Source organism: Xenopus laevis, chromosome 1S, assembly GCF_017654675.1.
Source record: "Xenopus laevis strain J_2021 chromosome 1S, Xenopus_laevis_v10.1, whole genome shotgun sequence".
NCBI classification, from domain to species: domain Eukaryota; kingdom Metazoa; phylum Chordata; class Amphibia; order Anura; family Pipidae; genus Xenopus; species Xenopus laevis.
In genome coordinates this window covers 20,259,352-20,318,444 of record NC_054372.1, presented here as the reverse complement: position 1 = coordinate 20,318,444, position 59,093 = coordinate 20,259,352, and the positions used below count along the sequence as shown (strand labels likewise).

Genomic DNA, 59,093 nt, shown 5'->3' with positions numbered 1-59,093 from the left:
TCTTTGAAGGCTGCTAGCAAGCTGACGGAAGAAAAAATAGAGAACTCATGAAAAACAATGAAAAGCACATTCAGTCCATTATTTTTATTTTTTGTGTGTGCAGGCAATGTTCAATTTGGCCCGGAAACATACTATTACACTCAAAATAACCCAAATAGTTTATATTGAGGTTGGGGGAGGAGATCATTTACATATTTATTGCTGTTGTATGGCCTTTATTATTCAATCATTGGTACAATACAATATATATATATATATATATGTATTTCAATACAGGTATGGGACCTATTACCCAAAATGCTCGTGACCTAGGGTGTTCTGGATTACAGATCTTTCCGTAATTTGTCAGAAAAGCCTGTATCGTTGGTTGTAATGGAACTTTCTGTTCATGTTTTGATGTTTAACTACTTAACTGCAGCTCAGAGCACACCAAACACGTGCAGTGACTGGCACTCAACAGATGGCCTAACAAGATTCTAGATGACGAGCTCCTGTGGAAAAATTTAACAAGCTGGAGCATTACTGTTACAGGGCTCCTTAACCTCCGGTCTGGTGCAATAAGTTCAATATATGAGCTTTAGTTGTCCTTTAAAGTAGAACTATTAACTAAAGAAGTAGCTAGAAGTGTTTTACATGATGTTTTGGGCTTCTGTACCAGCCCAAGGCTACTACAGCCCTTTAGCAGTAAATTTCTGTGTCTCCAAAGATGCCCCAGTAGCTCCCCATCTTCTTTTCTGCGGATTCACTGCACATTCTCTGTGCTGCTGTTACTTACTGAGCTTACAATATACAGTACACATAGAATAGAAATGTCACAATATAAGGCTGATTAGTAATTAATACAGATAATTACTACATGGCAGCACAAAAAACCAGTGCAATTAGCATCAGAATTTAATAATCAGCAAACCTGTAGCATCAGCTTATATTACAGGGGAAGCTCATTTTCTGCTGGATAATTAGTGACGAGCCCTAAGCTTAGCTTCTCAACAGCCAATCAGAGCCCACTGAGCATGTGAGTGTCACAGACACTTTCCAAGATGGTGACCCCCTGTGACAAGTTTGAAGTCCTGGATCATTGCTGCTATTGACAAGTTGAAACTTTAGGCTGCTGCAATAAATTCAGTATATGAAATTTTTAGCCATATTCATTTTCTAGGGTTTCGTTCTCCTTTAGGGAAATACTAAGCACTAAATAAAACAAATCATGGTGACAAGTATGAGATAAGCAAAATAAGTCTCCACTGGTCTTTTCCTACAGATTCACTATCCATACTGCAGTGTTCCGTTTTTCATCGGTCCTGTTGTTAAAATATTTTAACATAAGAGACTGACTGATCGAGGGGCTAGGGAGAGAGGTAAAACGACCAAGAGGGTAGCGCACCAGCACTTGTACTGTAACCTGTAGCAACCACAGTTACTGGTTCTGCCCACTCTTTTTTACCCCTTCAGTAACAATGAATTTCTAGGAAGGGTAAAGCAGAATCTGAGCGCAACATTGGAAACTGCACCCGGTGGGGCTTCACATTAATTCCAAAACAATGCACTCAGTTCTCCTGCAAAGACTGGATTCCATTTATCATTGTGTCATTATATCCACCATGAACATGGCACGGGAATATTCCTCTCTCACCATGTTTGGTATAATGTGACGGGTCTGTAAATAAACAACAGATGTAGAAAACGTAGCCACAGATCAGAGCCAGCGACGGAAAATAAATAATAACATTCCATGTCACAGTGAACATTGTGGTGTGTGATACAATCATGTTTGTCCTTTATTTTTCCCCTGGAGCACTTGAGGTCAAATGAAATACTCTATATAAGTGGAAGCACAAATTTGGGGTTTAGTTGGGCTGGGTTCTTCTTCCAGTCTTGTCATGTACATAGAAGGACACAATTTTTCAGGAAGGGACCCAAAGCTTTGCCCCATACCACATAATCACCTTGCAAATCCTGCAGAAACATATTTATCAATACAAATGGAATAAAAGACTTTTTTTATTCAATGTTTCTATGTTTTGATTCTAATTCACTGGTGGGTAACAATTTATTAGGGACCCGCAGTGAGTATAACTGTGTACCGTGTACCCCAGGACGATGTGCCTCTTTGCTAAAAAAACGCACTGGCCCGGGAAATCTTCTAAGAGAATCCATAGTTCAGAAATTTCTACATTTCAGCCATAGTGATGGGTGAATTTATTCGCCAGGCATGGATTTGCGGCAAATTTCCGGATTTCGCAGACAATGAATGTTTTTGCAAAACTGCTGCAAAAATTCGGCGTGAGAAAATTCTCTGCGACAAAGAAATTGTCGCTTGACAAAATTGTCACGCGTCAAAATTATTCGGACGCTTATTGACTTTAATGCATTTGGACAGAAGAGTCGCGCGTGTAAAAATTGTAGGGATGCACCGGATCCAGGATTCGGCCTTTTTCAGCAGGATTCGGCCAAATCCTTCTGTCAGGCCAAACCGAATCCGAATCCTAATTGCATATGCCAATTAGGGGCGGGGAGGGAAATCGCATAACTTTTTGTCACAAAACAAGAAAGTCAAAAATGTTTTCCTCTTCCCACCCCTAATTTGCATATGCAAATTAGGATTCGGTTCGGTATTCAGCCGAATCTTTCAAGAATGATTCGGGAGTTCAGCCGAATCCAAAATAGTGGATTCGGTGCAACCCTAAAAAATTGTCCCACACGTAAAAACACAAGCGCTTGTGTCAGAATTGTCGCAAGTCAAATTAATTTTGGCGCCCGTTGACTTCAACGCATTTCATGAATTTTTCGCCGTTTCACAAATTTTTTAAATTTTTTTGGCAAAGCACAATGGGACAGATCTGCCCATCACTATCAGCCATTATGCTTGCTTTCACCCCCCCAAGTTAAAAAAAAAACATCAGTGGCCAGGGCCCCCCCTACAAGCAAAAAAAAACAAACTAAAAAAAAAAAAAAAAAGACCATTGGTGTTAAGTGGAACTTACCTTTCTTCTTCCCCGGCTCCTACTGCAGCACAACTCGGCTGATGACTGCCCTGATAACAACACTGACCCATAAGCAAACGGATTACAAAAAAACTGCCATTCAGCTATATAGTCTGGTCACTAGTTGTTAAAACAGGAGCCTGTAGTTTTATTGGGGCCGTTCACCTTTCAATTAACTTTTAGTATGGTGTAGAAAGGGCTATTCTGAGAGAGTTTGCAATTGGTCTACACTTTTTATTATTTGTAATTGTTTAATTATTTACCTTTCTGTTCAGCAGCGGCTATCTGGTTGCTGGGGTCCAATTTACCCTAGCAACCAGGCAGTGGTTTGAAAGAGAGACAATAATATGAATAGCAGAGGTCTAAATAGAACAATAAGTAAGAAAAAGTAACAATAACAATACAAACGTAGCTGCTGTGTCTGTTTGCTGCTGTGGTCAGCAGGGTCGGACTGGGAGGCGTGGGGCCCAGCGGGGCTACTGCCCCAGGGCCCCTCTCCGGCCGCCGCTACGGAGTGCTGCAGGGGGCGCATGTGCGCGGTGCCGCGTTTTGTGCGCACACGCGCGGCGCTACCTTTATGCGCATGCGCAAATATTTTATTCTACCGCGACCCAGAACAAAGTGGGGTCGTGCCACCCTACTAAGTAGCGGATCTGGGCCAGCGAGGCCCACAAGAGCCCAGGGCCCACCGGAGTTTTTCCCGGTGTCCCGCCGGCCCAGTCCGACACTGGTGGTCAGTGACCCCCATTTTCAAACCATAAGGGAAACAGAAGGGGGAGAAAAATCATTAAAAAAAAATTATACAAAAAATAAAATATTAAGACCAATTTAAAAGGTGCTAGGAATAGGCCATTCTATAACATGCTAAAAGTTAAAAGGGTTGTTCGCGTTAAATTAAATTTAGTATGATGAGTGATATTCTGGGACAATTTGCAATTGCTTTTCATTGTTTATTTGTGGCTTTTGAGTTATTTAGCTTATTATTCAGCAGCTCTCCAGTTTGCAATTTTAGTATTCTGGTTGCTAGGGTCCAAATTACCCTAGCAACCACAATATTGCATTATTGCAAAATAGAATTCCTCAGTTTTTGAAGATATGGGTGCCTTGGGACCTTCGCCTACTTTAACTCCAGAAAGTGGGATTGTAGTTAGCACTAGTGGAGACGTGGGGGACATCAGTATCAGTCTTAGTACTTACACCTTATATTTTACTCTTTTATCCATCAATACATGTCATTACAAAGGGTCTAACCTTAGTTTAACTGATTTTTGTTTTTCTTTTTTTTTTTTGTCTTTTATTATTATTTTCTGTGTTTTGAAGCTATTATCTCTATTTGTGTCTATGCATTTACTGATATCTGTGATTGCAGAATACTCTATGTTAAGGCATTATGTGAGATATGTCGGTAAGATGTTTGAATGTGGAGCACTACTGCTGTTTTTGATGTAACCTTTGCACTTCATCTTGCTTGTAAATGCAACCTTTATTTTATTTTCTGAAAATAAAAATCTAAGTTACAAATTACCCTAGCAACCATACACTGATTTGAATAAAAGGTTGGAATATGAATAGGAAAGTGTCTGAATAAAAAGATAAGTAATAAAAAGTAGCAATAAAAAGTAGCAATAACAATACATTTAAAGCCTTACAGAACATTTGTTTTTTTAGATGGGGTCAGTGACCCACATTTGAAAGCTGGAAAGAGTCAGAAGAAAAAGCAAAATAATTGAAAAACAATAAATAATGACGAGCAATTGAAAAGTTGCTTAGAATTAGCCATTCTATAACATACTTAGGGGCCGATTCATCAATAGTCGAATATCGAGGGTTAATTAACCCTCGATATTCGACTGGGAACTAAAATCGTTCGACTTCGAATATCGAAGTCGAACGATTTTGCGCAAATCCTGCGAACGATCGATCGAAGGATTTTTCGTTCGATCGAACGATTAAATCCTTCGAATCGAACGATTCGAAGGATTTGAATCCAACGATCGAAGGAAAATCCTTCGAACAAAAAATCACAGGCAAGCCTATGGGGACCTTCCCCATAGGCTAACATTGACTTCGGTAGGTTTTATCTACCGAAGTAGGTGGTCGAAGTATTTTTTAAAGAGACAGTACTTCGATTATCGAATGGTCGAATAGTCGAACGATTTTTACTTCGAATCGTTCGAATCGTTCGAATTCGAACGAATTTAACCAATTCGATGGTCGAAGTACCCAAAAAATACTTCGAAATTCGAAGTTTTTTACATTCGAATTCTTCACTCGAATTTTGTAAATCTGCCCCTAAAAGTTAACTCAAAAGTGAATCATTCCTTTAAAGGAACAGTAACACCAAAAAATTTAAGTTTGTTAAAGTAATGAAAATATAATGTACTGTTACCCTGCACTGGTAAAACTGATGTGTTTGCTTCAGAAACACTCCTATAGTTCATATAAACAAGCTGCTGGGGAGCAATGGCGGAAATTGAAAAACGGCTATATGGCAGAGGTTAACTGATGGATAAAAGATAACAGACAGACAGACATTAGACAGACAGAGCTTATCTGCTATCTGCAGTGTAACTTGAGCCTTATCTCATTTGAATGGCTGCCCCCATTGCTATACAGCAGCTTGTTTATATAAACTATAGTAGTGTTTCTTAAGCAAACACATCAGTTTTACCAGTGCAGGGCAACACTGCATTATATTTTCATTACATTAAAACACATTTACTTTTTGACATTACTTTTCCTTTAAAGGAATGATTCACCTTTGAGTTAACTTTTAGTATGTTATAGAATGGCTTATTCTAAGCAACTTTTCAATTGGTCTTCATTTTTTCTTTCTTATAGTTTTGAGTTATTAACCTTCTTCTTCGGACTCCTTACAGCTTTCAAACAGGGGTCACTGACCCCATATAAAAAATAATGCTCTTTAAGGCTACAAATTTGGTGTTACTGCTACTTTTTATTCCACATCTTTCTATTCAGGCATCTCCTATTCATATTCCAGTCTCTTATTCAAATCAGTGCAAGGTTGCTAGGGGAATTTGGCCTCGAGCAACCAGTTTGCAGAAATTGCAAACTGGAGAGCTGCTGAAAGAAATGTTAAATAACTCAAAAACTACAAATAATAAAAAATGAAAACCAATTGCAAGTAGTCTCAGAATATAACTCCCTACATCATACTAAAAGTTAATTTAAAGGAACAGTTCAGTGTGAAAATAACTGGGTAAATAGATAGGCTGTGCAAAGTGTTTCTAATATAGTTAGTTAGCCAAAAATGTAATGTATAAAGGATGGAGTGACTGGATGTCTAACAGAACAGAACACTACTTCCTGCTTTTCAGCTCTCTAACTTTGAGTTAAGGTGGCCATACACGGGCAGATTAAAGCTGCCGATATTGATCCTTTAGACTGATTTGGCAGTTTATCTGCCCATGTGTGGGGGCTCCCGATGGGTCCTCTCGATCGATATCAGGCTAAAAATCGGCCAGATATTGATCGGTCAAGTTTGATTTTTTTGTACGATCCAGGACCGCATCGGCTAGTTGATGCAGTCCTGTGACCCGTTGGAGTCCATTTGTAGTATTGTAATCCGACTGTTCGGCTCCAGGGCCGAACGTTCAGATTCATCCGATATCGCCCAGCCCTTAGTGGGCATATCGGTACCTTGCCAAACGAGCGGATCTTATAGTGTATGACCACCTTTAGTCAGCGACTTGAAGGGGGGCCACATGGGATATAACTGTTCAGTGAGTTTGCAATTGATCCTCAGCATTCAGCTCAGAGTCAAAAGCAACAGATATGACCCATGTGGCCCCCCCTTCAAGTCTCTGATTGGTTACTGCCTGGTAACCGGGGTAACCAGTCAGTGTAAACCAAGAGAGCTGAAAAACAGGAAGTAGTGTTCTGGCTATTATGTTAGACATCCAGTCACTCCAGCCTTTATACATTACATTTTTGGCTAACTAACTATATTAGAAACATTTTTTATTTTGCACAGCCTATTTATTTACCCAGTTTTTATTTTTACACTGTATTGTACCTTTAAAGGTGAACAACACCTTCAAATATATAATAATAATGTCTGTCTCTCTTATTAGTATGTAATTAATAGCTAAAATATTAACAATAGCCGTTCAGCAGCCTGGATATATCTCATACGTTGCAAACGTGAATAAAGGAGCTGACAGTGAGAAAGAGGGAAGACCTGGGCTCCCCCTCAGTTACTAATGATCCGGCTCTATCTCACACTCAGGAGAAGGACCTAGGACTGTGCCATCCTCCCATAATGGGGGGGGCGGGGCCTGAGTGGTCCCCGCCTACAGAGCCGAGCTCCCCTTGTGATCCCTTTGTGTGTGTGTCCGGCAGCTCACCCCCTCCCCGGGAGCATGTCTGTGCATGGAGACGCTAGGGAAGGAGAGGATGCCGGGACAGCAGGCAAGTTGTGTGAGGCCCGGCCATTGCTACTAAGATCTGTCCCTCGGGCAGGCCCCACACAGGAAATCTAGACCCTCACACGGAGAGACAGCGGTAATTGAGAGGCGACACGGGCACTGGGGGGAACAGCGGACTCATAGGACTGAGAGATCGGCCTGAAACGCTGAGCTCGGAGATGGCGACTTTGGAATCGCTGTTGTTGCTGCTGCTGCTGCTGGCGGGGATTGTGTTGTCTGCTGAGTGGGAAACAGGAGGAGGCAGCGGCCTGGTCGTTTCTCTGCCCCCGGGCTGTAAGCAGGAAGCCAGGCCCCGGGCAGCGAGCAGGAGTGCGGCCAGTGAAACGGGCAAAGTTGTGTGTATCGGACTCGGGGCTGACGGGAGTCTTCCCCTGGGGCCCTTCCCCAACAAGACCAGCACCCTGTAAGTACAGAGACCAGCTGGGGCTTCTATACAGGCTGGGCCGTGTTGTGCTTTACTCCTTACAGCTGCCTCTCTGGGGATTCTGGGTAATGTAGTACAGAGAGGCAAGCACAACTCTATCATATCACTTAATAGATCAATGTAGGTCCCTTAGCAATTATTGCTTTCACTTAATATGTTAGTGATTCCCAACCTGTGGGCCCCTCCATCTCTGCTTCGACTACAATTCCCAGCGCCTCAACCCAGATTGGGACCCCTGCTTTCCTACATTTGTCCCGTGTCTCTAAGCCATCATTTCATTGGCCGCTTTCAGTGTCCAGCAGCTGCAATGTGAGTGTCAGCTCTTGTAATGTTATTTAATAGAAAGCTCCCTGGCTGACCTACAGGCGGCTGTTTGTTTGTTTTAGTTCATTTAGCCTTTTCTTTAGCAGCTTTACAGTTTGGAATTTTAGCAGCTCTCTGGTTGCTATAGTCCCCCTTTATCCTAGCAACCTGGAAGTGGCTTGTTTGAGAGACAGGAATATGAATAGTAGGGGGATCTGAATAGTAGAAGGATCTGGATAGTTAGCAGCACTCTCATCTTGTAAAGATAAAACCGTCTTTATTATTTCATATGGCAACTCCAGCAACATTTTGCGGGCACCCCCCCCCCCCAGAAGAAATGACATATAACGTGTGCTGGATGATTGTTGTTTGTGGAATCTGAATAGTTAGCCAAGTAATAATGAGCAACAATAAGATTTGTAACTTCACAATGAACAATGTTGCAGCCTCACAGGAAGGCAAATCTTTGAGAAACTATACAATATACAGTGAATACAGTACCCCCTGTTGGAAAATATAAGGATTTTATAAGTCACAGAGGAGTTCCATGAGCATATAAAGGCACGAGGCCAAATTACCGAGGTTACTTCTAATATCCTCATATTTATTCATTATAATACACAAGTTTTAGCGAGCCATGTGACAAAAATGACATCACTAAGCACCGTTTATAATGGATGACATCACCAAGAGCCGTTTATATAGTGAATAAAATACCCCCTTTTGTAAAATATATAGTGAATAAAGTACCCCCTCTTGTAAAATATATAGTGAATAAAGTATCCCCTCTTGTAAAATATAAGGATATTATAAGCTACCGAGGAGTTTCATGACCATATAAAAACACAAGGCCGAGTGTTTTTATACAGGTCATGGAACTCCGAGGTAACTTCTAATATCCTCATATTTTGCAACTGGGGGTACTTTATTTATTATAATACACAAATTTAAGTGAGTCGTGACAGAAATGACATCAGAACTCACCGTTTATAACTGATGACATCAGAACTCACCGTTTATAAGGATATAATTTACAGGATATTCATGGCTTTTGTGTATTATAAGGATATTATAAGTTACCGAGGCGTTTCATGACCATATAAAAACACAAGGCCGAAGGTTGAGTGTTTTTATACAGGTTGTGGAACTCCGAGGTAACTTCTAATATCCTCATATTTTGCAACTGGGGGTACTTTATTTATTATAATACACAAGTTTCAGTGAGTCGTGACAGAAATGACATCAGAACTCACGGTTAATAACTGATGACATCAGAACTCACCGTTTATAAGGATATAATTTACAAGATATTCATGGCTTTTCGGCCTTGTGTTTTTATATGGTCATGGAACTCCTCGGTAACTTATAATATCCTTATATTTTACAAGAGGGGGTACTTTATTCACTATATTTACAGCATATTCGTGGCTTTTGTGTATTATAAAAAATTATGACATATTGAAAAGCTGCTAAGCATAAGACAGTGGATAACTTATGAAAATTTAAATGTCTACTACCCCTTTATTTCTGTAGACTCTCCAGCATAGCTGCCATGACACCCTGCCGATTTCACTTTGCTGTGTAAGGGTAGCACCCAAGGGATGGTGGGTGGTGTCCCTGTCACTTCTGCTGCTGTTAAAACATACGAGTGTAAGCGCACCTAAAGAATTTGGGGCACTTTCAGGGAAAATCACCTATGCGAGGGGGGCTATGTAGGGTAGTAATTAGGGGCTTTTATTATTGAGGGGTGTAGTTCTGCTTGAACTATTTTGGATTCAGCCAAGCCCCCCAATCCTTCGCCAAAAGATTTGGCCGAATACTGAACCGGATCCTAATTTACATATGCAAATTAGGGGTGGGAAGGGGAAAACTTTTTAATTTCCTTGTTTTGTGACAAAAAGTTATGGATTCCCCTCCCCCTAATTTGCATATGCAAATTAGGATTTGGTTCAGATGGGCAGAAGGATTCGACTGGATTCGGTGCATCCCTAGTTTTAAGTGAGACTTTCTGAGAAGGAATAATTGACACAATGAGGACTTGTAGTTGGCATGTGTAGGTACATCTCTTACTTGTGAGAGCTTAATGGCACAATGATTAATTATTGATGAAACGTCACCTTGTTTTAGTCAGCTCTGAGGCACAGGTACCAAGTTCATGTTTTCTCTAGGGAAGTGCAGGCGGAATGTTACCCTCTTGAACAAGGTGCCTGAAGCAAAAAGGTGTTTTGTGCCAATGAGCCGTACAAAGTACCATGTACTAGAATGGGAATAAAATATAAAAATAAATACAGGCGTTACAACTGATTGTCTGCTCCTCAGACTTTGGTAATGGGGGGGGTGGGGTAATGAAAATAAAAATGCATGTGGTTTTATGAATATATGAGAAGCCCTTGCCACCAGGGATACTTACAGGCTGTGCAGTATGAGAGCATGTTGTCTACAAATAAGAGACGTCGCTCTCCTTAAAGGAGAACTAAACCCTGAAAATGAATGACTAAAAATGGCATATTTGATATAATGAACTTATTGCACCAGCCTAAAGTTTTAGCTTTTCAATAGCAACAATGATCCAGGACTTCAAACTTGTCACAGGGGGTCACCATCTTGGAAAGTGTCTGTGACACTCACATGCTCAGTGGGCTCTGAGCAGCTGTTGAGAAGCTAAACTTAGGGCTCGTCACTAATTATCCAGCAGAAAATGAGGTTGGTCTGTAATATAAGATGATGCTACAGGTTTGCTGATTATTAAATTCTGATGCTAATTACACTGGTATCTGTGCTGCCATGTAGTAATGATCTGTATTAATTACTAATCAGCCTTATATTGTGACATTTCTATTCTATGTGTACTGTATATTGTGAGTGGGTCCCTAAGCTCAGTAAGTGACAGCAGCACAGAGCAATGTGCAGTGAATCAGCAGAAAAGAAGATGGGGAGCTACTGGGGCATCTTTGGAGACACAGATCTTTACTGCTAAAGGGCTGTGGTTGTCTTGGGTTGGTACAGAAGCTCAAAACACAATGTACAACATTTCTAACTACTTCTTTAGTTAGTCTACCTTCCTTAAAGGAGAAGGAAAGCTACTGAGGCATTTTATTGCCAATAGATTAGCTGCAATAGTGCAAGCTAGAATGCTATATTTATTCTGTAGAATATTTTACCATACCTGAGTAAAAAGCTCTAGAAACTCTCTGTTTGTTTAGGATAGGAGCTGCAGTATTAATGTGGTGTGACATCACTTCCTGCCTGAGTCTCTCCCTGCTCTGGGCTCAGATTACAGTAGAGAAGGGAGGGGAGGGGGGGAGAGAAGCAAACTGAGCATGCCCTTGCCCAGGGCAATGAGGTTTAAGCTGAAGGCAGGAAGTCTGATACAGAAGCCCATGTGTACACAATAGAAGGAAAGAAATGCAGTGTTTCTTTTGACAGGGGACTCAGAGCAACATTACTTTGGGGATTTACTGGTATATTTAAATGGACCTTTCTGATAAGGCTTACTTAGTTTTAACCTTTCCTTCTCCTTTAACTTTAGCACTCAATGTTTTGTTTATTCTTAGCTTGGCATTGTCACAGCTCATGGATAAGTATTGTTCTTTCTTGCACATTTCTATTCACAAATACACACCGATTGTATCGGTTACTGGGCACAAAACGTTTGAGGGCATAATAAAATGACAACAAAATGCATGACAAATGGTGTTAATAAGGCATTTATCCATTGACTAAGCTATAAATCGGAGCAGGAGGAACAACTCAGGTTTTTTTCATTTTCTCAAGGATGAACTTTGGCTGCTTGGCTGAATTTCTCACTGTAGAAATGTGTAGGGATTGTATAAAATTTCATTTTGCAGTTTATTGTACATAAGTATCTTTTATTAATACAGTATGTACGCATTTTCGGCTGCAGACTCTAAACTGTTACAATTTGCTCCATTTAGTTGATAAAACTAGTTGATACATTTCTCAGAAGTTTCTGTTCAGTATTAGTAACTACTGTATCAATTCTAACAGGATTTCATGAATTCTGTTCAGCAGGGACAAAGATAACAAATGTATCAGCTAAATGTAGAACAGTTAAATAGTCGGCGACCCCTCCCCCCGAGCTGCTTTAGAAGGTGAAAAATGAAACTTTACACTTCAATATTAGAGAAACGGTCACAAATAGAAAATATAAAGAAATTGGGAAAATAGTTATTACCGGTGAACTAACTGAAAAAAGTGTTTGAAATTTTAAAATGGGTTGTTCACCTTTAAGATAACTTTTAATATGATGTAGAGAGGGATATTCTGAGACAATTTGCATTTCATTTTTTATTATTTAAGGTTTTGAGTTATTTAGCTTTTTATTCAGCAGCTCTTCAATTTACTAGGGTCAAAATTACCCTAGCAACCATACATTGATTTGAATAAGAGACTGGAATATGAATAGGAGAGGTCTGAATTAAAGGATCAATAATAAAAAGTAACAATAACAATACATTTTTTAGCCTTACAGAGCATTTGTTTTTTAGACAGGGTCAGCGACGTCCATTTGAAAGCTGCAAAGAGTCAGAAGAAAAAGGCAAAAAACGATAAAAAAATAATGAAAACCGATTAAAAGGTTGCTTAGAATTGGCCGTTCTAGGACATTCTAAAAGTTACCTAAAAGGCGAACCACCCCTTTTAAGATATTTCTATTTTTTATTGTTCTGCGTTATATTGAGATGTTTAAAAATCGTTTTATAGTACTATTGTTATTACACAGAGCATTGACATGCAGGACTGGGGAAAACAAAGGAGGAGGAGTTGTACTCTGGCAAAATCGGATGGTTTGTGTTACATTCTTTCCTGCTGCAAGTTTATAGTAATGGCTGAAATTAATTCATTACTCATTTTCTACTAGTTAATCTAATTTTTAGTCCCCAACGATGACTGGAATATACGCATACATATATGGCTTTCCAGGGCAGGTCTGACCATTTAAGGGGGTAGTTCACCTTTAACTTTAATATTCTGAGGCATTTTGCAATTGGTCTTTGTTTTTTATTTTTTGTGTTTTTATTTAATTATTTTTTCAGTACATCTCCAGTTTGGAATTTTAGAAGCTATGTGGTTGTTAGAATCCAATTTATCCTAGCAACCAGACAGTGGTTTGAATGAGCAATTGGAATATGAATAACAGAGGACAATAGGTGTTTTAGGTGCTGGGGTCAGTGATCCCCATTTGAGAGCTGGAAAGAGGCAGAATAGAAGGCAAGTAATTTAGAAATTATAAAAAAGACCAATGGAAAAGAGTGATAAAAAGAGCAATTTTATAAGCATCTAAAGTGAACTACTCAACAAACAATACTGGGAGATGTCCTAGGGGGTCAGTCTTACCTCTTGCATTATGGGCAGACTGGTGAGATAACCCTTTCAATTATGTTAATGACCCATTATGATTGGTTTTGTGCAAAATGTGTTGGTTCTTCAGTTCCGACTATCTGGCAATTCCTCAGTCTAAGGGTAAGGCCAGACGAGGAGATTCGGGGAGATTTTGTCGCCTGGCGACTTATCGCCACGTCTTTTGCGCGACTATCTCCCCGAACTGGGGAAAAACCGCTGAGGCAGTTCGGGGAGATAGTCGCGCAAAAGACGTGGCGATAAGTCGCCAGGCGACAAAATCTCCCCGAATCTCCTCATCTGGCCTTACCCTAAAGCTTAATTTATTATTATTATTATTATTATTATTATTATCTCAAAAATTTAAATTTAATATAAGCTTCAGCACACTGAAATAAGAAACTTTCGAAACTAAATCAATTAAAAATTCGGAACCGTTTCTAAAATAATAAAGTTTATCTTCACTGTTCCTCTCTCAGCATCTGTTTCTCTTCATTCTGTCTTCATACAGTAGTTGGGTGTCAGATAGTCATTAACGGTTAGATCCAATATATCTTATAGGGGGGCTCCTTTTGCCTAGAAGATGTATTAGAGCTCACTCTATTAAAATCACCAGACATCATATATCTCTACATGCACTATTTGTGCAAAAGAAAGTTATTTTGTTAGATTTGGTTTGTACTTGAATCAGTTATTTGGATGAGCGCTAATACATCTGATAGGAAAGGGATCCCCCCTATAAGATATATTGGATCTAACTGTCAATGAATATCTGACATCCAACTGCTGCATGAAGACAGAATGAAGAGAAACAGATGCTGAGAGAGGGATAGTGAAGATTCACTTGATTATTTCAGAAAAGATGCAGAGTATTCAATTGATTGTATTAAGAAACATTCTTATTTCAGTATGAGAATGCTTATATTACATTTTCATTTTCTCAATAGTTCCCCTTTAAAGGAGAAGGAAAGGTTAAAACTAAGTAAGCCTTATCAGAAAGGTCCATCTAAATATACCAGTAAACCCCCAAAGTAATGCTGCTCTGAGTCCCCTGTCAAAAGAAAAACTGCATTTCTTTCCTTCTATTGTGTACACATGGGCTTCTGTATCAGACTTCCTGCCTTCAGCTTAAACCTCATTGCCCTGGGCAAGAGCATGCTCAGTTTGCTCCTCTCCCCCTGCCCCCTCCCTTCTCTACTGTAATCTGAGCCCAGAGCAGGGAGAGACTCAGGCAGGAAGTGATGTCACACCATGTTAATACTGCAGCTCCTATCCTAAACAAACAGAGAGTTTCTAGAGCTGTTTACTCAGGTATGGTAAAACATTCTACAGAATAAATATAGCATTCTAGCTTGCACTATTGCAGCTAATCTATTGGCAATAAAATGCCTCCGTAGCTTTCCTTCTCCTTTAATAGTGGGAAGATAGTCCTTCTGACTAAGAGACACACATTTATCAAATGGCACTTTGTTGTTAATTTGTTACCCCCTAACAGGTGCAGCATTTAGAGCAGGAAGTGAGATTTCTAACAAATGCATTCCAGTCATTTATTGGTAAAAAACCAGCACCTCTGTAGTGTCTGTACATTATCATTGTCACCTACTTGCCATGCTTTAATAATGGAGCAGCTGCTCTGATTTAACTTGGTTGGGAGTTCCGTTTTGGAGGTTAGTTAATGAGACAATAAAGTAATCGATACCTACTATGCTAGGAGATTGTTTGTCCTGGTGCAGCTATTATAGGTCTCCCCAACCAGTTTCTGTTATTTTATGAAATTGAGATTCGCAAGAATATAATAATAACCAATAGTGACTTGGTAGTGGCCCGGGCCATATTATTGAAAAAACGCCAGTGAATAAATGTCCCTTTTTTTTTAGCAGTGGCTGTGCACCCCCTTTCATAGACCACACAGTAAGTTTAAAGACACAGTGCAGCTGTGAGTGATATGGTATTACATGGGGAGGAATGCCTTGTGTTTTGTCGCTACATATTACAAAACCTAGTCAATTAGAATTGATCTAAACTAAATGCAGTGGGAATAGCAAACTTAAAATAGAAAATGTGAGCCTTAAATTTTTTTATATTGGTCATATATATATATACATTGTAGGCAGAATGTCCTTGCCCTAGTTTAGGAGTAAACTTGCAGGCAACATGACTGCCCTGGTTTAGAGCCCTGCAGCGGGTCGGGTACCCGTGGTTTATCAGCAAAAAATGTGGGCACCCTGCGGAATGAGGGCAGGAATTTCAGGTGCGGGTATACCCGCGGGTCATGTTGCGGGTCTCATCTAAATTTCTTTTCTTATGTAATATTTTACTCCTTTTAAAGTTTTACAAAACTTGTTTCTGTCCCGCCCACTTGTGATGACGTAATTTCTGGTTTGCAGCACCGTCACTTCCTGTTTGATGGTGGTCGGTGGGTTGCAGGTCGGGTAGCGGATTAAAGTGGGTAAATGCGGGTTGCGTGTCGGGTCTTAGAAATTGGTTCCGCGCAGGACTCTATCCCGGTTCACAATCTGTGCTGGGGGCAAAATAACACTACACTGTTTTGTGGGCATGAGAGCAGCCAGTTTGCAGTCCATTTCTTAGGGGATGTCTCCCTGGAATCATAACTTCAAGATCAATTTATATTTTAATTCCTGTAGCTTGTTGTACTTCTGCCAGAAATGAGTTCATTGTAAAGATACTCCATCTAGTGCTGAAATCTCTAGGGATGCACCGAATCCACTATTTGGGAATGGTCCGAATCCCCGAATCCTTGGTGAATGATTCGTCCGAATACCGAATCTGAATCCTAAATTGCATATGCAAATTAGGTTCAGGAAAGGAAATTTCCAAATTAGGATTCGGTTCGGCCAGGCAGAAGGATTCGGCCGAATCTGAATCCTGCTGAAAAAGGCCGAATCCCGAACCGAATCCTGGATTTGGTGCATCCCTAGAAATCTCCACTAAATTCAATGTGACTAGATACAGGGGGATGTATACAGTGACCGCTGGAAGCTTATGCGTATTATTCACTAGATAAGCTGGTGCACCCTACAAGCACCAGGATTTCAGTTTATTCTCACATGAGCTCCTGAGTTTATTGATGATTGATTATACTAGAGATGTGCTTCTATTCATTTGTGTAAATATCAAATACTGCAATGTAACCTTTGCTCTGTGTAATAACTTAGAGGGGAACAGAATGATTTGCTGGGCCAGATTAAATGGGTAAAACTAAGGGGCCCATTTACTAACAATAGAATTTAGTTTTTTCCACGAATCTCCAAAAACGTGCAGTTTTCCTATATTCCTAAAAAAAAAACACCTAGAGGTTTATGAAGTGTAAAAACCATGAAAACCTCTACGGCAAAACTTAACCAAGTAAAAGTTGTTAAAGGGGTTGTTCACTTTCAAACAACTAGTTGTTTTCAGATAGATCACCAGAAATAACCACTTTTCCAAATTACTTTTTATTTTTATCCGTCACCGTTTTTCTAATATTGAGGTGTAAAGTGTAATTTTTCACTTTCTAAAGCAGTTCTGGGAGGGGGGGGGGCGTCCCTGTAAACTGTTCTGAATTGATACATTTAGTTGATCCATTTCTTATCTTTGTCCCTGCTGAGCAGAATCTCTGGGTTTCATTACAGGCAGCTGTTAGAATTGATACAATAGTTGCTAATATTCCAGAGATGCTGCTGAGAAGTAGGTCAACTAAATGTTGCAAAATTGTAACAGTTCAGAGTCTGCACCTGAATTACTGAGCTGCCAGACTCAAACACCAGAGACACCAACATTCAACTTTAAACTTAGATTCTTCAAAAACAGTATAAAATAAATAATGGAAAGTAATTGAAAAAAGTCTTTATTTCTGGGGAACAATCTGAAAATAACTGAAAAAATTGTTTGGAAGGTGAATAACCCCTTTAAGGTGCTACAGAATTCAGTTGGAGCTGCGCTGATCCTATTTGACAGCTTTAAATCAAATCTGACTTTTAGAGGCTTTCAAGTTGTTTCTCTACTATAAATTGTCCAAAAAACAAAAAATGTAGCCTTTTGATGTATTAAATTTTTTTTTTTTTTTTGAATGTTCAGCACTTTATAATTAGAACAGTCATGGTTTTAGAGTTTGTGAGTTTACAGTCATGGTTTCAAAAACCACTAAAATCCAATCTTTTTATAAATAATCTTCCACGTTTGAGAAGCATTCATAGTCAGGCCCATGTTCTGTCCTGAGAAACAATTATTCATTCTTAACAGTTAATAAATCTCTTTTTTTCCTTTTAGTTGAGTTTTTAATTACATTGGTAACTTAGAATTCAGTGTATTATTTTTTTTTTTTTGAGCGAATTCAGCGCCGTTTTTGAATCACTGGAACTAATTAATGATAACGGATATAATGTATACAGGTATGGGATTTGTTATCCAGAAACCCATTATCCAGCTCTGAATTATGGAAAAGCCTCTCCCATAGACTCCAAATTTAAAAAAAAATCCATTTTCTCTGTAATAATAAAACAGTAGCTTGTACTTGATCACAACCAAGATGTAATTAATCCTTATTGGAGGCAAAACCAGCCTATTAGGGTTATTTAATGTTTATATGATTTTCTAGTAGAATTAAAGTATGAAGATCCAAATCACAGAAAGATCTGTTATCCAGAAAACCCCAGGTCCTAAGCATTCTGGATAACAGGTCTCATACTTGTACAATAAATTGTAATCCGCGCCATATTGGAGCAGACGCATACACTGAGAAACGCATACACTGGAACGCACAAAGTGCAATGGTGATATCACAGTGCTACGCAATATGTTGGCGCTATATAAATACATGTTAATAATAATAATAATATCACTCAAAGTACACATTGCTTCCGCTATCACTTTTATGGCTGTAGCACCGATACCCCTATATATAATATAAGGCCATATGTTTGCCCAGGAGCAGTAACCCAGGGCAACCAATAAGATCCTTGCATTTAAACAGATGACTATTGAATTCTATCTGCTGATTGCTTGCTGTGGGTCGGCAAACTTAGTGCCTTTTATTACATTACCCCGTAAGTATTTTAAACTTTGCAACATGCGTCAGTGAGCAAAGCTCTGCTACCTACTTTAAGGCATAAGCTGGCATTCCATTCAGATACTAATTATAGGCACTGGGCAACCCGAAGAGCATTCAACCACTGAGTGCCATTACAAATGCTGATCTAATGCACAGTAAATAAGTTAAGGTGGCCATACACGGAGAGATCCGCTCGTTTGGCGATGTCGCCAAACGAGCGGTTCTCTCTCCGATATGCCCACCTTGAATGGGAATGAGGGTCGGATCGCAGGACCGCATCAACGAACAGATGCGACGGGATTTTTTGTCCCATCCGATCGAGATCTGGCCGACTTTCGGGGAAGCCCGTCGGGGGCCCCATACACAGGCCAATAAGCTGCCGACTTGGTCTGTCGGCAGCTTTTATCGGCCCTTGTATGGCCACCTTTATTTTGTGTTTGTTTTTAGGATTATTGCCCTTAGAGTAAGGGCACATGGCCAGATTCGAGTAGATTAGTCGCCCCGGCGACAAATCGCCTCTTGTTCCCCTACCTTTCCGCCCACTAGAATGAAAAATTGCCAGACGGATGGCACTCGCAGCTCTTCGTTTTCCAAAGTTGCCCAAGTTGCCTCACAAGGAAACTTCGGGCGATTTCGGAAAGCGATGCGCCGCGAGTGCCATCGCGCTGGCGATTTTTCATTACAGCTGGCGGGAAGGCAGTTCCGGAAGATTGTCGCCTCGAAGAAGAGGTGATTTGTCGCCAGGGCGACTAATCTCCCCGAATCTGCACGTGTGCCCTTACCCATAGGCTGTTATTGCCTCAAATCACACACAGTGATTGGAACTATCTATTATAAAACCAACACTACCTTTTCTTACACTGCACATGTGCAACAGCAGGAGTTTAAAGAGCAGTACGGGACACCTTGTGAATGCAATAGCAGCTGTCTGGGGTGCCACATGTCTGCAAATGTCACCCAATTATTAGTCATTAACCCAGCTATAGTCATTAGTTTAGTGCAGTGTTTTCTTTTCCCCTCGCAAGAAACAACAATATCCCTGGACAGGCAAACAGGATACAGTATATAGACACTGCAGGGGTAAATCACACAATGTAGCACTCTTGAATCATTTTGTTAATGTTTATATTCATAGTAATGAAAGTGGAAAATCGGCCTCTCAACCCAATAACCTTCTCAAGATGTATTTATCATCATTAACTTATTTATACTTTATTAAGTACAACTTTGTACTTTCCCAATGTGTCCTTTAATTTGAGCATCTCTTCCCAGGCGTTTTGTTCATGATGGTGTTTTGTTTTTTTGCAGAATTCTCAACAACAATAAGATTAGCGAATTAACCAACGGTTCCTTTGAGGGTCTAAGTTTCCTCGAAAGACTGTAAGTAGCCCTATTGTATGTGTCATTTTTAATCATCCTCCTTCGTTTATATAGCTCCAGCAAGTCACACAGCACTTTACATTTGTTTATATGAAACAGGAGTCTTACAATAATGTAACAAACAATCTAACTTACAATCTATTTCTTGTTTTTAAGCACATCTCGGGGAAAAGGGAGGCACACACAAGTACAATCCCATTGTCAAAAAATTGGCGCATTGTGTAAAATGTAAATAAAAAGAGAATGATTTACAAATCACTTAAACCCTGTATTTCATTGCAAATAGTACAAAGACAACATGAGAAAATTATTTAATGAAAATATATGCTGTGAGGAATTTCGGGTATAGGTCAGGCAAAACCGTTTCACAGATGAGTGAAAATGACTGCATGGGCTCAGGAATACTTCCCTAAAAACTTTGTTTGTGAGCACTTTGCACCGCATCCACAAATGCAAGTCAGATCTCTGCCATGCATACAAGAAACCATATATAAACATGATCCAGAAGCACCACCACCTTCTGTGTGTCCAAAATCATTTAAAGGGATACTGTCATGGGAAAAAAATTTTTTTTCAAAATGAATCAGTTAATAGTGCTGCTCCAGCAGAATTCTGCACTGAAATCCATTTCTCAAAAGAGCAAACAGATTTTTTTATATTCAATTTTGAAATCTGACATGGGGCTAGACATATTGTCAATTTCCCAGCTGCCCCAAGTCATGTGACTTGTGCTCTGATAAACTTCAGTCACTCTTTACTGCTGTACTGCAAGTTGGAGTGATATCACCCCCTCCCCTTTCCCCCCCCAGCAGCCAAACAAAACAACAATGGGAAGGTAACCAGATAGCAGCTCCCTGACACAAGATAACAGCTGCCTGGTAGATCTAAGAACAGCACTCAATAGTAAAAACCCATGTCTCACTGAGACACATTCAGTTACATTGAGAAGGAAAAACAGAAGCCTGCCAGAAAGCATTTCTCTCCTAAAGTGCAGGCACAAGTCACATGACCTGGGGCAGCTGGGAAATTGACAAAATGTCTAGCCCCATGTCAGATTTCAAAATTGGATATAAAAAAACCTGTTTGCTCTTTTGAGAAATGGATTTCAGTGCAGAATTCTGCTGGAGTAGCACTATTAACTGATTCATTTTGGAAATTTTTTTTTTCCCATGACAGTATCCCTTTAAGGTCTGATGACTTGTCCTGTAGTCTGACAAATCAAATGTTTTAAACTCATTTTGGATATAATAAATGCCACATCTTCTTTGCTATAGAGAACAAAGTCCCTCCAGCTGGTTATAAGTGCACATTTCAATTGCCAAAATCCGTTATGGTATGGAGGGGGATTAGTGCACATGGCATAGGTAACTTTCACATCTAGGAAAGCACCATTAATGCTGAACAGCATATAAAGGTCTTAGAGCACCGTATGCTGACAGTGCAGCCCAAACCTGTCACCCACTGAAAATATTTGGCGCATTATGAAAGGAAAAATACGATAAAGTAGACTCTGAACTGTTGAGCAGCTGAAATCCTGTATCAGGCAAGAATAGGGCAACATTTCACTTTCAAAACTAACGGTTACAGTTGATGCAACAGTGTGGAAAACCAGGGTTTCCGGATAACCCATCCCAAAACCAGGTTATAGTCGTTAATTTGTGATGAAAGCTATTTTATAAAGTTTTTAATCTGAAGCCTTTCAATGTATTTATTTTCTTTATTTCCAGAGATCTCAGAAATAACTTGATTAGTTCTATTGAACCTGGAGCATTCCTCGGCCTTGTGTCTCTGAAACGACTGTAAGTAGGAACCTGTTTTTAATCATTGCAAAAACATATTTTAGTGTTAGCAAATTATTGACTCTCTGCCCAATTTATTACAGTTGTGTCTTTGGCAGTTGTGCCCTTGTAAATTGTCTTGCAAGGATGTTATCGGGTCATAAATGGTGTTCTATAAAAGTTGTGCAATATGACTTGCTGAATTCTTAAGCTGCAAACCCTTCATAACATGTGACTTTTTAAAGCAGAAGGAAATTGTTTATCACAATGGGGTGCCAATATGAAAGACACTTGCCAGTGGCCTTAAAGGAGAAGGAAAGGCCTATTTACTTGGGGGTGCCAAAAGTTAGGCACCCCCAATTGATTATATATACTTCTCACAGGAGAAAACTGCACCGGTCTGGGGGTTCTTCCAGTGAGCACTACGGATCAATCGGCTACCTTCTTCTTTCATCAAATTTCCGGGGGCAGATGCATGTGTAGTAGAACGAAATTGCTGACTTCTTCGTTAGAGCTAGGCTTTTTTGTGCTAATGTGCATGCAAGAAGAAAGAAGCCGGAAGCCAATGGTGCTCGCTGGAAGAACTTGGGGCCTGCCCCAAGTAAATACAGCCTTTGCTTCTCCTTTAAGTTAAAAGCTTACCTCTTGCACCAAGTAGATGATGCTCTTCTTTAAAGGGGAACTATCACAAAATTTTAATTTTATATAAGCTTCTTAGCACTGAAATAAGAAACTTTACAATCAATTAAATATTCTGCATGGTTTCTTAAATAATCAAGTTTATCTTCACTATTTCTCTCGGCTTCTGTTTCTCTTCATTCTGTACTGTTTCTGGAATAATCAACTTTATCTTCATTATTCCTCTCTCAGCATCTGTCCTGTCTTCATGCAGCAGTTGGGTGTCGGATATTAATTGAACGTTGGATCCAATATATCTTATTGGGGGCTTCCTTTACTAGCAGATGAATTAGACCGCACTCAGATAACTGATTCAAGTACAAACAAAATCTAACAAAATAACTGCCTTTTGCACAAATTCTTCATGTAGAGAGACATGGTGTCTGGGGATTTTAATATAGTGAGCTCTAATACATCTGCTAGGAAAAGAAACCCCCATATAAGATATGTTGGATCTAACTGTCAATGAATATCTGACACCCAACTCCTGAATGAAGACAGGACAGATGCTGAGAGAGGAATAGTGAAGATAAAGTTGATTATTCCAGAAATAGTACAGAATTTTAATAGATTGTATTTAGAAAGTATGCTGAAGCTTATATTACATTTTTATTTTTGCGATAATTACTCTTTAAAAAGCAAGTAAGCAATGGCTGCTGCCTCAGTCTTCCAAGTATCCCCTGCATAAGTTTAGAGTTGGCGTATGTGCAGTTCAAAACTTTTCCTATGACTTCTGAGCTGCTCATGCAACCAAGTCTGAGCTCTTGCAAGGTTAGTAAGGAGATTCAGAGTCATTAGGGGGTGCCTAACAAATTGCCACTCCCACTGTTTGAACATTTCCTTCTGCTTTAAACAGATATGCACTTCATTTTTGTTGACAATTCTATTGGCTTTCCTGTAGTTTTTCTTCCTCCTTAGTGTATTTGTTTCTTGTGAGCTTTAAAGGAGAAGGAAAAGCAATTTATATTAGGGCTGCCAAAAGTTAGGCCCCAAGTGATTATATTTACTTACCTCACATCCGCGGGTTTTCCAGCAAGCACCATGGATCAATCGGCTTCCTTTTACTTCAGTTTTCAAATTCCCCAGGACAAGCGCACGCGCAGTAGAATGAAGTAGCCAGCTTTTTCATTAAAGTTCAGCTTTTCGCTCTACTGCAGATGCACAGCCGCCAGAAGTCAGTGGTAGTCACTGGAATAACCTTGGGCTGGTTCCGTTTTCTCCTGATAGGAGCACCGGTGTCAGTTAGTAAATATAATCACTTGGGGGTGCCTAACTTTTGGCACCCCGAAGTGTAATTTGCCTTTCGTTCTCCAAAAAACTTTGGAATATTGGGACTCTAATTTGTCTCTCTGTTAACCCGTTTTATTCTGGCCTGTGAACTACAGACACAAACAGGGCAGGGGCTGTATTAGTTGCTGGTTGGAGTAATGCAGCACAGCAAAATTATACGAAACATCCAACTTATAGCAGAGTAGAGGCTGCGTATAGTTAAAGAGGCATCTATACAAAAAAAATATTTTTATGGTTGTAATGTACAGATGTTTAATCTTATAAAATTAATTACATAGTTCAGTGCACAGAAAATTGCTCCATACACCAACAGTATTTTTCCTTCTGGGCAACTCTATAACAAGTGCCAGCTTATTTCATGCCATGCTATAGCAGAGAGTGTATTGTTCTACACAACCATAATTGGTCATTTTAATGATCCTTTTACTATCGCTTGCCTCTGTTAACAGCCTGCAGCAGATAAATGTTTTTTAACTGTCTTTACTCTGTTTCTACCTGAAGCAGCTAAACAAATTGTTGCCTTTTAGACTTTATTAATGTTACGTTTCTATTTTGTTTCAGAGATTTAGCAAACAACAGGATTGGATGCCTCAATGCAGACATATTTAAAGGCCTCACAAATTTAGCAAAGCTGTAAGTAACAACATATCTTCTGATCAGGGCTTTGTCTTCTCTATGGCACCATCAACTAGACAGATGAAGTAGTCCTCTCCCATCCAACCAATTCTCACAATGCCTTGCATGTTCATTGATTAACAGACCTGTAAAGGAAAGGAAAGTCATTTTATACTTGGGGGTGCCAAAAGTTAAGCACCCCCCAAGTGATTGTATTTATTTACTTGACACTCTGGGCCGGTTCTGCTAACAGCAGAAAACTGCACAGGCCTGGGGTTCTTCCAGCGAGCACCACGGAATGATCCTCTTCCTGCTCAGAATGTCAGGTAAGTAGATAAGCTCATTTGGAGGTGCCTTACTTTTGGCACCACAATTATAAAATTACTTTCCTTCTCCTGTAAATAAGGCAGATAACAGAAGTGAAAAATGTAGTATTGGCTGGACGAGAGATGCTAGTTAAACATTGTTTTAGTTGTACATGTAGCCAGAAAAATAGCAATTACATTTAACCATTAACTTGTAATTAATGTATGATTGGAACATTACTTAGAATCAAATTCCCTTTCATTAAGCGAAACATTTGGTGATTACACGCCTTTACTGAAAGACTCAGGAGTTCAGAAGTATTTGGTATGGGATCCCTTATCCAGAAACCTAATATTCTTAAAGTTCCGAATTATAGTATATCCAAATAACTGAAAACGCTAAGCGAAGAGAAGTTACGCTGGCGATGGTTAATTTGCATACGGCGCCAAATTCAAATTTCAATGGAGGAATATGTAGCAGCACTACAAATGCCTGGGAAACCTTCAAAACATCAAATAACATTTTTATTTTGCCCTACACATGTGCCCACTGTATAGTTAAGTTGCCATGAGTTAGGAAATGTAGGGGGGAAGGAGGGGAGCCCCAAAAATTTTTTCAATCTTTTTCAGCCTATCACCCATAATATAGAAAAAACGCCAGCGTTTTTTTTGGACTTAGAAAATTTTTAACTTTTTTTGAAGAAATCCCTATCTACTCTATTGCGCTTCGCCTGGTCTGAGGTGGCGAAGGAAGTCTAGCGTAAAAGGTAGCTCTCTCCCTCCCTCCCTCTCCTCTCGCTACTCTAACCTAAGCCTAACAGATAGGTGACCCACCTTGTTAATATCCCTTTACTTGTTTATCTTGGAAGTTCTATCACAAATATATGACTGACGCTACTTAGCTGTCAATTCATTGAGACAGGTTCATTTTACTTACAGAATTAAAGCTAATTTATTGTAAGCTTCATTTTAGGGAATTTAATTTTACAAAATACGGTTTTCGGATTTGTTGCAAATTTAAATTGAATTTTTTTTTTGTTCCAGAAACCTTTCAGGCAATATGTTTTCCTCATTAGCACAGGGAACATTTCTGAGTCTGGCTTCATTAAAATCACTGTAAGTATATATTTTCTCAGACATCTGTGTTTTTAGGACAATTTGGTTCAATTATATTTAAAGTTTGCTGTAGGTAAACTGAGGAGTTAGAGTATAGGAGAGTATTTAGATCAGGACTGTCCAACTGGAGGTTTTGGCCATCGTTATATCTCTTTTTATATGAAGTTATTATTTTTATATATTTTGTCCCTTAGATAAACGGGACTTCATATAATCTGTCAATTGCATGGAAATAGGTGCAAAGCTCTGATCTAGATTTTTTGGTTTAGATGGCCCACTATCATTCAATTGTATATGGATCATTATGACAACTTCTTAAAGGAACATTAGTACAACTGGCGTCTTTGCTTCTGAAACACTACTATAGTTTATATAAACAAGCTGCTATGTAGCCAAGGGCGCAGCCATTCAAGCTGTAAAAAGGAGAAAAAGCACAGTAAACATAACATAAGCTCTGTAGTAAACAATGGGATTCTTCAGAACGTATCTGTTATCTACTGTGTATCCTGTGCTTGAATGGCTGCCCCCATTGCTACACAGAAGCATGTTATATAAACTATAGTTGTGTTTCTGAAGCAAACACAACCGTTTTACCAGTGTAGAGCAACAGTACATTATATTGTCATTTCTTTAAAACACTTGCATTTTTTGATGTTACCATTCCTTTAAACACTAAAAATTGCCTCCTCTCTCCATTTTTTTTCATTGAATCTAGCGAATTGCTAACTAATCTTTATGCATTTGCAGAGAGTTTCAAACAGATTTCCTTCTCTGTGATTGTAACCTTCTGTGGATGCTGCTCTGGATTAAGGAGAAAAATATAACCATCCGCGAGACGAGATGTGCCTATCCCAAGTCTCTCCAAGGGCAGTCAGTAACATCTCTGAAACAAGAGCAGCTGACATGCGGTAAGAAATATGTGACTGTATTGTCATGACCGTGAAACTGTAAGAATCGTGCTTTGAGGTTTTACAAATATCTTTATAGGGGATTCCATTTGCTCACCATTTATAGGATACTCCTTTTTTTTACATAGTCTCAACCTGGGACCGTTTCCTTTTTCCCTCTAAGGCTGTCAGAGCCATTAAGCCCCTTAATCCATTCTATTTTGGAAGTAGAAAGAGGGACAAAAAGATTTGACGTACAGAGCGCAGTGATTTTTTTTGTTCACGCCCATTTTGTGACCACTCCCCCTAATTACCATGTTCATTTTACAAAATTTGGCAGGTTATGAAAGTTTGAGCACATTTCTGTGGTTTTTATGTGTTATTACAGTAATGAAGGTGAATTGCCTTTTATGCTGAACTTAGATTCCTAGGTCGGGTACCCACGGGTTACCCGCAAAAAAAGCCGGCAACCTGTGGAGTGAGGGAAGGATTAGGTGCTGGTATACCCGCGGGTCTGTGAGTCAGGTTGCAGGTCTCCTTTAAATTTCTTATCTTATGTAATATATATAGTCTATATTTTACTCCTTTTAAAGTTTTACAAAACTTGTTTCTGTCCCCGCCCACTTTTGATGAGGTCACTTTAAGGCAGTTGTGGGTCAGGGATCGAGTAGTGGATGAAAGTGGGTAAATATGCGGGTTGTGGTTCGGATCAGGTCTGTGTCGAAATTGGTTCCGCTCAGGACTATACTGCAAGTCACAGTTTCCCCAAGAGACCTGCTTATCTTAAATTGTTACAATTGCTTCTTTGCTTATCTTAAATTGTTTCGAAAGTATCAATTTGCACCTGCCACATATTCTGGGTTCTCTGCCAAAAGCCACTTAAGTTAGAATCTCATATCTTTTTTTTCTGGCCGTTAAGTGCAAGAGATCAAAGAGAAAGTTGGGATATTTCATTACAAATCCGGGACTGTGGGTTGATATGTCAAAATTGGAACTGTCCTGCGAAAAACGGGACAGTTGGGATGTATGCTAATCCCTTTATTCCATGCTGTAGTGGAATGGATTCTGGGCCCCGAACCCAGCACTGCAACAAGTATTAAGGCAAGGGAGGGATTAGATGACTACCAGCCTAATTCGGCATAGGGAAATGGTGCGTGCAAGTTACAGGCAGACTATCATGGCTTCCTTTCAATAGAAGGAGATCATGTGTGTCTGTGTACAAAAACAAAACATTTTTTTAAATTCAGACTGTGCTTAAGCAATGTATTTAAACAGTTTTCTGTGATAAATTTCAAATCCCTTATTGGCCTTCTAAATATCATCATACTAGAACTCCCCCAATGCCCCCTATAAAGCTCGTTGTTTGACAGTGACCTAGGGGTGAATGACTGCAGCTGTCTTATTGTCCTAACGTTTATTCTCAAGAGCATTATTCATTATAGGGCAAATTATTTTTTTTTCTTGTCATTTTTGGAGGTGTGTTTGTTTAGAATTATCCACAACAGTTTTGTTTAAATGCCCTGCTAGAAGAATACGGCAGTTTGCGATTAAAGCAGAATCCGATTGTTTATGACTTGGTTACTGTTGTGCAGTCAGTGGACAGTCCTCCTGCTGCGAAGTGGAAAGGTTTGAGTTTTCCTTACAGGTATGCAAGCCCAAACTGGTTAGTGTGTTGTATTTTCAGTCGTGCGTGTGAGTAAACTTAACGGAAACTCCCCCCTTTATGCTGAAGGCATGCAAAATGTTTCACCACATAACCTGTTTTCTTCCTGGGCAGAGTTCTTTTCAGGATCCTTTGTTCGTAGAGAACAAACATATACAGCACGCACAGGTCTTGGCATCAAAACAAAATAGTTTTTATTGGAAATCCTATGTTTTGGGTCACATAAAGTGACCTTCCGACCAGAAACCTGCAAGTGACCCACTCCTTAAATTAATCAAGTGCAGAAAAATGGCGCCAAAATGAGGAAAAAAACCCCAAAAAACCTATGGTATAAAACACTGCAATTATATAGTGCACTTCTAGCTCATATATCATGATAAATTGTGTAAATGAACTTGCACAGCCTTGCATAGACTAGAGGTACTTTTCATCACCAGAAATTTGCATACCCAACATAGGGGTAAATTTACTAAGCGGCGAAAATTCGCCAGCATTGCGCCAGATGAAAATTAGCTCAGTAAATGCTAATTTACTAAAATGCCAATTCTGCCTAGTGCAACTTCGTTAGAGGTCTTCTCTCAGGCTAATTTGCATACGGCGGGAAATTTAAAGTTGAGTAGACGTATATGTTGCAGCAAATACATTACATTACACATGTCCAGGGAACCTTAATAAAGAAAATAGAGTTGTTATAATGCCCTACACATGAGCCCACTGTATAGTTTATGTTCCATATGTTAGAAAATGTATGGGGGAACCAGTACTTTTTACAGCCTATCACTCTGAAAAAAGGAAAAGACGCCAGCGTTTTTTGGGACTTTTTCCATTTCCAGTGACAGAAGATTGAGGAAGATTTATGCACTCCATTCGCCTGATCTGAGGCGGCGAAGGCAAGTCTGGATAAAGAGCGAACATTCAGTAAAATCCTCATCTTAGTGAATTTGCGGAGTAACGTCCATTCGCCAGATTGAAAATTCACCTGGCGATAGAGTGCGAATCACCACTAGCGTCTGTCTCTTTAACCAGCAGAGTTATGCCTGCGCCCGTTAGTAAATCAGCAAATGGTATAATCTCCATTATACCATGGAGATTGCAGTGCATCATACTTTAGAGTTTGTAATATCTATGTTTTTTGTAATGGTTTCTATAGACACCTTTCTCATGTACCCACAATTTTCTGCATTTAGGTTTTGGGTCCCTTGCACTTCTGGTTTCATGTCCCTGAGGTGCGTCCGGTTTATGTGTCCGAAACATGGTATTTTCAATAAAAACACTTTTTCTCCTTCCCATCATGCTTATGTGCTGTCGTAGTTTTGTACATGAGTGGCTTGAGAGGTGACTGGATTAAAATGCTTCAAAAGGCGATGCACACAAACACTGGAAGTTGCAGCAACTTGCTTGATACAAATTTACAAACTTCATAGGTGATGCACAGAAACACTGAAAATTGCACCAATTTACCTGATACATATTATACAACCTTCATAGGCGATACACACAAACACTGAAAGTTACAGCAACTTGCCTGATACATATTATACAACCTTCATATGCGATGCACAGAAACACTGAAAATTGCAGCAACTTGCCTGATACACATTATACAACCTTCATATGCGATGCACAGAAACACTGAAAATTGCAGCAACTTGCTTGATACATATTATACAACCTTCATAGGTGATGCACAGATACACTGAAAGTCGCAGCAACTTGCTTGATACATATTATACAACCTTCATAGATGATGCACAGAAACACTGAAAGTTGCAGCAACTTGCTTGATACATATTATACAAGCTTTATAGACGATGCACACAAACACTGAAAGTTGCAGCAACTTACTTGATAGAATTTTATAACGTTTTGAATGATGTTTAAAAATCACATGCATTTTTTACCCCATTTTGTCTTTTCTTAATCAACACTGTAAAGTAAAAAAACAAAAACACCATCTTTTGCTCCAATGAATCACACACAATACAATACAGGGCTGTTAGGGAAGGAATGCCCAAAAGCTGGAGCTACCAGCTGCTACGGATTACAGCTCCCGGCATGGAAACAGCTGCTGCTGGCTGGAGCCGAGTGACCGTAGAGTTAATTGCTGCGCATAACTAACACTTCTTACATTCATAATCCCCAATGCCAACAGCAGTGAGAATGAGATGCCTCACATGACTCACGTTTGTGAAATCTCCTCCTGTCCTCTGTGTAATTGTTGTTACCCTTACACACACCCTTCCCATGTTCCCCGAGGGCACAAAAATTTGCACTAAATGCTTTCCATTTGGTATGTAGCCATTTAACTGAGCACTTGTGAACACCAACATCCACATACACACTGGGAGGGTTATTTACTAAAATCCAAATTTTTCTGATTATTTAAATTAAAAAAAAAGTCCAACCAAACTAGAATCCACGATTGGACCTTATTTATTATTAAAAAAAGCACAATTTAATTGGATGGGGAAAACTCGATAAAATTGAGTAATAACCTGAATCGTACGGGGGTTTTTTTCTGGCTTTTTCCACGAAAAGCCCAATTTTTTTCTGACATCTGCCCGAAATAGTTGTATTTTCAAGCTAATTCCATCGCAGACCACAGACACTTGCAAATAGGGTAGGGACCTCTCCCATTGACTTATATACAATCTCGGGAGGTCTGAGATGCCGAATTTTCAGTTTCTGACTTGTGAACACCAGCATCCACATACACACTGGGAGGGTTATTTACGAAAATCCAAATTTTTCTGATTATTTAAATAAAAAAAGTCCAACCAGAATCCGCAATTGGACCTTATGTATTATTAAAAGCACAATTTAATTGGATTGGGGGAAAACTCGATAAAATTGAGTGAAAACCCGGATCGTATGATTTTTTTTTCAGACTCTTTCCCCGAAAAGCCTGAATTTTTCAGATCTTTGCCTGAAATAGTTGGATTTTCAGGCTAATTCCAGCGTATAGCCCATGATTAAGTCCCCTTGTGGGTACGATAGGACTTCTCCCATTGAATTATATACAACCTCAGGAGATTTGAGTTGCCGGATTTTTTAGATTCTGACTTTTTGCAGACTCGGACTGTAATAAATCCTAAAAAATTTGAGCTTTAAAAAAAAAAATGAGTTTTTGCCCCGACCGGACTTTAGAAAATAACCTCCTCATAGTTTCCGTGTATATCTATTATATAGTTCAGCAGCTCTCAATGTGAATGGAGCAGCTATTTATTCACAGCAGCAATAATATATTTTCAAATATCAGGGCATCGACTCTGGCATTTAAAAGCAGTACTTTTCTTGCAGCCTTGGAAACTGTGTTTGGAGTGGGGGATTATACTGTCAACAACATGCCTTTCCTCTCACAGATGTTTACTCTGTTTTTCCCAAATCCGTAGGAGGGGGGGGAATGATTGCTCAGAAACGCTCTGTATTTACAAAATAGGAGTTGGTGTCAAGCAGGCTGACAATATATGTGAGCAATTTACAGAATAGAATTCTTGGCTCATTAACTTTTTTGTAGTTTCCAGTTTACTATGGGTGTGTTAGAGCATCCAATGTTGTTGTACTGTTAAAGGAAAACTAATCTTTCTTTATTCATTCAGTAAGCCTTATATGTTTATATTCTGTAAGGTTACACCATTCTTTGATGTGACAACCCCTAAGGCTGTGTGAGTGTTTTGCACATCTGTTGTTTTGTTGTCGAACAGATGCCTAGCGGGGTTTTTTATTCATTTATATTAGTTTATTTCTAGCTGTAGTGCTAGAGAGAGAGGCACAGGAGGATCATGGTCCTTTCCTGCACCTGCATTAGAGTCCTGCGCGGAACCAATTTGTTATACCGGACCCACAACCCACATACTTACCCGCTGCCCAACCCGCAAGTACCTTATCCACAACCCGATCTGCGACCCAATGACCATCAAGAAACAGGAAGTGCTGTCATTGTAAACCGGACGTGACATCATTGGAAGTAGGTGTGGTCAGAAAAAAGGGAGTAAAACAGGAAGTGCTGTCATTGTAAACTGGAAGTGACATCATTCGAAGTAGGTGTGATCAGAAAAAAAGGAGTAAAACTCGCTATTGAGAGAACCCACGACCCGCAAACCTGGAGAACCGCCGACCCGTGTCTATACCCGCTCCAGAAACTTCTAACTGCAACCCGCAGGATACCGCATGTTTTTCAGGGTAACCTGCATGATATAAAGCCAATTGTTCAACCCCTGCATTCACCCCCATTAGGACATCTGATAACAAGGATAACTGGTCGTTACAATTGCTTGCCATGGCCTCAAACGATCTGTTACAGCACAGTACAAGTATAGAATTATCCAAAAAAAGCTCCAAATTACAGCAAGGCTAACTCCCATAGACTCCATTTTAATCATATCATTCAGATTTTTTAACGATTTCCTTTTTTTCTGTAGAAATAAAACTGTACCTTGTCCTTGATCCCAATATATAATTAATCCTTATGAGACGCAAAACACGCCTATTTTGGTTTATTTAATACATAGTAACATAGTAAGTAAGGTTGAAAAAAGACACACGTCCATCAAGTTCAACCTTTTAGTTTAACTGCTAGGCAGTTTTAATTAAATAATCTTAAGATAATTTTTAGACTTAGAGGTGGTTCACCTTTAAATTACCTTTTAGTATGTTATAGAATGGGTAATTCTAAGCAACTTTTGAAATGGTCTTCACTATTTTTTGTAGTTTTTTTATTGTTTGCCGCCTTCTTGTGACTCTTTCTAGCTGTCAAATGGAGCTCACTTACCCCATCTAAAAACAAATGTTTTGCAAGACTAAAAAATTGTTGTTGCTATTTTGTATTTTCTATTTAGGCCCTCTTCTATTTATATTCCAGTCTCTAATTCAAATCGGTGCATGGTTGATAGGGTAATTAGGACCCTAGCAACCAGATTGCTGAAATTGCAAACTGGAGAACTGCCAAATAAATAAATTTAAAAACCACAAATCATAAAAAATGAAAACCAATTGCAAATTGTCTCAGAATATCACTCTCTACGTCATACTTATAGTTAACTTAAAATAATTTTAATTGTATGGATCTCCAAATTATGAAAAGACTCCTTATCCGGAAAACTCCAGGTCCTGAGCATTCAGGATAATAGGTCCCATACCTGTATGGCTCGTTCCATATGTGGTAAGCCATCTAGTTGTCCCACTATGTTTGGTTGCCAGATTATATCAAACTATTATGCAGAAGAGTCCCAGGACACCAGTTGGGTGCTGTTGAACACAAAAGTCTAACAAATACCTGTTTAAGGGATCTTGCAAGTCAATTTGGCTGATATCCATCGCTGGTCATGGAGACTGGCAGATTACTATTCCACCCACGACAGGAATGTAATGTTGTTGAACTGTCTGTATGACTTGCATTCCTTGCATTATTTATGTATTTTATACCGTTTCAGAATCTCCCCTTGAGCTGCCATCTTTTTACATGACTCCGTCCCACCGCCAGGTTGTCTTCGAAGGGGACAGCCTTCCTTTCCAGTGCATGGCATCCTACATTGATCAGGACATGCAGGTTTTATGGTACCAAGATGGCAAAATCGTGGAGACTGATGAATCGCAGGGTATATTTGTGGAGAAGAACACGATACACAACTGCTCGTTAATAGCAAGGTATTTTCAAAAGAAATTTTGTGAGGGGATAACACTGTGAAAAAGGAATGGTTCAGTTTAAAAATAAAAACTAGTTAAATAGATACCTAATGCAAAATAAAAAATGTTTATAATATAGTTAGCAAAAAATGTAATCTAAAAAGTCTGGAGTGATAGGATATCTAACATAATAGCCAAAACACAACTTCCTGCTTTGCAGCTCTCTTGGTTTTAATTGATTGGTTACCACGCAGTAACCAATCAGTGACTTGAGGAGGGGCCACATGAGTCATAACTATTGCTTTTGCATCTGAGCTGAATGCTGAGGATCAATTGCAAACTCACTGAACAGTTATGTCCCACGTGCCCCCCCCCCCCTTACAGTCACTGACTAACTCAGAGTTAGAGTGCTGAAAAGCAGGATTTTATGTTACACATCCAGTCACTCCAGCCTTTATACATTACATTTTTGGCTAACTATATTAGATACATTTTTTATTTTGCACAGCCTATCTGTTAACCCAGTTTTTATGTTCCTATGTCATCTCTCTGTTTAGCCCTGCTCTTTGCATTTAGTTTGTTTTATGACTTTTTTTTTTTTCCTAAAACTTATTTTTAGTGCACTTACAATTTCCAATATCCAAGCTGACTCCACTGGCAACTGGGGATGCCAAGTCCAAAGCAGACGTGGTAATAACACCAGAACAGTGGATATTGTAGTGCTGGAGAGCTCTGCACAGTACTGCCCTCTCGAAAGGGTGGTAAACAACAAAGGAGATTTCAGGTGGATGGATTTTTATTTCTAATATTGTATAAACTGTTATGTTTATAGCCTATTCTAATGCCTAGAATAGCATGAGTCTTTACACACACAGGCACATTTATCAAGGGTCGAATTTTGAAATTTACTAATAAAATCGATTTTTTTAAAACTCGGATGAATAGAATTGACTCGAAACTCCAATCGAATTTGAATCGAATTCAATTTGAATTTAAAAAAACTCAGGAAGGCTGCAAACTACTCAAAATTGATCCCTGGACCTCTCCCATTGACTTAAACGGCAATTGTGCAGGTTTTAGGTGGGGAATAGTCTAATTTGAGTTCTCAAAGGGTCAGAGTATGATAAATCTCGAAAATCAAATTCAATTTTTTTTAAAAAAACTCCAATTGAATTTGAATAACTCCCTAGTCGAATTTGACAGTTTTGACCATAAAAGAAGTAGAAAATTCGATTTTCAAATTTGAATTTTCAATTTAACCCTTGATAAATCTTCCCCACAGTGTAAACATTGCACTTTGTACAGGTATGGGATCCGTTATCCGGAAACTTGTTATCCAGAAAGATCCAAATTACGCAGTCTGTCTCTCATAATCCAAATTTTTTAAAAATAGTTTCCTTTTTATTTGTTATTATAAAACAGTAGCTTGTACTTGATCTCAACTAAGATGAAATTAATCCTTATTGGAAGCAAAACCAACCTATTGGGTTTGTTTAATGTTTAAATGATTTCCTAGTAGACTTAAAGTATAAATCATGGAAACATCTGTTATCTGGAAATCCCCAGGTCCTGTGCATTTTGGATAATAGGTCCAATACCTTTATTACATTACAGAGTAAGAGTCTATTGTAGTTCCTTCCAGTTAGAATATTTGCAAGTTGCACAGTGAACTGAGGGTTTATTCAAGAAGTTTGATCAAATTCTGTGACCCACTAGGTGGCCAAGAACATTGGCAGGCATCACTGCATACCTTCTCTGTACCCGTTACTCTGCTGGAAGCGGCATATATCCTGGCAACCAACAAGATGACAAAAGAGCTTGGCGGCGATGTGACAGAGGGGGATTTTGGGCAGAGGAGGACTATTCCCGGTGCCAGTATGCAAATGATGTCACTCGGGTCCTTTTTATGTTTAATCAGGTGATTTTTCTTTATAATAGAACCATATACACAGAATAACCTGCCCAGAATTTGCAGTGTTTACACTCAGGCTTCCATATTCTCTACAGATGCCTCTTAATCTCACAAATGCAGTGGCAACGGCAAGGCAGTTACTGGCATACACGGTAGAAGCAGCAAATTTTTCAGACAAGATGGATGTGATCTTCGTTGCAGAAATGATTGAAAAATTTGGGCGGTTTGCTGAAAAATACAAAGAAGTAAGTTAACTGTGCATATTTGTTGATTTAGACTAAACTTCATGTGCTGTATGAACAGCAGCACCAGACTGTAATACAGCATTTAATGGATAAGCCTGGGCTTCAAACTGGTCAGGTTTTGTTCCGTGACAGAAGCAGACTGGCTTACCTGGACGTTTCAGCGTCGGAAGTAGATAAGTAGACCGTTTTTTAAGGAATTGGTCAGTGTAAAAATAAAAACTGGGTAAATAGATAGGCTATGCAAAATAAAAAATGTTTCTAATACAGTTAATTAGCCAAAAATATAACGTACAAAGGCTGGAGTGACTGGATGTGTAACATAATAGCCAGAACACTACTTCCTGCTTTGCAGCTCTCTTGCTTTCCACTGATTGGCTACCAGGCAGTAACCAATCAGTGACTTGAGGGGGGGCACATGGGTCATAACTGTTGCTTTTGAATCTGAGCTGAATGCTGAGGATCAATTGCAAACTCACTGAACAGTTATGTCCCATGTGCCCCCCCCCTTAAAGCCGCTGACAGAGTTGGAGAGCTGCAGAGCATGAATTATTAGAAACATTTTTTATTTTTTACTCAGCCTATCAATTTACTCTGTTTTTATTTTTACACTGAACTGTTCCTTTAAATGTATGAGGCAGATACCCATAGAGCAGGGCTGTCCTACTAGAGGGTCTGCAGAATTCCAATGCATCTCTCACTAATATGTCCAGGAGCTCCTAGATCTCCTGGGTATTCTGTGACTGCACTATTCACCAGGAGCCATATGTTTTTATATTACTCTTTTTTTTTTGCTTCAAGGTCTGATTTTAACTTTTCTCCCTCCAGCTTAGCGATGTAATGGTGGACATAGCAAGCAATATAATGCTGGCTGATGAGCGCGTGTTGTGGATGGCTCAGAAAGATGCAAAAGCTTGTAGTCGAATAGTGCAGTGTCTGCAGCGTATCGCTACCTATCGATTGGCCAATGCCGTTCAAGTTTACTCCACGGTGAGTATTATATCAGATTACATGGTAACTTTCATAGATGGGTGTAGTGGATTGTTTTGGAGAAGAAACAAAGTGTAATTTTGTTTATTTTCGTGCCGCTGGAGGAATCCTTTCTGTGTTACTAATAAATCAGCAGTTGGCTAGACATTGCACCACACTACTTGGAATTAATGCAATCATCCTAAAATATATATTAAAAATATACGTACTGAAACTTGTCAGCCCAGTTTTTCTTAAAGGGAAATTTAGAAACTTCTGTATATTGGGCTGGGCATACACTTAGGGGGGTTATTTATTAAAGTCCAAATGGCAAAAAACCTGAAAAATAGTGTTTAGTGAAATTTCTTTTCTGGATTTATTATACCCCGAGGATGGAAAAAGTCAGAATCCGAAAATCTGGCATCTCAGACCTGCCGAGGTTGTGTATAAGTCAATGGGAGAAGGCCCGAAAATATCATGATCTGCGCTCGGTTTCATGCAAAAATCCAAAGAGTTTGTGGTTTTCGGACGATAATCCGAAAAAATCTGATTTTTCAAGTGGAAAATCTGAAAAATTTTGTAAGATTTGAATTTTCAGATGATTTTAATGATTTTTTTTCCCCGAACTGGAAATTTTCGGGAAAATGTATTGATAAATTACCCCGTGCGGATTTGATCGGAGTATATTTCAGGAAAAAAATGAGATTAATTCGGACTTACTGATAAACTTGCATGATATTTTAAGTGAGCATTTGTATACATGCTCATAAATAAATACACGACTATATACATATATAAGAAAGCAATATTTTATGTCTGACTTTTAAATACTGTTGCAACTCTTGGTCTTGTCACTGTCAATATATTCTTTTTTTATTTTTTTTCTCACCCAGTACTCTCCAAACATTGCTTTAGAAGCATACGTGATCAAATCTGCTCTCTTCACTGGAATGACCTGCACTGTTTTTCAAAAAGTTGCTGCTGCAGACCGTATAGTGCATGCTGACTTCGGCCGACGTGATCCTGATGGCAGCCTGGATAAACAACTGAGCTTCAAGTGCAATGTGTCCAACACCTTTAGCAGCTTAGCGTTAAAGGTAATTATATTTATAATACACAAGAGCCATGAATATCCTGTAAATAATATCTATTCAAATGGTGCTTAGTGATGTGATCAGTTATAATTGGATCTTAGTGATGTCATCACTGTCACATGGCTCACTGAAAATTGTGTATGATAATAAATATAGTACCCCTGCTGAAAAATTAGTCACCTTGGAGTTCCATAAAAGTTCTGAACTCCTTGGTGACTTATAATATCCTTATATTTTACAAAAGGGGGGAAATTATTCTATACATCCGATATTAAAATTATTTTATAGGATTAAAGATTTGCTCTGTTTATAGAACACTGTTGTGGAGGCTTCTATTCAACTTCCATCTGCACTTGTGCCCAAAGAGAAGCGAGAACGAAGAGCAATGGATGAGTCTTTCTACAAGCTTCAGCTAATGGCCTTCCGGAATGGAAAGCTCTTCCCTACCGCAGGGAACTCCTCGCACCTTGCTGATGACGGGAAGAGACGAACAGTGGTCACACCTGTCATTCTTGCCAAACTAGGTATATAAGATTGATGTAATGCAGTGCCCTGATTTGCCTAATTTACAGCACACTAATCGTGTTTGGTTAAAACAAGATAATGTGATCAAAATGTTTACCTTTACTTAAATATGATGTGTTTAACTATGTCTGGGACAAGTTTTTGTCTTCTTGACTTGTCTGGCAATCTTTAGTTTAGCCTTGCTTTGTGACAGGGATACTAGATATACCTATCGGACTAGAGCTATTTTACCAGCAGACAGGAAATTGGATGAGTTAAGTCTCCGTGCAGCTGGCCATAGATGCAAAGATTTGATCTTGCGCATCTTCGTTTCGTTCGATTTTCGGGCCGCGTGGGGAGAGTCCCGCCATTTTCCGTGCCATGGTGATCGCTTGTTCAGACGATCAGACAGGTTAAAAATGTTTCTTTCGGCTACCGATAATATCTCTGCATGTATTGCTCGATATCAGTGGGAGACTGTCACCAGCTTTTGTTGGACATATCTCTTGTACGATTGCTGTCAGGGGCAGAACATCGGCCGATCTGTTCTTTTACTACTTTATTTGATCTGAATAAGTGGCAGGTCAGGAGATGGCACCGAACATTCGTTCGTCCGATGTGAAGATAAATCTGCACGTTTATGGCCAGTTTAAGGTGGGCTTTCTCAGATTTACCAGTCAAAGGGAAAGGGATAAAAGATTATCTGAACTTAAACAAATAGCAATCATTAATTATCTAATACTTATTTCACATTCCTCATGTTTACCTGTTCTGGCACAAAGGCAAGTTACCATGGCCGGATGTTCTCAAGAAATTACCCGCTAGCAGCCTATGGGTCCTGGCACAGATAATTAACTGAGACACTTGCTCATTACCCTGCAGGCAGCATACAGTTTAATTCATCTCACTAGTTACTGGTAAGATGCAGAAAGGTCCATTTGAGTTGTAAGGGCTATTCACACAGCAATCAGCCAGCCCTCCTAGCCTGCTTGCAACATGTAGTCCTGCAGAGGAAGCTGCAACTCTGGCATCTTTATATTATGAACCCTGCCATTTACAGGACATTCTGTGACCCTTTTGTTTTGTTTTCTGTACTGAGCACAATATGCCCTAATTATTCACTGTGAAAAAGTCTTTCACACCAGTAAAAGTCTCACAAGCACCACACCCTGTTGTTTTCTTTTTATGATCTTTCGTGAAAGTGAACAGGTATTACTGAAAAGCCACAAATAAGGAGAATGTGAAATAAATCGTTTCCCATGACATGACAATGCATTGTTTACATTGTAGTTGTTTGTAGTTGTGACCTGCATAATAATACACACATGGGATTAGCCCCCTCTTCTAGTGCAAGAAAAACTGCTCTTCAATAATGCAGTAACATTTACTTAAAATTTAGGGATGCACTGAATCCAGGATTCAGCCTTTCAGCAGGATTCGGCTGAATCCTTGTGTCTGGCTGAACCAAATCCTAATTTGCATATGCAAATTAGGGACAGTAAGGGAAATCACATGACTTTTTGTCACAAAACAAGAAAGTAGATTTTTTTTCCACTTTTTCCCTTCCTGACCTTATTTGCATATGCAAATCAGGATTTGGTTCAGTATTAGGCTGAAACTTTCACAAAGGAGTTGGGGATTCAGCTGAATTCCAAATAGTGGATTCAGTGCATCCCTACTTTAAAGGAAAGCTATACCCCCAAAATGAATACTTGAGCAACAGATTGTTTATATCAAATTAAGTGGCATATTAAAAAAAATCTTACCAAACTGGAATAAATATATATATATATATATATATATATATATATATATATATATATATATATATATATATATATATATATATATATATATATATATATATATATATATATATATATATATATATATATATATATATATGTGTAAATATTGCCCTTTTACAACTCTTGCCTTGAAGCACCATTTTGTGATGGTCTGTGTGCTGCCTCAGAGATCACCTGACCAGAAATACTGCAAATCTAACTGTAACAGGAAGAAGTGTGGAAGCAAAAGACAGAACTCTGTCTGTTAATTGGCTCATGTGACCTAACAAGTATAGTTTGTTTGGTATGTTTGTGTGCACCGTGAATTGTATGATCCCAGGAGGCTGTCCTTATTTTTTTAAAATGGCAATTTTCTATTTAGCATTACCCAATGGCACATACTACTAAACAAGTATATTATCATGAAAATGGTTCATTTACATGAAGCAGGGTTTTACATATGAGCTGTTTTATGCAATATATTTTTATAGAGACCTACATTGTTTGGGGGGTATAGTTTTCCTTTAATGGCAGAGACACACAATCAGATTCTGGCGACAAATCTCTTCTTTGGGGGGCTAATCTCCCCAAACTGCCTTCCCACCGGCTAGTATGAAAATCGCCGGTCGGATGGCAATCAGAGTGCAAAGTCGCCCGACAAAGTGCTCAGAGTTCCATCCCGCCAGAAATTTTCATTCTAGTCTGGGAAGGCAGTTAGGGGAGATTAGTCGCCCCGAAAAAGTGGAGATTTGTCCCCGGGCATCTGATCTCCCAGAATCTGACCGTGTGTCTCTGCCCTAAATAGATGTAATGTGCCCCCTGTCGGGAAATAGAGGGATATTAGAAGACTGATGAGTTTAATAATTATATAAATAGATTCCAGGTCCCAAGATGCCCATATCTTTATAAATAGTATGAATCTTGTATAAATAATAATGATCACTGTAAAAAAAAAGTCACTTTACACCTCTGTTAAACTAACCTTGAGCCTGTAGCAGTACAGTATGATAGTGTATGTCACTTTAAAAATATTGTACATATCCGTGATTGGGGGCATAGGAGTCTTTTATTAAAATATTAAAGATACTTTTGGCTGCAGCGCAGTCCTGCCAAAAGCAAAACAACACTGATGGTTTTTCCAAAATAGAAAATAGTCCTATGATGACTGGGAAATCCAGTTATACAGAACTGCATAATATTGCACATTACCTGTAGGTGCAATAAACACTCCTTAATTTACCTTAAGCACCTAGTTAGGTTTATAGGAGTTTTGGGTGTGTCTGTGGTCAGGTAATGCTAAATAAAAGGTACAATTTGGCACTGAAAATTAAAGGGACGATTATTAGGGACTTTATGTCGAACATAAGATGTAAAGATGTGTGTTTCAGTAAAGAGTTTTTATGCAGTATTTCACTTGAAGTGCAATGTGTAAATCTGAAATGCGTAAGACATGATAGGAATTTAGTGCTCACAGAATATAGGCAGTTAAAGGAGAACGAACCCCTAAAAATGAATATGGTTAAAATGCAATAATTTACATACTAAACTTATTGCACCAGCATCTCAATAGCAGCAATGATCCAGGACTTCAAACTTGTCACAGGGGGTCACCATCTTGGAAAGTGTCTGTGACACTCACATGCTCAGTGGGCTCTGAGCAGCTGTTGAGAAGCTAAGCTTAGGGCTCGTCACTAATTATCCAGCAGAAAATGAGCTTCCCTGGCTGTAATATAAGCTGATGCTACAGGTTTGCTGATTATTAAATTCTGATGCTAATTGCACTGGTTTCTGTGCTGCCATGTAGTAATTATGTGTATTAATTACTAATCAGCCTTATATTGTGACATTTCTATTCTATGTGTACTGTATATTGTGAGTGGGTCCCTAAGCTCAGTAAGTGACAGCAGCACAGAGCATGTGCAGTGAATCAGCAGAAAAGAAGATGGGGAGCTACTGGGGCATCTTTGGAGACACAGATCTTTACTGCTAAAGGGCTGCGGTTGCCTTGGGCTGGTACAGAAGCACAAAACAGGGAAGCCCATTTATCAAAGGTCGAATTTCATTTCACTTGAGTTTTTAAAAACTCCCCTAAATTCGACCAATCGCGATTTATTAAAAAAATAAAACATTTTAAACTCGGATGAATGTAATCGACCCGGAAAATCCAATCCGATTCGAATTTTACAAACTCGATTCGAGTATTTTCTCAGAGAAAAACTCGAATGTCGGGAAGGCTGCAAACAACTCCAAATTGATCCCTGGGCGTCTCCCATTGACTTAAACAGCAATTCAGCAGCTTTTAGCGGGCTAATAGTGAAATACGAGTTCTTAAATGGCCAGAGAGTGGTAAATCTTGAAAATCTAATTAGAATTTTTTGGTAAAACTCAAATCTAATTTGAATTACTCCCTAGTCGAATTTCGACCATGAGAAAATTCAAAATTAAAATTTTCATTTCGACCCTTGATAAATCTGCCCCATAATGTGCAACATTCCTAGCCTAATTCTTTAATTAGGTTTTAGTTCTCCTTTAAAGCCATTTTTTGTGTGACAGCTAATCTTGTAATGAAATGTACACGAATAAGATGCCATTCTTCATGGCGGTAAATGGATTAAATTCCCCGCATTTTGTCTGTGTCTTACTATGATGATGAATGGCTGAATCCCTTTTCCACCTATGGACAAAAAGGGAATGCGGCTCATTCCCATCTCATTATAATATTTAACGTGTCTCGTTTATAAGGGCAGAATAGAAATATTCAGCAATGTGTTGTGTTTTCTACTCAGACGGGCCGAATCGAAATATTCCCGTCGTCCCTATTAATATAACACTGAGGCGGTTTGCTAGTGGGAAGGATGCAGTTGCGGCTCAATGGGATTTTGATCTGCTCAATGGACAAGGCGCATGGAAGTCAGAAGGCTGCCACATAATTGCATCCGATGAAAACATAACCACCATACAATGCGCATCTCTCAGCAACTATGCAGTACTAATGGTAAGAGATTTTTTTCTCTTATGCTTATTGTTATCCCAAAATGTATGTGTAGAAGCTATCGTTCATATACTATACAGGTATGGGATCCGTTATCCGGAACCCCTTTATCCAGAAAGTTCCAAATTACGGAAAGGCCGTCGCTCATAGACTCCATTATAATAAACTAATACAGATTTTTAAAAATGATTTCTTTTTTCTCTGTTATAATGAAACAGTAGCTTGTACTTGATCCCAACTAAGATATAATTAATCCTTATTGGAAGCAAAACCAGCCTATTGGGTTTATTTAATGTTTTCATGATTTTCTAGTAGACTTAAGATGTCAAGATCCAAATTACGGAAAGACCCGTTATCCAGAGAGTCTCAGGTCCCGATGATTCCGGATAATCGGTCCAATACCTGTAATAATAAAACAGTAGCTTGTACTTGATCCCAACTAAGATATAATTAATCCTTATTGGAAGCAGAACCAGCCTATTGGGTTTATTTAATGTTGACATGATTTTCTAGTAGACTAAAGGCATCAAGATCCGAATTATGGAAATATCCGTTATCCAAAAAACCCCAGGTCCCGAGCATTCTGGATATCAGGTCCCATACCTGTACTACAATTATTATGTACCCTCACCTTGCACCAAGCAAGAAAACCATTTTATCTATTATTTCTTGTGCTTTATAAACTTTCATTGTGAGGATCTATTACAATTTAAATGAATGGCTACCTTTTTAATTTATAGATAACTATAATAAGTTCTCCTTCAGTAACGTTTTCCTAGAAAGTTGCAGTGAACATAAATAAAGCACCAGGGCCAGACCAATGATTACCCAAACTTTCCTTAAAGGACCAGTGACATAAAAAAAATTTTTTTAAAAAAAATCAATATGCTACGAAAAAAAAACCACAAAGACATGTTAAACTTTAAAATCGCAAAGTCTTTATTTAGAAATAACTTACCGAAACTCCTCTTGCGCTCCTATTCAGTAAAGGTGACACGGCGACGATCCATCGTGCAGCGCTCGACTTCTCCTCATTGGCTATCTCCTGTAAGGAAGGCAGGGAGGAGAAATCGAGCGCCGCACGATGGATCCACCTTTTCTGAAGAGAAGCGCAAGCGGGGGGTTATGGTAAATTATTTCTAAATAAAGACAATTTGCGATTATAAAGTTTAAAATGCGTTGGTTTTTTCCGTAGTATTATTAACAAATTTAAAAAAAATAAATTGTTACTGGTCCTTTAAGCTGGCCATAGACATTAAGATTTTATTCGTTGTTCAGGTATGGGATCCATTATCCGGAAACCCATTATCCAGAAAGCTCCGAATTACAGAAAGGACATCTCCCATAGACTCCATTTTATCGGAATCCACATTTTTTTAAATTATTATTTCTCTGTAATAATAAAACAGTAGCTTGTACTTGATCCAAACTAAGATATAATTAATCCTTATTGGAAGCAAAACCAGCCTATTGGGTTTATTTAATGTTTACATGATTTTCTAGTAGCCTGGAGACATATTTATCAAGGTTCGTATTCATGGTGGTTTTTTTAAAACTCCTGTGAACTCGAAATTCGACCAATCAAAATTTATTATAAAAATCGATCTCAGGTGAATAGGATCGGCCCGAAAACTTGAATCGGATACAATTTGAATTTTAAAAACTCGATTCAAGTTTTTGTTTTTTTTCTCCCATTGACTTAAACAGCAATTCGGCAGGTTCTAGGTGGCAAATCTTCAAAATCCAGTTCTTAAAGGACCAGCGGATGATAAATCTCGAAAATCAAATTCAATTTTTTTTAAAAAACTCGAATTGAATTTGAATAACTCCCTAGTCGAATTTGACAATTTTTAACATAAAAACTTGAAAATTAGAATTTATAATTCGACCCCTAAGGTATGAAGATTCAAATGACGGAAAGATCTGTTGTCCCGAGCATTCTGGATAACAGGTCCCATACCTGTATCAATCAAAATATGTCCAGTCTGTCTAGATTTTTCCATCTCTTGCCTGTTTTTTGTGTATTGTGTTAACGTTTTATTTTTTCCCTTCCAAGGACCTTACAGGAACAGAGATATACAGCCACCCAGTCACCTTCTTGCATCCTGTTGTGTACGCGTCTTCTGTTGTGTTACTTTTGTGCTTGTTGGTGCTTATCATCAGTTACTTATACTTCCACAGGTATGAATAGTGTGTGTATTTTTTAAGCAATTTATAAACCTGAAGGTATTCACGGATGACCTCAATTCACAAAGACTCTTGCCGTACTCACAGTGACTTTTATATAAATTGACCAAACACATGCCCTGATTGTTTGTTTTATGTAGAATTTCCAGTTCTGACCTGACAAACAACCCCATACACAAGTCAATTGGCTGCTAACTGTGTTAGTACTTGACAAATTAGCTGTGGCACAATCAGGTTATATTAAATACTCCAGATTGCTTTTTTGGGGGCCTCACACACTGGCCCAGTGCTAGTTGGCAGATTTTGGTGTGTCAGTTTGTAGGCTGCTAGTTTTAAAGGGGAACTATCGAGAAAATGAAAATGTTATATAAGCTGCATCATACTGAAATAAAAAACAATATTAGCAATTATAGTGACTATATTATCTAAGAGAAAAGTAAAGCCTCCCAGCCATTTTTTCTGTTTTAGGAGCAGAGACCTAAGATAATAAAACTATTTCTGATACAAACCCCCTATATTATTAGCATTTCTTGTATTTAGACCCTTATATCTTGTTCCAGAAGTGGAATTACACAAATATGTAGGCAGATTTAGAAAGCCCAGGTTATCCTGAAAAAAATGATGTCATTTTCCTAGGAAAAATAAAACCCTCCCCTAAAAATTCCAAGCTGATGTCTGAGTGACAAGTGTAATAAGAGCTAAAGACAAATTCAGAAAAAAATGTTGTGCAAAAGACAAAATCTGAAACCGGTCTGTTTAAAAGACAAATTCAGACAGAGATTTGTAAATTTGGTGCGAAATCCAACATTTTTATCTCCACTTTTATTTTGTCTCAATATCAGCACTTTTGTAATTTCCCCCCCCCCCCCCAAATGATTTTGAAGTAAAGAAATCTGCTATTGTAACATGAAAATATAATTTTTTACCCTAGTGGTCATGCTGTATTCAATGGCCAGTAATATTCTAGCATAAATAAAGTGGGAGCACTGTTAGATAATTCTCTTCCCATCAAAGTCTGTTATTCGATCTGATTTCTGTATTTATTATGCTTCTCTTCAACAGTCTGGTACGAATTAGCCTTAAAAGCTGGCACATGTTGGTTAACCTCGGCCTTCACGTGTTCCTGACCTGTGCTGTATATGTGGGAGGAATAAATCAGACCAGATATGCCAGCGTATGTCAAGCGGTAAGCAATAAAGGTTCCAATCACTCACAAACTGATACCTTTACACAGTAGATCATGGAAATTATCCACAAGCCTGTTCTGTGCTGTATATTTGTTGATTGCAAAGTCGCATGTTCTGTTTATCTTCTTCAGTCCGGATGCCTTAGGCGTAGGCCTTTATTGCCATTAACATCACATGGTGTCGATTTTAGAGATGACAGGCATGAGTATCAAAACAAAGCAGAGAGATTTCTCAATGTAAAGCATAAAGAAGACAAACTTCAGAGTTATTGCGTGAATAGATATCACCTGCTCACTTTTGTTTTTAATGTAAACTTAAGTTGCCAGGCACATAGAGCTGGAGCAATCATGCATGGCTAGGCAAATGGTAGCTATATGTGCAGATCAAAAGAACTCCACCTCTGCACTGATCATGCTGGTAAACTATAGAGTGCAGGGAAGGTATGCTTTATAGGAGAACTAAACCCTAAAATTGAATATGGCTAAAAGTGCCATATTTTATATATTGAACTTATTGTACCAGTCTAAAGTTTCAGCTTGTCAATAGCAGCAATGATCCTGGACTTCAAACTTGTCACAGGGGGTCACCATCTTGGAAAGTGTCTGTGACACTCACATGCTCAGTGGGCTCTGATTGGCTGTTGAGAAGCTAAGCTTAGGGCTCGTCACTAATTATCCAGCAGAAAATGAGGTTTGTCTGTAATATAAGCTGATGCTACAGGGCTGATTATTAAATTCTAATGCTAATTGCACTGGTTTCTGTGCTGTCATGTAGTAATTATCTGTATTAATTACTAATCAGCCTTATATTGTGACATTTCTATTCTATGTGTACTGTATATTGTGAGTGGGTCCCTAAGCTCAGTAAGTGACAGCAGCACAGAGCATGTGCAGTGAATCAGCAGAAACGAAGATGGGGAGCTACTGGGGCATCTTTGGAGACACAGATCTTTACTGCTAAAGGTCTGTGGTTGCCTTGGGCTGGTACAGAATCCCAAAATATAATGTACAACATTTCTAGCTACTTCTTCAGTTAAACTTTAGTTTTCATTTAAAATCGTTCCACAATGTGCTCTATAATAGACCTGGTCCTGTGTAGTACAGTGCAGTTTCTGTCTGCCCATGAGTAAGTCACCTTGTAATTTGCTTAGCCTGCTCTGCCTGGCATTGGCCAGGATGGTGCCTGATTCTTATTTAGTTTCACTAAAAGGACAATCATGTGCTTTTTGTCTATACTGCCTCTATACAAGGCACATGTTTGGACTGATTATTGAGAAAGACTGGGTGGTGGGTGATCTGGCCACAGTATGCAATTTGCACTTGCCCCTCGTACCTCAATCCAGCCGAATCATCTGTTAAAGGGGACCCGTCACCCAAAACAATTATTCACAATCCTATTTTATCACATTAGTCAAGCAAAATGAACTTTAATTACACTATATAAATTATGTGAATCTTGTTTCCTTCAGTCTGGGAATTCATAATTATACAAGCAGGCAGCAGCCATTTTGTGGACATTTTTAAGGAAAGCCTTGTATCATCTCAGAATCTTGTTTGTGCACCAGAATGGGGGACCTGATGTCCATCCCCATGCCCTGGCTACACAATTAAAGGGTGAAGAGAACTGGGGGAATGTGTGGAGAGCAGTGACATCTAGGAAGTGCTGAATGGAAAGTGAAAATAATTGCCTAAGGCATAGAGGAGGGGCAAACAATATTTGATTGACAGCTGATTTTCAAGTGAGCTTAATAGAGCTCTGAACGCTTTAATAAAAAATAGAAATTGGTTTTCATGTTTAATTTGAAAAGGACTTTTATTATACCTATTTTTGTGTCTTGGTGACAGGTCCACTTTAAACGTTTATGAAACTCCAGATTTGCATTCATAGAGCTCAGATTAAATGTAACATTTCTGCACACCGATGTGTGCAATATTTTTATTTTCAAAAGATTTCAGGTAGTTAAAGCGAACTTGCAACCAGTGATCTGGGGATTATAGATATATTTTAGTATTCATACACAGGCTGAAAAAAAAAAAAAACCATGGAGACGACCAATGCAGAACATGGTCAACACAGGAGGTTACTGATTCGTATTTAGTTTTCTTTCACTTCTACTGGGTAAAGTGGCTCGGATACACATGGCAGCTGTATTGTTTGTTCTGGGTCATCTGGCTACTGCTTAGATAAATGAGGCTTGTTGTTATTTCAGTGTCTCTTTTGAATGCCAGGTTGCTAATGCCTACATTTACTGGTCTACTTTATTCATGGGGATCTAGTATTTTATTCAGAGATTCAGAGCATGCAGGCTAACGAATGTTGGAGCGTTGAAATGTTGGATTAGCAACACTTATTGTTATTTTGCTTAATCATCTTTTTTTCATTTACTTATAGGTTGGAATCCTTTTACATTATTCCACACTTGCTACTGTACTTTGGGTGGGAGTAACTGCTCGAAATATATATAAACAAGTCACCAAAAAGGCCAAGCGATATCAAGACCCGGATGACTTGCCCCCTCCACCCAGACCAATGCTCAGGTAAATGGGGATCACCTCATGCATTTGGGTTTGTTCTACCTTTGTTCTACATTATGGGACAGATTTATCAAGGGTCGAATAGTAAATTCGAATTTTCAAAATTCACACATTCTAATTTGTATCCCCCTATTCGAATGTAAATTCAAATGTGAGATTTATCACGCCTTTACCATGGAAACAGTCCCAATTAGAATATTCGCCACCTATAACCTGCCGAGTTCATGTACAACTCCGTGGCAAAGGGCCATTAAGCCATTTTGAGATGTTAATAGCCTTCCTGACATTCGAGTTTTTTCTCAGGAGAAAAATTAGATTCATACAAATTGAATACGAATCGAATATGATTAAAATTTTCAGGTCGAAACCATTCGATCGAATGTTAGACATTCTACTTTTTTTTTTTAAATAACCTCCCAGTCGAATTGTATATTCGAATTTTAAAAAAAAATTCACATGGATTTGAAATTCGACCTTTGAAAAATCGGCCTCTAAATATTGGATCCTATTCAGAGGTCTGGAGCATCGGCTCTGTGGAGGGAGTCTGGGCCGGCGGGGCCCACCGGGTTTTTTCCCAGCATCCCGCCAGCCCAGTCCGATGCTGCATATTGATCGCAAAGGACAGGCAGACAAATCCCTCTGAGTTACTTCTTAGCCCACAGAGAGAGAAGTTGTGACCATGATGGATTCCCTGACCTAGGACCAATTAAATGTAAAAAAAAAAAGGACAATTGGTTAGAATACTGTTATGGGTCTTTTTTTTTTGCTTTGGTTCTGAAAGCACTCTAACTAACAACACATTTTGTATCTGTTTTAGGTTTTATCTGATTGGTGGAGGAATCCCAATTATTGTATGTGGCATAACAGCAGCTGCAAATATAAAAAATTATGGAAGTCAGCCCAACGCCCCCTAGTAAGTATTTATCCTTGTGCTGCTGTTTTTGTTTTAAAGATAAACCTTAAAAATACGTGAATGTAAAATTAATGAGTGCTGTTCTAAGCTCTTTTGCAATGGACATTCATTTGTTTTTTTAATTCCATGATTTTAAAGGATACATGTACTGTACGGTTAACATGCAAGAATTTTGTTACAACAACGCCACCTCCTGGCCATTTTCCCACAAGTCTGACCACCAAGTAGTCAAGAAAGTTGTCAGAAGAAAGAAAGAGGCTGTTCTGATGTTCTTCTGCTTAGGAAAGATTTTAAAAAGGTTTCTAATTCAGAAGAAGAATATCAGAGCAACCTTTTTTTTCTCCTGACAACTTCCTTGACTACTTGGTGGTCAGACTGGTCAGAAAATGGCCAGGAGGTGGCGCTGTTGTAACAAAATTCATGAATGTTAACCCTCCATGTATCCCTTAAATATCTTGGAATCAAAAAAAAATATATACAGCCAAAGCAACCCAGGAGTTTATTAAAGCAAAGAAGTGGAATATTCTTGAATGGCCAAGTCAGTCACCTGATCTGAAACAATTGAGCTGCATTTCACTTGTTGAAGATTAAACTTCAGACAGAAAGTCCCATAAACAAACAGCAACTGAAAGCCACTGCAGTAAAGGCCTGGCAGAGCATTAAAAAGGAGGAAACCCAGAATCTGGTGATGTCCATGAGTTCAAGACTTCAGGCTGTCATTGCCAGTAAAGGGTTTTTAAGTATTAGAAATGAACATTTTATTTTCAGTTTTTTAATTTGTCCAATTACTTTTGAGCCCCTGAAATGAAGTGATTGTGTTAAAAAAAGGCTTTAGTTCCTCACATTTTTATTACTATCTTTTTGTTCAGCCCACTGAATTAAAGCTGAAAGTCTGCAGTTCAACTGCATCTGAGTTGTTTCATTTACAATTCATTGTGGTAATATACAGAACCAAAATTAGAAAAAAAAGTTGTCTGTCCAAAGATTTATGGACTTAACTGTACACTGCTAAAGTGCTTAGAACAGCACCCTCATTATATTTATATTCACTTATTTCTAAGGTTTATTTATCCTTTAAGTTGTTATAAAGTAAATGTTATTGATCATATTTGCTTCTATTTCAGCTGCTGGATGGCGTGGGAACCAAGTCTGGGTGCTTTTTATGGCCCTACAAGTTTCATTGTGTTCATCAATTGTATATACTTCCTCAGCATATTTGTTCAACTGAAGCGCCATCCTGACAGGGTATTTGAGCTCAAGGAACAGACCGAGGAACAGCAGCGATTAGCAGCAAGTGAAAGTGGTGAAGGCAATCAGCAAGACTCACTTTCAGTGTCTTTAGTGTCTACTTCAGCTTTAGAGAATGAACAGACCTTTCAGGCACAACTTCTTGGTGCCAGCCTTACTTTATTTCTCTTTGTGTCTCTCTGGGTGTTTGGGGCGTTGGCTGTCTCCTTGTATTACCCCATGGACTTAGTATTCAGCTGCTTCTTTGGAGTGAGTTGTTTAAGCCTCGGTGCCTTTTTAGTTGTACACCATTGTATGAACAGAGAAGACTTGAGACGGGCTTTAATGAACACTTTCTGCCCTGGGAGGAGTACATATTCTGTGCAAGTTAATGTTCCACCATCTAATTCTTCTGGGACTAACGGTGATGCTCCAAAATGTACAAACAGCAGTGCCGAATCTTCTTGCACAAATAAAAGTGCCTCCAGCATTAAGAATTCGTCCCAAGGCTGCAAGCTGACCAATCTTCAAGCAGCGGCAGCACAATGTAACACTAATCCTTTGCCGGTAGCCGTAGCCCCTCCGCTTGATAATAGTCTAACAGAACATTCAGTGGACAATGACATTAAAATGCACGTTGCTCCTGTTGAGGTCCAGTACCGGCCCAATGGTCACCCGTCCCGACATCACAAAAATCGAAGTAAAGGTCATCGCTCGAGTAGACTTACGGTTCTTAGAGAATATGCCCATGATGTTCCGACAAGCGTGGACGGAAGCGTTCAAAATATTGTGCCAAAAACCAGACAGAGTTATGCAGAAGGCCATTCGAGGAGCCGGAGAGCTTACTTGGCATACAGAGAGCGCCATTTTAACCAGTGCCACCTGGACAGTAGCGATGCTGGTAGCACCCTTCCCAGATACAGCAGGAACATAGAAAAAGTGGCCTCGAACAACAACAAAAAAGACATTTTGAGAGAGCCAATCGTTGTGCAACTTGAAAGCCAACAGAGATCTTACGGTTTAAATTTGGCAGTGCAGGACGGCCCAGCTAAAGATGACATTGCGGAAGATCCTCCAATAAATGCAGACAGTAATGGAAATGTCAGGACTGGTCTTTGGAAACATGAAACTGCCGTGTAGTATTGTCTTTCATCCCCTCCATTCTGGGCATATACGTACAATAGAGGCCTTTCTGCTTTCCATGGATTACAACTCCAGTCACCTTCAGCAGGGACGTCTGAGCGTGTAACAGTCCTTGCTGTTGTTGATGTCATTGTGGTGGATTGTGACTTTGATGTCCATGTTTTTCACTAAGAGCCAAACACCTAATGTACCCTAATCTTCTGCCTATAGCGTACGGTTGCAGAGTCCATAATACATGAGCCGGAGAACAAAATACTGCCTGACATTGTCCTGGGTGTGAGCCAATCCTCCTACAGACTTTTCAAAACAAAATGTTTACAGAACTTTTTATATGTAAGTTTTTATGGAAGACGACGAACTTTGAAGAATACTGTTCTTTCTTACTCTGAATCACTTTGTGTACTTTGTGTACAAATTATGCTATGTTCGCGTGTGGATTGTATTATTTTTTTACCATTTTTAAAGAAAACTGAAGAAAACAACTTTTGTATTTTGACATATTATGAATGCCTTGTTCCCAGACAGATTTGTATTTAAGCGTGTAATAAACGGCGTTTATCATGGTCACATAATTTAAATTTAGATAGTAGTTCCTGTTTTTTCTTAAATACTGAGATCAGTGGCGTAACTAGACCCCTAATGGCCCTGGTGTATGAATTTACAACTGGGCCTGAGAGTCTGAAATATATTTTTACTGCGTTAATGACAAGGGTTAATCAGTGCAGCATTAAAGGGGTCCTTCACCTTTACATTAACTTTAATATGGTGCAGAGAGGGATATTCAAAGAAACTTTGCAATTGCTTTTTTCATTTTTTTTTTATTTGCAGTTTGCGTTATTTAGGTTTTTATTCAGCAGCTCTCCAGTTTGCAATTTCAGCAGTCTGGTTGCTAGGGTCCATATTACCCTAGCAACTATAAACTGATTAAAAGGAAAGACTGGGATATGAATTGCAGAGAGCCTGAATAAAAAAAAAAGTAGCAATAAATGTATAGCCTTACAAGGCATTGTGGAAGATGGTACGGTGGCAATTCCATGTATAAATACCCCCAGAACTCTGACATTGTGGCAGATCCATAGCTAATAACCCATGAATGCAGTTGTTAAAAACCTCCGCATATATATGAAAATGAATATCAAACTTCCAGAGGTCAAAAATTGAAATGTGCCATCTAGTAAAAAAAAAAAACGTCCTTACCAGTTATCTTCTGTGCTGAGACAGATGGGTGGTGGGATGGGGGTCACTGAGCCACCAACTTGCCTTTTAGCAAGTCCATAGCCCAGCATTACAGAAAACTCTTTCTGGTCCCTCATGAAGAGAAGCCAGTGTGGGGGCTGGAAATTCAAATCAGTCAGGGCAGCAGCAGCCAGCAAGTCTGTAATGTGATCACTGCAGGTCTGTAGCACTTGGCTCTTCTGCTGCTCGTGTTGCTAACCCCCCTTGCTCTCCCCAATGCAGCCTGGACAAGTCACACAAGAAGCTACACAGGCAGGAGTCTGAGATGCCAGACCAGCATCATCAATCACTGTGCGCTGCGGCTTCATTACTTCTCTTTCATGTAGCCTTCCCCCCCCCCACTCCATGTTACTGTCTCACTGCTGTTCCCTCAGCGTCTGTCCATGCAGCTTTGCCCCCCTCCCCCATGTTCCTGTCACTCAGCCTTTTCCTTTCCTTAGCATCCCCTTTCAATGCAGCCACCTCTCCCTCCCTCCGTGTTGCTCTCACTCTGCTATTCACTCCCCTCACCAGGCCGGCACTGCCGTTGGTGAAGTCACACGCAATGCGCTGCAGAGAACAATGCACTCAAATACAATTAACTTGTCTTCAGGGATGCAGGGCCCCTGGTACAGTTGCACCCCTGCACCCCCGGTAGTTCTGCCACTGACTGAGATTGGAACGGATTGTCTCTGATAATTCGTAATAGTAGGGAGAGATGGTGCCTATAGTAACAGTGGGGATAATAGTCTCTGGGAAGGGAGTTTGACTGTGGGATAGCAGGTATAGTAGGGAGAGATGGTGTCTATAGTAACAGTGGATAATAGTCTCTGGGAAGGGAGTGTGACTGTGGGATAGCAGGTATAGTAGGGAGAGATGGTGCCTATAGTAACAGTGGGATAATAGTCTCTGGGAAGGGACTGTGACTGTGGGATAGCAGGTATAGTAGGGAGAGATGGTGCCTATAGTAACAGAGGATAATAGTCTCTGGGAAGAGAGTGTGACTGTGGGATAGCAGGTATAGTAGGGAGAGATGGTGCCTATAGTAACAGTGGGGATAATAGTCTCTGGGATGGGAGCGTGGCTGTGGGATATCAGGTATAGTAAAGAGAGATGGTGAGTGTAGGCTGCTTTATTTGAATAACATTTTGTAGCTAATTTGGTCAGTGGGTGGCAGTAAAGCATATTATTTATAGAATGTTATTCAAATGAAGCAGCCTACACTCACCATCTCTCTTTACTATACCTGCTATCCCACAGCCACACTTGCAGTACTGTGTACACACTACTAAAACAATGACACAATGTTCTAAAATAGTAATATTGCTGATGGTCTTATTTGCCTTTATACTACACAGCCTGGGTCAGGAGTAGTTGTCAGTCCGTACACAACAGTAGATGTAGGCCACAGCAAGGCTTAACTAATATGGGGTATTGTGACAGGACTAGGGGGCTATTTGTAGTACAAGAGACATCGATTGTCTGACCTTATGGTTACATAATCCTCATAGGGGAACAACATTGATTTAGCCATTTTGGATACATATGCTTGTCTATGTATTATAGTAGAAGAATAACCAAGGGGATTCTTTAGCACCAGTTTAAAAGGTCACATCCCAAACCAGCCAGTAGATTAAATGACAAACTGCAAGATGAAATAAAAATACAAAAAATAAAAGCAATAGAGCAATGGTTCTTTTTGGCTGCAGCGATCAGTGTCTCCCTTTAGAGATTTTTATTATAAAAATACACTTACATTAATTCAAAACGTATCAGAAAATCAAAAATGCAACAAACCCACCCATACACCCTCCTGCCTGCAGAGTCCATCCCTCTGTCCATAGGCAACAGTCCAAACCCACCAATTCACCAATTCACAAGGCCAAACTTTCAAAGTCTTGTTTGTGTCCATATGGTCCTTATACCACCCCAACAAAAAAACAATATCCAAACTCCCCCACCCTCTTCCAGAAATGCATGAAGAACAAAATAAATCATTTGCAGGACATATCTCTCCTCGTACTCTGTGCTGTGCAATATCTCTGCCATCACCCTGAGGATAAAAGGAGATCAGTATCAGAGAGTGGGAGATGATATTAATACTAATACAAGAGTTTTCATCCAGTATATAGTGTCTCCTTTTAGAGCTAGACAAAGGAAGAATAGGAAGCAAACACATCAATAATCATTAAAAAATGAGGACCAATTGAAAAGTTGGTAAGAATAAGACGTTTATATCATCCATTATCTGGAAACCCATTATATGGAAAATTCCAAATTAAAGTTAATTTTTTAGTATGATTTAGAGAGAGAGAGAGAGATTCTGAGATAATTTGCTATTGCTTTTCTTTTTATTATTATTTATGGTTTTTAAGTAATTTAGCCTTTTATTTTGCAGCTGTCCAGTTTGCAATTCCAGCAATCTGGTTGCTAGGGTCCAAATAAATTACCCTAGCAACCATGCACTGATTTGAATAAGGAGAATATGAATAGGAGAGGGTGTAAACAGAAAGATAAGTAATAAAAAGTAGCCATAACAAAAAATGTGTAGCTTTACAAAGCATTTGTTTTTAGAAGGGGTCAGTGGCCCCTGTTTGAAAACTGGAAAGAGTCAGAAAAGGAAGGCAAATAATTAAAATAAATAATAAAGACCAATTGAAAAGTTGCAACTACCCTTTAGGGAAAGGCTGTCTCGTCTAGACTCCATTTTATCCAAATAATCCAAATTTTAAAACATAATGTCCTTTTCCTCTGTAATAATAAAACAGTACATTGTACTTGATCCCAACTAAGATATACAGTTAGGCCCATCAACTCTGGACAGAGACAACTTTTTTTCCAATTTTGGTTCTGTACATTACAACAAAATGAATTTTAAATGAAACAACTCAGATGCAGTTGAACTGCAGATTTTCAGCTTTAATTCAGTGGGTTGAACAAAAAAATTGTATAAAAATGTGAGGAACTAAGGCTAGGACTTCATGGCCGATTTCGCAGCGCAAAATTGCAGGCGTCACGTCAGATGCGACTGAACCAAGGTAAGTAATGGCAGTGTCGGATCGTGTCGCATTATTGATTCAATGCGACACTACTGTCGGATGCAGACGCAGTGTCTGCATCTGAAAGTCGTGTTGCATCAACAATGCGACACGATGCGACAATTGAATTACTTACCTTGGTTCAGTTGCATCCGACGTGACGCCTGTGATTTTGCGCAGTGAGTCGGATCGCTGCGAAATTGGCCGTGAAGTCCTAGCCTCAGCCTTTTTTTTACAGAATCACTTCATTTCAGGGGTTTAAAAGTAATTGGACAATTGACTCAATTGCCTCAAAGGCTATTTCATGGGCAGGTGTGGGCAATTTCGTTATGTCATTATCAATGAAGCAGATAAAAGTTGCTTTGAAGGGGGTGCTTGTATGTGGAAGATTTTAGTGTGAACAGACAAAATGTGGTCAAAGGAGCTCTCCATGCAGGTGAAACAAGCCATCCTTAAGTTGCAGAAACAGAAAATACCCATCCGAGAAATTGCTACAGTATTAGGAGTGACAAAATCTACAGTTTGGTACATCCTGAGAAAGAAATAAATCACCGGTGAACTCAGCAACGCAAAAAGACCTGGACGTCCATGGAAGACAACAGTGGTGGATGATCCCAGAATCATTTCCATGATGAAGAGAAACCCCTTCACAACAGCCAAACAAGTGAACAACACTCTCCAGGAGGTAGGTGTATCTATATCCAAGTCTACTATAAAGAGAAGACTGCATGAAAGTAAATACAGAAGGTGCACTGCAAGGTACAAGCCACTCATAAGCATCAAGAATAGAAAGGTCAGATTGGACTTTGCTAAAAAAAAAAAACATCTAAAAAAGCCAGCACAGTTCTGGAAAAACATTCTTTGGACAGATGAAACCAAGATCAACCTCTACCAGAATGATGTCAAGAAATAAAGTATGGAGAAGGTGTGAAACAGCTCATGATCCAAAGCATAGCACATGATGTATAAAACATTTGGGAGGCAGTGTGATGGCTTGGGCTGCATGGCTGCCAGTGGCACTGGGACACTAGTGTTTATCCATCATGTGACACAGGACGGAAGCACAAGAATGAATTCTGAGCTGCTGAGAGACACTGTCTGCTCAAATCCAGCTAAATGCAGTCACATTGATTGGGAGGTGTTTCATAGTGACCCAAAACATACAGCCAAAGCAACCCAGGAGTTTATTAAAGCAAAGAAGTGGAATATTCTTGAATGGCCAAGTCCGTCACCTGATCTGAACCTAATTGAGCAGCATTTCACTTGTTGAAGACTAAACTTGGGACAGAAAGTCCCACAAACAAACAGCAACTGAAAACAGCTGCAGTAAAGACCTGGCAGAGCACTAAAAAGGAGGAAACCCAGAATCTGGTGATGTCCATGAGTTCAAGACTTCAAGCTGTCATTGCCAGCAAAGGGTTTTCAACCAAGTATTAGAAATGAACATTTTATTTTCAATCATTTAATTTGTCTTTTTAATTACTTTTGAGCCTCTTAAATGAAGGGATTTTCTAGTAGACGTAGAGGTAAGAAGATCCAATATACAGAAAGATCTATTACACAGAAAACCCCAGGTCCTGAGCATTCTGGATAACCGGTCCCATACCTGTATCTCGAAAACTCTGGTTTCAATATTCCATATGCTTTGTAATGAACAGGACCTTATACTGAGTAAGGAGCAGCCGTATGTGAAATGAAAACAAATCATCACTGGAGCAGATGGTGCCTAATTAGTGTAATGGCAAATTAATCAGCTGGAAAATCACTGGGATGGTTACCAGTCACCAGTTATTAAAAATAGAATGTAAAATGCAGGATGTAATGAACTAAATACAAGACCTGGAAACGAATGTCTAGAACAGGATTCCTTTTACATTTCCAATGATATAGATTTAGTGTTATTGTCGCATGTCACGAGCTGCCATCATAACGACTCTGAGTCATCCATAAATCTGCAGTCTTATAATAATAATCATTTTCATTGAGATCATCAGGCAAAAAACGACAGTACTCTGAGCCTATCAAAGGCCCCAATCCAGTATAAAATAGAATAAGGCTAGAAATGCTGTATTTTGTATACTAAACATAAACATGAACTTACTGCACCACAAGCCTAATAAAACAAAAAATTTATGATTTCAAAGTTGGCTACAGGGGGTCACCATCTTGTAACTTTGTTAAACATCTTTGCAAGACTAAGACTGTGCACATGCTCAGTGTGGTCTGGGCTGCTTAGGGAACATCA

At 39.1% G+C, this 59,093-nt stretch overlaps 1 protein-coding gene across 1 annotated transcript; it reads left to right on the top strand.

Moving 5' to 3' along the window:
• Positions 1 to 7,239: 7,239 nt before the first annotated feature.
• LOC108706552 (adhesion G protein-coupled receptor A3) lies at positions 7,240 to 53,173 on the top strand. The gene is made up of 19 exons (XM_018243068.2): positions 7,240 to 7,835; positions 19,876 to 19,947; positions 21,675 to 21,746; positions 24,255 to 24,326; positions 25,658 to 25,729; positions 26,477 to 26,637; positions 33,712 to 33,925; positions 34,524 to 34,688; positions 35,621 to 35,822; positions 35,912 to 36,061; positions 36,887 to 37,048; positions 37,921 to 38,124; positions 38,435 to 38,645; positions 43,199 to 43,407; positions 45,461 to 45,585; positions 46,654 to 46,777; positions 49,170 to 49,315; positions 50,130 to 50,225; positions 51,350 to 53,173. The coding sequence occupies exons 1-19, from the start codon at positions 7,591 to 7,593 to the stop codon at positions 52,590 to 52,592; spliced, it is 3,945 nt and encodes a 1,314-aa protein (XP_018098557.1). The 5' UTR covers positions 7,240 to 7,590; the 3' UTR covers positions 52,593 to 53,173.
• The last annotated feature ends 5,920 nt before the right edge of the window (positions 53,174 to 59,093 follow it).

Coding starts and splice junctions, on each gene's coding strand:
- LOC108706552 (XM_018243068.2), top strand. CDS start 7,591: ATGGCGACTTTGGAATCGCTGTTGTTGCTGCTGCTGCTGCTGGCGGGG. Junction 7,836..19,875: donor CCCAACAAGACCAGCACCCT/GTAAGTACAGAG, acceptor GTTTTTTTGCAG/AATTCTCAACAACAATAAGA. Junction 19,948..21,674: donor CTAAGTTTCCTCGAAAGACT/GTAAGTAGCCCT, acceptor CTTTATTTCCAG/AGATCTCAGAAATAACTTGA.